Source organism: Mytilus edulis, chromosome 3, assembly GCF_963676685.1.
Source record: "Mytilus edulis chromosome 3, xbMytEdul2.2, whole genome shotgun sequence".
Taxonomy (NCBI): domain Eukaryota; kingdom Metazoa; phylum Mollusca; class Bivalvia; order Mytilida; family Mytilidae; genus Mytilus; species Mytilus edulis.
The window spans coordinates 82,478,917-82,551,005 of NC_092346.1; the positions used below are offsets into that span (position 1 = coordinate 82,478,917).

Below are 72,089 nucleotides of genomic sequence, written 5' to 3' on the forward strand. Positions count from 1 at the left end.
ATCATAAAGTTGGTTAACGCAAAGTATTTCCTATGGTATAGATTTATCATAAAGTTGGTTAACGCAAATAGATTTGTCATATGATCATTTCTAAAAAAATATATTTGTGAATTATTCTGGTTTTTTTTTTCTATTGATCAATGACATGATAAAAATAATTCCAAAAATAAAAACCGTCCATATGGTAAAATGGAAATATCTCAGAAACTGCAATTTTGTATTTTTAGTTGATTGTTTTTAATCATATGCAAATGATTAGATTTTTATCAAGACTAAATGAAAACGGGAAGTAAATATATTATGTAGTTCATTGATCACTGAGTTTAAATATAGACAAACAGTTGAATATATTGGTTAACGCAAATGAAGTATTGAAGAAATATAAGTTTAAATACCCCGCACAAACTGTTTGTTTATAATGAAGATATGCATATTCAAGAGAAGATAAAGAATACATTATATGATAGATTTTTTTTCGTCATGAAACAGCCTGAAAAGAACAAATGCAACACTTAAAATCTAATTTATCTGTATTCATGTTAAATTAATAGTAATTGAAATACTGAAATGCATAGACCATGTAAATGTGTATTATATGGTAACTATCTAATAACAATTTTGAAAGTTAAAGCGGTATGATTATCATTGAATTTTTCTTTTCTCTCTAATCAGGGTACTTTTCTAAATACAACTATTTAAACGTGGATAAAAATTGTTCAACAGCCTGAAAGAGTTATCATTTAAATTAAAACTTAACATTTCTTTTCACGTGGAAATCATTTCTTTTTCATTGTTTTTTTTTCAGGATAAAGATAGAAAATGAACTGGGCTACTGTTTTCATTTTATTATGGATCTTTGCACCGGCATTATTCGTAAGTATAATGTAATACATCCTGTATGTAGTATTCATAGGATACATTTTTTCTTATATCTCTCTCCCTCTCTCTCTTCTCATATAAATACATGGATTCTTCATACGCGTTATAAGTATAAATTAAGGTAACAGTAGTAACTTTATACCGCTGTTCAAATTCATAATCGATTGAGAAATAACAAATCCAGTTACAAACTAAAACTGTGGGAAACACATCAAATATAAGAGAACAACGACACAACAGAAACACTTAAATGCAACACACACAGAAACTTACAATACAATAAGAATATCAATTTCCATGACTATTACATACATAGATTTTCAATCTTTACTCCAGGATAAAACCTTTGCCAAGAAAACTTTTTCCAAATGTCCGTTTGGTAAACAATTTGACATTGAAGCAGAACTGACTTGTCCTGAAAACAAAGAACACTTCCACTGCTTACCTGTACTACCATACTTCAATGCTGTTATACGTATCTGCAAAAGGCCAAAATGGTTTGTGAAAGGTAAGATAATATAAATTGAATTATTTTCGAAGCTTCAAATGTAGTTCATGCTTCATTAAGTAGTGTTTTATGAAAATGATATACATATTAAATAAATGACAAGAGCAGCTTTCAACAATAACAAAAACACATGTTGAAAAGCAAGTTCAAGTTTAAGATTATGTCTTGGAATCGAAGTCATTCATGGTAATCCATCATTATATGACAGGCCCAGAAGTCGTATTCTCAGTGTTCAATTTGCAATCCGTTCAAACTTTAAAAATTGAGGAATTATGTATAAGTTCATCCGTGAGACTAAAGAAATAGAGTAAACCAAAGAGGGGACAGTCAACATACGTGAGGAGTTAATTGGTGAAAAATATTTTTCCTAGCGAGAAGGATAACTATAGACTAAAATAGAGTCACAATAGCGGCACATTTTTCGTGTCGTGCAAAAAACACAACAAACAAAACAAAGCCACATGGAATACAATTGTTGTACTGGTTTCATATAGTATATGGCAGTACAACAGTAGTTATCTGACAGTCTCGATAACTAGGGTGACATATAAAAGCTGGACATATTTTTCCTATGTGATACTTTTATTAGTGTTGATCTAGTTTTTTGGTCATTTCAGTATGTCGTCATATGTCCTTTTCAAGTTTCAAGTGTCAAACGTTTAAAACATAAAACATTTTAATACCTTTTGTACGTACCAGAACGTAATAAGATTTATCAAAAAGAAGATTGTCACGTAAAATGTGGGAGTATTTAGTATATCATTGAAGAAACCACATAGATGTATGTTGCCATGGACAAAATGTACATCGTCTTAATCTTCGAAAGTCGTCAATGACAAAACGAATAGCAAATGGAAATTTCGTAAACACGTCTTGTGATACTCAATAAGCTAATCATTTAAATTAAAGAAAATTTTCGTATCAATTTTTTCTATTCACACTCCCAGTGTTATATGAGAAAATATGTAGTTATGCAAGAAATAAATAACAGGCCACAACCAAATGAGAATATATTTTTCAATTTGTATCTCACATAATTTACCTGCATATAATCATCATCATCTTTTTAAAGGAACATTCCCTGTGTGGTCTCCGAAATACAAGAAAATTACGTCAGTCCCATGTGCATCCAGAAGGTATCAAGATTATTCCTACAAATCAAACAACATATCCGTATTCAAATGTTCCAGAGAAAAAACCCTTTGCACCGAAAAGGGACAAGTCACACTTTTTCGTAACCATTCTACGGAAAACAATCTGTGCTTTTGTATGGATGGTTACGCGTTTCTGAAAGAATCAAAGAATGGCACATACTGTAACCCAGATTTTGAAAACTGCAGTTGCATTTGGATGAGAACATGCAAGTACACTTGTTAGCGTATCTGCTTTAAATTTTGTTAACCCATGTTGATCACAATATCTGTCAACAGCTTACAAACCTACTTAATTGGTTAAAAAAGCTATTCAGATTGTCTTCTGTATAATAAAATATTTTCCTTTGAATCATTTCTGTCAAAAATTAGTATTTGTATTAGTATTTTCCAACACAACCTTATTTGAATTGCATACGTATGAATATCTTTTATCAGAGTCATTTCAGTACCTAAATGAAGTATGTATTCTAAATAAACTCAATAATGAAATGAAATAATAACATCTAAAAGATCACAATCATTACGAGGATAACAATATGTCTAAGATGGCTGGTTATAATTATTATCTGTGTTTTCAGTTGTCTTTCTTGCACCATGCATAAATACTATCGTTATACATTTATAGATCAGGCCATTAAAAAAAATACACATTGGGATCCGTTCCCAAATGTCTGTTCTTTACAATCTATAAAGTAGGTGAAACTCGATCATATGCATTCCCAAAGCAAACAATACAGTGAAATGACGTACTAGCAATTCATAATGTGCAGGGAGTCACCATGATGTTCAATCTTCCAACCTGAAAATTACATCTTTGTGAAATGTTATGATGTAACCAATATCTTTCAATGTAAAAAGTATTAGATTTACAAGTAAGATATATTTTTAATCAACTGACTCTTTTTCAGATCAGCAATCAGAAATTACGACAAAAAGTAATTTTCCAAAAAGGGAAACAGAAAAAGCCGCAATCATGTAAGGCATTTTACAGATATAGCTTGTATATTATTATCATAAACCATGTGATTCTGAAAGTAATTTACAATATTTATGTTTATCTTTTTCTCTTCAATTTTATTATTCGCGAATGCTCTGTACCGATTGTGTTGTTTTGTTTTATTGTGAAATTTTGACTGAGTCTGGAATCTCATTGCGTGTGATGGAATGCGTGCACATTCCCAGCAGACGCTTTATCTGTTTCGTTCATTTTCCAGTTCATGCGATCCACTAACATAAAAAAAAATTGCATAATCTTAATAAATTCATGAGATTATGATATCGGTAAACTATTGTTGCCTATAATTTATTACCAATACGCGTTACTTTACTCATTTTAGATGTAACAGATTTTTGTAAAATGTAGTTTTAAAATAATATAGTTTTAATTATCAAAATCGAGAATTCGGAATCAATATGGGACTGGTTCCGGTTTTTTTTATGTTTAGTACTTTTCATATGAATAGCAATTGTCACGTATATATTATATAAAACAAGAATGTGTCCATAGTACACGGATGCCCCATCCGCAATTATCCGCACAGACCTGAAAACATAATGCCCATAAATGGGGCATACAAATATTTTGGACACATACTTTTAATCAATTACAAAACACTTGTATATTCCAGTCGAACGTATAAAGGAGAAGAATCAACTGATAGTTTAGGTGAGTCGAATTAAATTCGTATTTGTCTAATGCAATCTTTTTTATTTTTATTTTGAAAGATTAATTCTGATACAAAGATATGAGGTTAACGTAAAAATTAAATTGGTCAACGTAAAACATACTTTCCTCGACGATGAAATGATGGATAACGTATCACCAGTTCTATGCCATCCGGAATTTATTTTCAAGTTGTGAAACAATTTCGATAAAGATTAAAACCCATTTGAGTCGAATTTTCTATATGTTTTTCAATACAAAATTTCATTTTGAATTCACAAAGGTTTGTATTTAAAAAGCGTCTGAGCTTTAGTTTAATATCATCCTAATTTGTATATTTTACAGAATATAAGCCACAAAGTACTTATAGAAGTGTGTTAGCTGTTCTACTGTGTACCGTTATATTATATTGTAAGTTGAAAGTCACATGTAATATGATTATTTTCGTGTAGTTTGAACTTGGTGATGTTTTAGTCAATTTCACAGATGTTCGATTCACCTATTTTACAATTTCAAAGAACTTACAAATTAATTAAGTAAAGTGTAACATGTAAAGTCGTTTGAAGGTCATCCATCGTACTGAAAACTAGATATTTATGACTAATTTGGAAAGTGCTTATTGTGTTTTTGTTCTCTGTTCGAAAGTGCTCTCTTATTGGCAATCATACCACATCATACCATATCTTCTTATTTGTATATCAAACACAAATTTGATTGAACGTTTAAAGGAAATCCAAGTGTTATTAAACAAAATGTAATGGATATAATGATGACCGTTTTTATCTAAGAAGCCAATATCCTTTTTTGTGAAATTGTTCATAAACATTTGTTATCCATAAATACATTTATCAAAGAATGAATCCAAAGTATTCAAGCACTTTCAACGTACATATCAATTAATGGGTTAATGCCATCATCGAGTGCCATTGTCGGGCCTTGTGCAGACAAAAGGCTAGCCCATACGACTAGTACCGCCTACGATGTTGTAAAGTTGTAGAGTAGAACAAAAAAAAAAGAAACAAACGAAATGAAAAAAACACTTTCGCGAGAAATAAAATATTGAGCTGATACATGATTGCGAACGAGACAACTATCAATAGACCAAAGGGAAAGAGATAAATATAAAAAAGGAAGATGTGGTTTGCCAATGAAACAACTATTCACCAGAGACCAACCAACGTAGATGTTATCATCAATGTATCATCGTACGTCCTTCAACGATGAGCAAAATTAAACAACAATGTAATGTATAAAATGTCCCGACCTGACCAGATGTTGAACAAACCAAACGATTAAGCAAAAACGACATGTAAAAAAAAACGACATGTAAAAAAATCGTAGTAAGTATTAATATATTAAAACTGTTATCAAATAAATGAATGCGATTCTACTTTACATTAAAGACGACTGTAGTTCTTTCTCTTTTTCAGCATTGGTTACCAGTTTAATAATAGCAATTTTAAAAGGCTGAAATTTAAAGAAGACATGTATTTGCCACTAGTAAAATGACAAATGGTAATGAGGAATACGGCAGTCTTGATGTAGTCACCTGAACTCAACAAGATAATTCCTTTGCTGTCACAGAAAATATGTGACCCCAATCACTCGTCGAAATCAAAGGACAGAACTGTGTTACTAAAGTTAAAGCACACTGATTGTTAAAACCATTAAAAATCAGAACAAAGATAAAGACGTTTTAGTAACTAAAGAAAGGCATTATAATCATAAGTTTAAATGATAAGACAATACAGTTCATGACCATGCTAAGGCTATTGAAAAGTAGAATGATGAGGTAAAGTCCGTGTACACACGAATATAAGATTTAGTAAAAGTACTGGGAAGTCGGCAGGAGTGCTACAGAGGATATTATGGTCTCCTGTTCTACAAAATACATAAAACTGACCTTATATAACATAATGAAATACGCGTAACGTGTACACAGGGTAAGCGTGTCAGTTTCTATCTTAGAATGAGTCCGTTACCTGTTTGATACTGGATCCAAAATGTTCTATTTACAAAATATATAACAAATAATCTTGTTCATCGATATATTAACGTCAATGAACCAACATATGTACAACTGCTCTTTGCGTTCACATAAACTATCTACAACTATTCTACTTTAAATATATACAATTGGTACAAATTTGTACTATTACAAATGTGTCCTGGGTCAGGAACAAACTTGTCCTCCTGGCACAATTATGTACCTTACAAGTTGGTCACACAGACTTACATTTGTCCTTGTTCTCTTGGAACTATTTTGCACCTTACAAGTTGGTCACACAGATCCATACTTGTCCTATAATACATGTTGGTACTCTTCAAGCTACGACTTGTCTTAATTGTACATTGTGGACCTTGTGGTACCCTACAAGTTGGTCACACAGATCCATACTTGTCCTGTACGGTTAACTTCATACTTGACAAACTACAGTTGAACAGGTCTAAAGAACAGGCACCAACCTTGTTCTTTGTTACATTACATCATGAATGCAATTCTATATATTAGAGAATATTAACAGGCACCAACCTGTACTTTATAACACTTAGTAGTAGATTTATGTTAGAGACAACGATCTCAAATATCCTTTCTCTAATCATCGCGTACAGTACATATCATGGCCATCGTCTTCGTAGCATCAGCCGAATGACAAAGAGCTAGGATTCGATCCTGCTTATATACCCCAATGATAGCCGTACTATTCTAGAATGAGGGGTGTTCTACCAAAGTGTCTCGTTACTCATTTGGACAGTTTCCATGGAACACCCCTTCACATTTGACCTGACCCAAAGTTTACCCGCGAAACATCTAATTCTTTTATACGTTTATTAAAGTATTATACAAATATATAACATAAGGCTTCTGCAGAACAGTAACTAATATAAACACTATAGCCTTGGATACAAAATCATCACATAACCCACGCCTCAAAATCACATGCGTCCCGCATGAACACCGAATTTGAAAATGGGACAAAATACTCCGTCCATGATGTTATACCATCATATTGACATGGTTTGATTTTTACACCAGAATTATCTGTGTTACCAGTATGTTGGTACTTTGATTTGTCAGTTTTGTCTTTTTCCTCAATGTCACTTTTATCTATGGGTAAAGGCAAAGTATCTCCTTTCTCTAAATCAATGTGGGGAAATTTATCATTCCAATATGGGTTCCGCAAGATAACTTGTTTAAACTATTAGAAAACTATTGTTGTAATAGTCTTAATGAAGTCTCCGATTCAAGGGAGCTATGGGAATACAATGGGAATAAAGAGGATTTAATTACTTTCGTTGAACTTCCCACCGATTAAAACAATATGAAGTCGTCGTTGAGAACAAATGTTAAGCATTGCAGGGTAAACATTTTGGATCTTTTTATTTCATTTCATTTGGAAAAAAAATAAAACAGTTTAGAATTAAATTTCAAGTTGAGATCGCTCTCAGACGAAACAAGCGTCTGGCGTACAAATTGTAAACCTGGTATCTATGATAAGTTTATGTCAAATAAATTAAACTGCATGTTAAATGTCTAGATAAACTTGATATGATACAATCTATGTGCATATCCTATTTTTCTGTTGTTACTAAATTCTATGTCAAGGACGTACACTTTTCAAATATATCATCTATCATAAAATCACTAACAGATACATATCGTTCCAAAAGTTTTAAAGAAAGACAAATTAAAGACTACTAAAACGTCTACCATCCAAACCAAACTCTGTGAAAGGACATCATGCTACCAACAGACGTACTGAGATAGCTAGGATGACTTTTTTTTTAAAAGCAGATCTAGAATTGTCAGAAAAATAATGGAAACACAAGACACAAGTATTTAGTTCTGAAATGTGACTAGTATTTTACATTTTTATAAAAGGAAACGGTGTGGACATACAGCAATAATTGCGCTGACAGAATTCGTTCAACGTAGAAATCTTGTACTATAGCTACATATGGATCTTAAATACATGGATACCTATATGTTTATCCAAATTGAAAAAAATCATATGTATCACATCCCCCCCCCCCCCATTTTTTTTACCTTGAATAGCTGTCAATGTGGTATTCATTTTACTTATTGTTGAGAGCCGTACAGTGATCTTTGAATGCTTTAAAAATCCAATTCATTTATTCTTCATTGGCAGTCATTGGATATATAAGGTTGATGATTCTTATTGGTGAATTTTTATAATTAGGTGAACAAAGATCGATTTTGAAGAGTTATTTCAGGAATTCACAAAATACCATATCCGCTAGACAAAGGTCTCCTCAACTGGATCGTAACTTGGCTTGCGAAAATGAAAAAAAACACATTAACAATGTCGGTCAATTGAATTAGAATTACTGGACATTTACCATGACTGATGTGGTTCTGTAAATATTGTGCATATTGCAATATTGAACAATGAAATATGAATTAAAGGCAAGAAAAATGTGTTTTAATTGAAGAACATCAAAGAGCATTTTTGACAATGTTACTGAATTTGCAATGTATTATAATAAATCAAAAGTATGTGTTTGGCCTTTTGAAATTCGTCCAATTTACACTGTTTAAAATTTATTTCTTTGGACTGGTTTTATTACACTGTCAATTATGTTTTTGAAAGAAAAAATCACATAGCCTATATATATAAAAAGAAAATCAATTTATAAATGTAGAAGGTTTTATGGAAATATTGAATTACTCAACCGATAGGTTTGTATGCAAAATAGGATACTCCAATGAGTGCAATTGATTGTACATGAATATTTTTGTAAGATATTCTTCATTCTCATTGCTTGTTTTCCTAATGATTAAATTTGCCTCAGTCCGTATTAAAATGTATTCAACATGTTTGAACCAGGAGAATTTCCACGGAAGACAAATATATTTAGTTACCATAATAAGACATGTTTAACCCCGCCACAAGTAATGCGTGTGCAAGTCCAAAGCTAGGAGTAAGAAATTCAGTGGTTGTCATGGGTTTCTGTCTGTGATATTTGTTTTTAATCAGATAATGTATTTGTCATAATGTCAGGCTGTTTATTTTTCTGGTTTTGATTTTTTTACATTTTGTGTTGTAAAGTTATTTATATAAATATAGAAATATATGGTATGAGTGCCAATGAGACATCTCTTCACCTAAATAACAATTTATAAAAGTAAACCATTATAAGTCAAGGTACGGCCTTCAACACGGAGCCTTGGCTCACACCGAACAACAAGCTATAAAGGGCCACAAAAATGCTTGAATGAAAAAGCAAAAGATGGCATATAAAATATGAAATTGAAAAGCATTGACGATACAAAATCTAAGAAAGGTTTTGCAAAATATATAGTAGGTTAGGGCGCCTACTCTTTGCAGCAATGGATTTAGTATATCAAACGAAGATATCAAGATATTCACACAAGATACATGAGTCGGCAGGCAACTGGATGCCTATTCCGTGGCAACAACACTACTAGGAAATTCACAAACCTTCGGAATACAGTGTAAATTATATCAATCAAGTTACATTGAATCGTTCAGCTAGAGTAAGGAGACACAATCTCAAAAACGATTACACTCCAGAAATAGAAATATTATCTATACGCAAACGACGAAAACGAGAACTTAAATCGAGTTCTACAAAACGGAGAGACATGCAGGTGGCACGGTAGTATTTCCTGGCCCATAAGGGATAGTGATAGCCTTTTAAAAAATTTCACCACTTTCTAACAATGCTAAAAAATCTACATTCACAGTTAACTGAAGTACTTTCATTTTACTATTCAGAAATGAATTTGAATATGTATCATGACCGTTTACTTTTTTTGCTATTTTTAAAAGCCTAAGGCCACTAGTACTTTTAGGTCTTTTACGGTGCAGTGAATACAAAATTTAAAAAAAATTCTCAAAAATTCATTTTCATCTGTATGTAAAATTATTTCATATTTTTCTACACCTGATTCATCCCTCAGTTTGGGAAAGTATGTTCAGTTGATACTGTATTTTTTTGTCCAATCACACTGTTTAGATACATTTACCTAAGTAGGGTACACAAAAGAGCAACCTTAATTCTGGAATGCAAATACTACCGTGCCACCTGCAACGACTGCATTGCTTTAAAGGGAGAAAACATTTCGTGTCAGTTTTACCTTTCAACGAAATTAGTAACAATGAGCTTAGAAACATTTATCCCTCAAAATTTTACCAGACCTTGGAAATTCAAAGGAACAAACAAGAAAATATTAACATAAAACAACTAATTAAAGACAAGAAAAAGGATACAGACATGAAAGACTTGCAAGTCAAACGAATCACGAATGAGCTGCTGCCGCATAAAGAAATCGTGAATCAATATAAAGTTTATGCTTCGGACATGGACAAATTTACTTCCAGCTTAATACAGGAACAAAATCAAGAACCATTTTTTCCTTCGGAACATTCTCCATACCAAAATCAGCAGATTCAAAATGAACTAAAGACTTTAAAAATTGAACTTAATGATTCTAATCGTATGAAAAACTATAGGGAAGATCAAACACACATAAATTTTAGGGAATGCAATGAAAAGTATGCTGAAATAGATGGATTAGAACAACAAATAAAACAATTACAGAGTGATAATTTTGGTTTGATCAATACTATAAGAGAAATTGAAAACAACCAAAATCAGATGGCATTACAACAGCAAAGACATACCAATCACAGAACTTTTTACACTAGAAACAGACAATCTCGGCGATATTGAACATTTATTAGTAATTTTTGTTTCAGTGACCTTCTCAATTCAATGCTGTTGTGTTTTTTTAAATTCTGGACGAATTTTCTTAAAAAAGGGAATAGTTGTCACACATAACTTTGGTACTAAATTTTATATTTCAAACTGTCTAATTATATTGACTTCTTTTGTGTACATTTCGTATGCAGCAGGCATATTTAATTTATTCAATACTAATAATGATCTCAAAATTCGCTATGAATTCACATGTCCGAAATATTTGTTTACATCTGAAACATGTAAGATTATAAATTTCTATTTGTCAATAACCTTTTAAACTCTAAGCTAATGTAAATATTTTCGTTATGCAACTTTTTATTCGGTCATATCAAATACACACATAATTCAATTGATTGATGGATTTATTACCTATCGTAATTCTCTTTGATAAATTAAATCAAATTATTATATAATTTCTGTTTACAACATGACCCCAACAAACTGTGTTGTTATAGCAACTTTATTTGGTATTTAAAGAAAGATAAATTTATATTTAGGGACTCAAGCGAGAGCACATGAACTGCGTTCTGATTTTCCATCGCAATCATATATATTGCTTTTGGTTGAAAATAACTAATTTGTAACACTGATATTTTATATTTGGACTTTATTAAATGATTTGGACTTTACCAATTTGTTTATGTTTACTGCATATTGAACTGCCGACTTGTGTGTGAATAAAGAGCTAGTACCCCGCATTGTGAATCGTTCCCAAAGACGGAATCCCACTCAAAGCCATTTGGCAAATGAATATTTATACGGAAAGTACAAAATCTTTCTTCATAGTGAACTAAATCTTCATATTTGGTCTTTATATGTGCATAAATGTAACATTTAAATTGACCACAAATTTCTTGATCAACGTTCACAAACTTTCGCGACGTCGCAAAGGGGTCATATGCACTTTAAGCGAGTCCCACATTTCATGTGGCAGGATAACAAATCAAAAGATCGGGCATTTAGAATTTAAAATTATGAAGATGCAATTAACCGTTTCATTTTAACTTTTAATATATATATATTTGCCGCGATTTTGCAAGTTGTATTTATGCACTTTGCAATTTGAAAAAAATCAGAGCTGTGCTTTTCTTTTTTTTAACAGTATAGTTGTAAATTTGTTGGTCTTTATTACCATCCAGTGTAAGCCCCTGCCTTCACTGGAAGGGGCATTAAGTGTTACCTTTGCCCGTCCGTACGTCCCACAATTTGTAAATCCATTCTGTAACTTTATGTTGCTTCAACCAAATGTTATGACATTAATACACATGCAATGTTTTTTTTAACATAACACAATGAGCAAATTAGAATTCGGGTGGCGTTACTTTTATCGTTCTCGAGTTATGCCCTTTGTAATATTAAATGCTAGCGGAGGCATCATCTGTGTCCCATTGACACATTCTCCATTTATTTACGATTAAACTCATATATTTTAATACGCATTAAGATAAGTTATTAACTTAATTAAAATTCAATTATAATAATACATTTATGATGACCTTTGTATTTCTTCCCTTGCAGCACATAATTGATTTAATAAAAACTGCTATGTAATATTGTCCTATTGAATGACACTGTAAAATTATATTCACTTATATAAGGCAAAATTTCATGGCAATGGATTCTACTTCGTCAAAATTATCTCCCCATTACACCAGTTCATTTTTACAGTCATAGAAATGGAAGGCATTGTAGGGATGACGAGCGGCCAATTTAGCTCTTGAAAACCGATAAATTTATCCACATAGCACCATTACGATCCTTATATGTCAGTTGTATTTTAAAAGACAAATGTATCTACTAGCTAATTAGCATCAGTTAATGTTCTTGTCTGCATTTGGTCAACTTAAAATTATTGTCTGATCGGTTGCCAGCTGGAATTTTCAAAAATTCATAAACATTTGAAAAAAAAAATCTAATTAAATATTTCGTGGAAGGGCAGACTAAATATTTTCCATGGAAGAAGACTATAAACCATAATCATCACACAAAAAAAAAAAAAAAAATTCTCGCAAAATATGTATTTTTAAGATCCAACTTAAAGACTGTCGTCCAGTACTTTTAGTAAAAACTTGATATTCGAACACACTTACTCTATTTTTGTGATTCATTAGAAAGGGATCCATCTTTTAGTACTGTGAATTTCTTATGTTATAAAGTGAACCTGTAGCCTTGATATATAAAAATGCAGGGCCGTAAATTGCCTGCCCTGTAAGGGGAGGCAGTTTATTATCGCCAAGCGGAGAGAGGCAAAAAAAAAAAATTTGGACCCATTCCATGCAGAAAAGGATATTTTTTCAGGCCTTTTCCTTGTATGCAATGTACCTCCCAAGAATACACGACTTGTCAATTTTTTGTTACATTTCAATAAATATGCGCCTGGAATATATTAAAAATAGTTATAAACCAGAGTTAGATTACGTGTCCCGGTAGAGTAAGATTTGTTTTCGCTTTATCCTGCTTTATGACTCTTTACAAGCTATTTTTACTTAAGTTTAGGGGAAATTTTGCAAAGACTTTAAATGAAAGCCCCCTGAAGTTGGTCATTTTTTGTAGTTTATCCGGCTTATTTGGCTGTCCAAATTGAACTAATTTTGACTTCGTTTCATAGACACAATTTTCAAAACTTAAAATGAAAATGTATACTCAATAACTCATAATTTTATCTATCAAGTTCAAATTATTAAAACGTAACAATGTTTGTATACACCAAAAAATTTTATTCTGGCTTTTTCAAATGCTAAGGTGATTTTTTTCTGACTGGACGAATCCCATCTTTTTAGCACTTCTATGCATTCAATATTACCAACATTGTCACTTCTATGTATGCAGATGCAATAGTATTTGGTGGGAAAATTGTATGTGTGCAAAGGAGTTGAGTTAGGTACCCACCGTTCAGATCCAAATATTGAATACACCTGCATGCCATTATGATTAACCACCTTGTTGTTTTAACTTACAACCAGTGCTATAAAAATAATGCATGATTTTAACTAATTTTTTCTGTTCAGTGTTTTTTTTTCTCCATTTTTTTTTGTCAGCCCGCAATAGGAGGCAACTGCCTACATGCCTCTATGTAATTTACGGCCCTGATTAATGATCGAATCTGAAGCGAGACGCGAAGCTCTTGCTTTAGACGTTTTCAAGACAATTTCAAAATATCTAACCCAAACACGTCCTAACATAAAGAGGTACACTCGATTTTCTCTTTTTGATGCAACTGTTACCCTTATTTTTTGAATTTTTTCTTGAGTCACATAATATAAGGGCAGGCACAAAAAATACTGAACTAATAGATTGATATGTTCTCCGTCCGTGTTATTTTTTTTTTTTTTTTTCAAATCGGAGGTTATGCATTTTCTACATCCAACTTGATAGATAGTACCCATGTTGTCGACTTGATATCTAATTGTTCTACTTAACTTTGTAATAGATAAATTAAAAACTTATGCAAAATATTGTTGTTAAAATAAAATACTTCGTAATTGAGCAGAAAATTGCCATTTTTAAAATTATTTAATTGTTCAGTTCTGTGAAATAATGTCAAGGACACTTTAACAATAATAAACATGTTATGCAAAAATATGAAAAACAAACAAACAAACAAAGATTAATAAAGAAAGTAAAACAACTGATAAATAGTAAAGAGTTTTGTACATGTATATAATGTCACCAAGTTGTACAGTATGATGTTATCGCAGGTCAACATTACTGACAGTGATGAAGGTCAAATATAGGGTACATCAATACCAGTATATCCAACGGCAAGACTTTGTAGTGTAAGACCATAATTTAACAAAAGATAATTAATAAGAATCTATGAGTAATCACGCAAATTCATTCACAAATAAATATACTGTTTATTTGATAATCATTATGGATTAATGACCCTCATGATCAGTAATGACCACGCATTATTCATTTATTGAAATTCTACATAAAGCACTGAGTGTTAAATTGTAATGTTATTTTTAACTTATCACACACTCTGAGATCACACACTGTGGGAAACTACCTATAATGAGGTCGCACTAACCTTGGTATACACTTACACTGAACATGGCGAACATAAGCTTTTTGTCAGGATCTATTTATTCAACAGCCTTTTTTGGAATTACTGTGTACATTTTCTTTGTTGTGATTCGATATTTAATAAAATTTCAACGAATGCGACATTTTTTCGATGCTTTGCCTGGATACAGTACGAAACAAAAACATTGGATCCGTGGTAACCTTCATCTGGTATGTAAACATAGTATATCTCCGATAAGTTGAGCCCTGGTCACAACGAACCCACGACACATCTATGCAGCGCCACGACATAAAATTTGGTCAAATAGCGGGTCATCTGTGATCATCCTACGACAGTCGCACGATATTTTCAGCATCGTGGTGCTGTCGTGTGTATTGAACATGCACCTTTTTTGCTCTTCGATTTTTTATCGTGTCAATGTCTTGTGGCTGTCGTGAGAGTGTCTTACCACAGTCATGCGACTGTCGTGCGACTGTCGTGCGATAAACACATTGTCGTGGGTACCAAAATGAATCATTTTGATAAAAAAAAAAATCGTTCCATTGTCGCACAAGTCACAACTATCGTACGACAATCTCACGACTGTGGTAAGACACTCTCACGACAGCCACAAGACAGTGACACGATAAAAGACGCTCGCACAACATTGATTGTCTGTCGTAAGACAGTGGTACGTTCGTCGTGCAACACATTTTTGTTTTATATAGAAAAATACAATTCGGCGGGAATGTCCGTAATCTCCTCCCCGTCCCCCGTCACACTGACGATATTATCAGCAGGGTCGTCTCCAGCTGTTTCCGAATCGTCATTTGTCTCAGCTTGTGGTAGGGGGTCCTTTGTCTGGTCAACATCATCCATGTTTTCTGCTACAACCTATCTTTTGTTATTATTTTTTTTCTGGGGCATCCTGGTTTGAATTCGCTGAACAATTATAATATAAACTAATACGAAAAAGTCGTTTATTTGTACCGAACTTATAATGACACTGAACAATATTATAAGTAAATGGCAAAAGGCACGCAAAAAATCGGACCAACGCGCGAGTGACCCACGACTGTTGTGCAACACTTTTTTACAGTCTTGCGACAGTCGTTCGACAGTGGCACGACAATAAGACGCGCATCCCATGACATGAAAACCTAAAAAAAAAAATGGCCCCAAACAACTCAAGACTGTCGTATTACTGATGCACGACTATCGCACGACTCACTTGAGACAAACCCACGACAGTACCATTACATTTATTTTCTTCCTTACTGTACCCGTCGTGTAACCATCGTGGACATGTCGTAGCTGATGTGACCATTCGAAATATTTTTTTGACATTTTGCACGACAACTATTTTATAGATTTTCCACGACTTTGTCGTACGATCTGTTGTGACCGGGGCTTTATATGTCAAGGTTATTGATAGTGTTAAATAAAGTATGCTATACTGCCGGTGTGTTACATGATTGAATATGTTATTTAAAAAAAATTGTCGAATTTTCACTACACCTATGTTATCTTTTAAGCTCACCTTTCCTGAAAGAAAATTTTAGCTTTTTCCATCATTTGGCTTCCGTCGTCGTCCGTCTAGTGTCAACTATTTGAGATATCTTCTCCGCCAATTCTAACCACATTTAAGCAGAATGATCCTTTTGATATTTAGAAAAAAGTTTGTATTTTATTTTCTGTTTCATCAACAACAACTAAAAAAGCCGCCATGGCTAAAAATAGAAGATATGGTGAGATGTAGTTTTTTTAAGATCAGATCTAAAGAAGGGTAAACATGTTCATATGATCAAGCTCTATCAGCCGTGAAAGCAGATGATACTAACAACCTATTGTTGGATTGCTGCCAATGAATTGGTAATTTTAAAGAAATGAATAATTTCCCGCCAAATTCTAAATGGCTTATATATCTCGAAAGCGCACTTCATATTTTTCTGCTTATTTAAATCCTTTATTTGTATACTAAAAAGCTTGTTATTTTGAAAGAGAGTACTTAGCGAACATCCTTAAGGAAATTGTACAGTTAGTATCTTGAATATTATTATAGATAAAGATAAGCTGTAAACAGAAAAATTGCTAAGCAAAGTAAGATATACGAAAAGACCAAAATTGTCAGTTAACCCCTTAAGGACTTATTGCCCCTTAAAGACAATTTACACAATTTGTAACATTTAAAAATCTTGTCCTCTGAAACAATTCGAAGTTTTGATCCAACAACAAACATGGCCACCATGGCTAAAAATAGAACATAGGGGATCAATTTAAATCATTTGGTTTTTTTGCCTAAATCTAAAAAAAACCTACAGCAGTTAGAGCAAAATTGAGAGGGAATTGAAGTGATAAAGGGGTCATGGTCAATCTGTTATAAATTTTAAGACAAGTTCGACAACCCATTGTTGGGCTACTGTTGGGAATAGTTTATTTTTATTAAATTTAACTGTTTTTGGCTATTTCTTTAATATTATAATAGATAGAGGCGGAAGTATAAATGGCAATAAATGTTCAGTTAAGTAAGATCTATTATAAATAAGTCAAGCTTTTATGTAACATTTTTGTAAAAGTCTAATTACTTTTTTTCAAATATCTAATACTCAAAACCTTTAAAAGAAAGTTCCATAGGGTATCAAATGTATAATAGGTTTTATTTCATCCTTTAAAAACATAGCGACAGTTTCTAAAATTAGACCATAGGGGTCAAATGAAGGTTTTGGCTTTCATCTCAAACAGCTAAAGCAGTGTAAAACTGACATAGGTTAAAGTGTTATAACTGTTTTTGCTCGTTTTATGTAGTCTTTTATTTTTATATTTATCAAAATTTCCAAGGTGTTATTAACCCAGGCCGGTAGAGAGAAACTTGGATCATGCCAATTTTTCCTGGTGAAAAACTTGATTAATCCAGTCCACCCGAAAATTTTGGCATTTAGAAAAAGGACTAAAGGACACCGATATAAACCAATGAAAGAAAAAGAAGCATATTCTAACTCCGCTGATATGTATTAAACCGACAACACAAACCCTAAACACCTCGAATTAAATTACTAGTATTTAGACCCTGTTCACTTGTTGTATGTTGGAACCATAATTTGTAGTTTAAAAAGTTTGTAGATTTTACTCAGGATATACAGCCCATTTAAAAAATATGGAGATATATATAGTCTACAACAAAGAATAAAAAATATGACTACATGTTCCTGGCTTGGATAAGTCACATAAAGATTGGGCGGGGCTTACATCAGTGACATCCCTTAACCTTAGGCATTGGTAACAATTATACACCATACAAACCCAAGACGATGGTGTAAAAACAAACTGTAAAATTTAATTTGGAAAGGACTAGAGACTCATCAGATCAGAATTTAACGTTAGTGCCGACAAATACAATATTCCAAAATATTCTTCATGTAACAACCACAAACGACAAAACAAATATTTGTGAATTATATATTTGGTAAAAGTAAATGTTTAAATAGTTTGAAATAATGAATCTCCCGACTTCACAATTGTTCAGTGATCATACAGGTTAAATTCAATGAAAATTAATGTCAAACATTAGACACATACATGTATACTATACCAGTTGCACGGAAATGTGCACGTCTAAAAACTGAATATCACAAAGGAAAATTATCAGAGGAGTACAATGTCCGTCTCTCTTGTCGTAAAATATAATGACGTTGCGCACGATGTTGGTACCAATTCCATTTTGCTATAGATTAGCATAAAATAGATATGTAGACTGGTCAGTTCGATGAAAATATAGTGCTTTCTGATTGAATTCATCACATCAGACTTGAAATTAAAGAAAAAAAAGGAACCGAAAGGAGTAGGTCCGGTAAGACCCCTTTTTGGCCCCAAAATTTAGCAGTTTTACAAAATTGTTAAAATGTAAACTTTTAGTTATTTATTGGACAGTTGAATGCTTCTGCTACATAAATATGGGCTGTTTTTGACAATACAATGCACATATATCGGGTTGTAGCACCATTAAGTCATGCTAAATTACTGAAATCTTCAAAATTCTATCATTTTAGTTAAATTTTAGACGGTTTCTTTGTAAAACAAAAGTGGCCGCATTCGTGTTCATCCTTAATATTGAAATGTAAGTTGTATTTTATGATAATACATAACATATATAAAGGTTGTGGATGAACACGGATGCGGCCACTTTCATTTTTGACAAAAACCATCTGAAAAGTGACGTTTTTTTGCATACTTGAGAGATTTTTCATATTTGAGCTTGAATCGGATCGTTTTAATGACTAAATCAGTTAAAATCTTTCACTTATACTAATTAAATCAAGTGAAATAGACACTTAAGTCTTTAAAAAGTGGTCAAAATCTTTCGTCAGATGAAACTGAAATTTGAGGCCAAAATGAGTCTTTACCGGACCTACTCCTTTAAAATACCTGGAATTATTACACTTAATTATCCCATGTCCAACGTTTCATTTTGTTTACTACGGTATTTTTTCTCCGATCATCGTAGAGCTTCACAAGAATATTGCTATTGTTATAGTTATTCGCGTGTTAAAGCAAAAATCAATATAGCTGGAACCGTAATCCTGAAAATGTTATTTTTGTAAACGGTCTGCAAAATGTCCAAGCATATATATGTAACAATGTGCAAGGTAAGTATATTTCGGGTTTGCGCATTTATTATATTTTGATAGTTTTATTACTTTTCTCCTGGTTCGTGACTTCAAAAAGTATAGCCAACTTGTCCCAACGAAAAAAAACCCGCTGTATTTTCTTGAAAATTATAGTTTTTAACCAGCTGTCTTTCAAATAAGCATAGTTAGATCATAGAAAATAAAACTTGGCGGTAAAGGATTTTAGAGAAAGGAAATGGAAACGGGAAGAAATGAAACAAATGTTTAAGGAGTACATGTACGCACAAATATACATAATTATGCAAAAAATAGGAGAATATGAATTCCAAATCTAATTTATATCAAAATTAAATCTGTGTACATTTGGGAATTAATGTATCGAATTCATTCAGAATACGAACTGCTGCCGAAAGGAAAATTATCAATTATGGCCTCGAAAGACTGACAACTTTTGTAAATAAATATTCATTATTAAAACTATCTATACGACCACTTTGAGCTTTATTTGTAAAACTATATATTTGTTAAGGGGCCAGCTGAAGGACGCCTCCGGGTGCGGGAATTTCTCGCTGTATTGAAGACCTATTGGTGACCGTCTGCTGTTGTCTGTTCTATGGTCGGGTTGTTGTCTCTTTGACACATTCCCCGTTTCCATTCTCAATTTTATGCATTTTTTCAGTCAAATCGAAATCGGTTACCAAATTCACAACAGTAAGTTGACCTCATCAATAATATGCTTGAACGCCTGAAACTTTCTTTGAAATCGTCGAAATCGCCTTATTTTGAGGAACGTCGTGAAACGCTTTAAGTAGTACCAACATCGTGCGCAACGTCATTATAATACTTTCTATGTTAATCGATATATCTAAACCAAGAAATATGAGAGATAGTGATTTTAACATTACATCTGTTTAAAGTATATACCCGTTGATGAATAAAACCCCTTCCGTTTGATAAGATTATACGAAAAGGTAGAGGTATACTGAGTAACAGCTCTCATATTCGCTTTAGGAGATACTAACTCACTTCACTTTATATAAAATTAATATGTATAGATTATAACATGGCCTTTTCCATATTGGCCCTGGTATCATCCCGAGACTCCCATATCGGCCTCGAGGCTTTAGCCGAGGGCCGATATGGGTCGAGGGATGATACCAGGGCCAATATGGAAAAGACATGTTATAATCTATTTATCACATATCTAAGTTCTGCAGAATAGAGACACAAAGTTCAATTATTACAATTTAATGAAACATAACAGGTAAAATTTTAAATTTTGTATCACAAAAGTGTCGTTAAGGACGCATTGACGTGACGTCATTTGGAATCAGGGCACAATATGAATATCGTCTTTTTTGCCCCGGGCAATTTTGAGGTTATTGCATATGCAAAACCCAACGTATTCGTAACAAATATGTGATAAGATCATATATAATATACTGATGATATTTAATAATTTATTTCTGTCAAAAGGTAATATGCTTTTCTTTTCTTTATAACAGTATGTCAAAAATGATAGCATAGACGTTAATCAGATAAATACTCTGACTCGAAGATTTCCTAAGTTCTACCGTGTGTGGTTTGGACCATTTACACCAGTTGTATCATTGGTACATCCAGATTCGGTTAAGGTATTGCTTAAGACCGCAGGTATGTATGATTCTTTGTACTTTTTATCTGCTTTTCTTTATTATATTCTCGTATTCCTAATATATGTATTCTAATTTTGTTATGCCTGAGAAAACAATTGCACGGGCAAGATAAATCGAGCCTACATTCCATGAGCGTCGTAAATATTTACGATTGTCACAGTGGTTTAAGGTTTACCATTCGCTTTCTTAAACTCTATGGAAATTTTCAAAACAAGGGCGGAAGCTTTTTACGGATAAAGACGCAGCATCCATAGCAGAACACCAATTAAAATTAAGAATGGAAACGGGGAATGTGTCAAAAGGACAACAACCCGACCATAGAGCAGTTAAACAGCCGGATTTTCGAACTGAAAAATTGCAATATCTCCATACTTTTCTTGAAAATCATATTTCATCATTGGTTTTCTTTTTTTGGGGATAGTGCTATTTTATTCCGTTGTACGATATGTTGTATTCCTATTATTTTTGTATTTATTTCTTTCAGCAACGGCCTGGTCTTTTCGGAGAAAATTGTTTTTATTTAAAATTTTCTAATTATAAATTGCATATCTTAATTAATCGCATGGAGAGAAAAAAAATGGCAAATAAGAAAAGTGCACAACTTTTTAGAGCAAAATGAATGAGTTGAAACACATGAATAAAAAAATATGTGAGATATATGTCACAAGTTCATATAGACAATACAGTATCATAACACAATAGATTGGGATATATTTTTGGACTATTGTTCTTCTAAAAGGAAGATACATGACAGCTTATACTTTTAATTGTGCATGAGTCTTGTATCTTTTACTAAAAATATCAAATAACAAGGAGAAAAGTTACCTACAGGAGCATTCAAAAACCATAAGATTAGAGACCAAGACTACAGTAACAAACTCCAGTTAACTATTATGATACACTACACAGACAAACTCAAGATTGAACAACACGAACCTACCCAACAACAACAAAAAACAGAAATAAACTATGGAAATTTCAAACTTTATTAAACAAATAAAAACAAAAAATCATGCATATCTTCATTGTTATAGCATTATTTTGTCGATAAAAAGTTTTCACTGTTGATTACTCTGGACGAGACTTTTTTAGGAATGCATGTTCTGTTTTGTATACCAGTTAAACTGTTTTAATATTATTAAGAACCAAAACCTGTTGGTCACGGACCAACATACAGAACTCTGATTCCATGGCTTGGTGAAGGCTTGCTAATAGCAGGAGGGTCCAAATGGGCAAGATCACGTCGACTTCTTACACCGGCTTTCCATTTCGAAATTTTGAAAGGATACCAGACAATCAACAATCAGTGCGTAGACATACTAATAGTGAGTCTTTATTTACTAAAAGTATAAAACAAAAATGTATGTCTGTGTACTAAATAACTTCTAAGTGTAAGATCTCGTGTTTTACTTGTGTATACATAACATAACAAAGGATTCTTTCAAATAGTCGAGCATATCTAGACGTAAAACTCAAATGTTTACGAATAAAATGTCGATATTGATTACCGATAATCAGGTTTTGCACAAGGACATAGATCTACGTTTTTTTCTGATTGTTATGACGTCTTAACGCTAAGTCCGTTTAATGTACTGCTTGATACTTTAGTCTTGGGAGAAAAGTTGTTTTTTTATGAGTTATAATTTGCTTTGATCTTTACTTCAGTAAAAAGTAGTAACATAACAAAAATACGGAACTTCAAGGAAAATGGAAAACGGAGAGTCCCTTAAACCCAAGTCCCACTAGACCACGTCGGAGCACACACACCACGCTCACCGCGATATAAAATAAATTCAGATCGCGGTGAGGTCGTGGTATCAGCGGCATGAAAATTTAAATCTTTCTACTACAGTAACTGTAACGTTAAACAAACTATAACAAATGGCACACAACGTTTACTACACTTTGGTTAGAAAGAAATGCACTCTTGATCTCTTAATAGATATATGTGAAGTTGTAAACAGTTTCAGAAAAGGTATCCCTCCATGCAGGGGATTGAAATTCTACTTTGGTTCAAATTTTGGGGAAATATGTGACATCTTTGCACTCTTTTTGCAATATTTTTAAGCAAATACATGCAGGTTGTTGCCATACAGGAAAAAGAAAATAAGTATATTTAACCACTCAACTACTGGATATCAAATCTATGAAAAAAACGTAGTATGAAATTCAAAACAGTGTAGCTGTGGCCATTAATTGACACATTAAAATCATTCATTGACTGGGACAATTTAGGTGAACGTTTGTATGTAACGACCAATGCTCACTATGTACTTTTTAAAGACACTTAAACTATGGGGTCACCAAAGGTTCTCAACACCTAAATAAAGTAATTCGAAAAATTAATCAGAAATAACACGATATTTTGATTTATATCAATTATATAAATCAAAACACAAAGGTTATTCCTGATTAATTTTTCGAATTATTTTATAATTAAAGGCGTTAAGAAACCTTTGTTGACCCCACAGTTTAAATGTCTATCGTAGGTACGTCATGAACAGTGGTTGTTACAGACAAACGTTCACGTAAATTGTCCCAGTCAATGGATGATTTTGATGGGTCAATCAATGGCCACAGCTACACTGTTTTGAATTTCATACTATTACATACTTATGCTCATATATTACACAAGCAGTATGCTTTTTGTAAGAAAGCAAGGAAAAGGGGATGGCAAAGTTTATGTATATTGCTATCTTACATAAGTACTAATCCAGTGACAAATCTCATTTTGTGGTGTCATTCCCAAAAAAGAGCAATACAACTACCATTACATATCAGTATCCACTATGAGGAAGTTTTTATAAGCATTGGGTTCCTCCTTGTTAAGTCAGTTCGAGTCTCTCATACTGTCCATGTGGTCGGCGTGTCAGCCACTGCCTCACTTAAATTTCTCGGCACCCGTTGCCGTCTACACCTGCTTGTTCGTTTTCTTTTCACTCTCCAAGCTCCGTTACAGCTATTTACCTGTCTCTCTGAGCTCTTACCACCTTGCCCACAAATTCAATTGCTTTATTTCTATATAGATATTTTAAATGTATGATTTTACTCGGACCTTCTACTGAATATAACCAAATATACGGAAAATGTATCCATGGGATACTGAAAATACCCCAGCTAGCATATATAACATTATGAAGGGTCATTACTCAAGAACGGCCAACCAAATTCGCATTTGAACTGTGTTTTATGGAAATAAGCATTGTGTATACGGCGTTTCATAAAATTTGGTTGAGGCAAAATAAGATTAGAGAACGAAAACTAATATTGTTGGGACAAGGGTAACACGAAATGCCCACTCTGAAGCAACGAGGAATAAAGTTTCGGACGTTTTAATACTAAAATTGTGCATACTCGCGATTATCCCTACGACCCATATACGATCAGGTCGATCTGGTCTGGTCGAGATCAGACTGAGATCGTGAAAAAAATGATTTGGTCTAGCTAGTCGAGTAAAGATCGTGAATTGATCGTAATTATCGAATAAATATTCATTTTGTTGTCGGGAAGGAGTCCTGATGGGGATGTGAATTGTCGAGTTAAGGTCGTGTCGTGAACAATCGGATAGCGTTCGGGTAGAAGTCGTAAACAGGCCTGATCAAGATATTTGGCTGAGCTTGGTCGTGGAAATTGATCAAGACAAATTACGTGATCGGGAGACTGATCTGACTAATTTGACAAGGGTGTTCGGGATAGTATACCCTACTCGTCATCGATCTGACCATCTATCTGAGAGCTTTTGACATGTCAAAAGCAATCTAGTAAGGATCGAGAAGCAAGTCACTCGAGAAGAGATAGAGAATTCGTCGAGTAGCGGTCGAATTGATCGAGAAAGGATCGTGTAGAGATCGAGATTGGTCGGAGTACAACAAAATTTCCGATCAGTACTCGATCATTTCGACCTTTGCTCGACTAAAGTCTGACCTTTTCCAGATTAACTCGACCAATGTCCGATCGGTTCAAGATCACTGCGACTTCTATATTTATTTTACCCCAGACCAAATCGACCAATACCCGATCCCTTTGCGACAACATTGAAATGATCAGACATTAGTCGAGCAAAGGTCGAAAGGATCGAGTACTGATCCGAAATTTTGTTGTATTCCGACCAATCTCGATCTCTACACGATCCTTTCTCGATCAATTCGACCGCTACTCGACGAATTCCCGATCTCTTTTCGAGTGACTTGCTTCTCGGTCCTTACTCGACATGTCAAAAACTCTCGGGTAGATGGTCAGATCGATGACAAGTAGGGTAGACTATCCCGAACATCCTTGTCGATCTAGTCAGACCAGTCTCCCGATCACGTAATTTGTCTTGATCGGGCTTGATCGAGTTGATCTGATCGGCAGTGTGAACCTTGCTTTAGGCAACAAGGTTTTTAGATCGTATTAAAAAGTATAGCTGATTTGTCCCAACTTTCGCAAAACGTAATTGATGTTTTTTTTTTTTTTATTTCATAAAGTAATTATTTGTTTCCAGTTTAATTCGAACTTAAAGAACATTGTCTAGCTGCAAGTTTTAAATCGTCAAAAGTAACTAGTATATTTGTTTGTTTGTTTATAAAATAAAATAGAGAACACCCATTGCTGGCAATTATAAAAAAACAAAGGATATGCAACCAAAATACGGAAATAAAAAAAAAAATAAAACATAAATCCCAAATTGTTAACTTCCTAAATATTTTGCTACAAAGAAAGCAATGCGAAATCGTAAAATATTGAAAGGAAACGGAAGCGGGATGAAATGCAACAACAGGAGTATGTAAAAATGTATATTTAATATGCCAACAATACGAGAATAATCAGAATATTAATTCAAAATCTAATTTATATTAAAAATAAATCTGTGTAAATTTGGAAATCAATGTATCGGATTCATTTAAGCGAAGTGCTGCCGATAGGAAAATAATCAATTATGGTCTGGAAAGACTGATGAATATTAATTAAAAAAATATCTATGCGACCACTTTGAGTTTTATTTAAAGAACTATACATTTTTTCAGACAAACCGAAATTGGTTACCAAATTCACAATAGTAAATTGACCTCATGAATTATAATATGCTTGAACGCCTGACAATTTATTTGAAATCGTCGAAACGCCTTATTTTGAGGAACGTCGTTTACCAACATCGTGCGCAGCGTCAGTATAATCGGGGTAAGAACGTGCTATAATCGCAGTAGAAGCGTGGTAAGATCGATTTGCAATAGGATAACTCGTGGTATGGTCGTAGTAAGAACGTGATGAGCGTAGTAGGAGCATGGTTATCGTAGAAAGAGCGTTTTGAGAACGTGGTTTAATCGTAGCGGGATCGTTGTAGAAGCGTTATGAGGACGTAGTATCATCGTGAAAACAACGAAAATTAACATTTTCATGCCGCTCATACCGCGACCTCACCACGATTTGAATAAATTTGAGAACGCGATGATCGTGGTGCGATCGTGGTCTAGTGGGACTTGGGCTCAAATAGCAAAATTAAAAACTCAAACACATTACACGAATTGAAAACAACTGCCATTTTCCTGAATTGATACAGGTATTTCCTTATGTAAAAATAGTAAACTGCGAGAACTCTTTTTTTTGTACTTCGTGTCTTTTGTTCTTATGTAATTAGTTTTTGTGTCTAGTAGTTATACATTCCGATACACAAATTGCATCTTGTGTTACAATTTGTTCTTATATTGTGCTTTTACATCTCTATCCCAAGGTAAGGGGAGGGTTGAGCGCATATAAGCATGTTTAACCCCTCCATATTTCATTTGTGCCGGTCACAAGTTAGAAGCCTGGGGTCGTGTCAACGAAGCTGTCCTAGGACTAGGACATGTCTTAGGATGGTCTTAGGATAGGTCTTAGTCCTAAGTCAGGTTAACGAAAGTCTCCTAAAATAAGATATGTCCTAAATTTGGACCTAAAGTTGGGATATACAAATAGTATGAAATTCAAAACAGTGTAGCTGTGGCCATTGATTGACACATTAAAATCATTCATTGACTGGGACAATTTAGGTGAACGTTTGTATGTAACGACCAATGCTCACTATGTACTTTTTAAAGACACTTAAACTATGGGGTCACCAAAGGTTCTCAACACCTAAATAAAGTAATTCGAAAATTTAATCAGAAATAACACGATATTTTGATTTATATCAATTATATGAATCAAAACACAAAGGTTATTCCTGATTAATTTTTCGAATTATTTTATAATTAAAGGCGTTAAGAAACCTTTGTTGACCCCACAGTTTAAATGTCTATCGTAGGTACGTCATGAACAGTGGTTGTTACAGACAAACGTTCACGTAAATTGTCCCAGTCAATGGATGCTTTTGATGGGTCAATCAATGGCCACAGCTACACTGTTTTGAATTTCATACTAGGTGTCTCAGGATAGTCATAAAGGTTACAATGTCCTTAAACGTATTAAAAACAACAAATATAACACAAACTCAATACTAAGAATACTTATACAATATTAAACAATCATACTGTTATTAGAATTGAATTAATAAATCAAAATATTTTCAATATTTGTTAAACATGTTAAAGATTCAATTGTATTACATTAAATTATTTCGTGCTGTTTATATTGAAGCCTGAAAAATACTATCATTATAAGCAACATATTTTGCGACTAACCAAAACGGTGCAATATTAATTTAAATATGGTAAAACGTTGACTTCTTTTCTTTCTTTTTTTTAACTAATCAAATATATACAAATACCGAATGATAATAATCGTGGTCTTTGAGAAAATTCAGTTATTTATAAGAATGAATTTAAAAACACTCATGCATATGTAAAAAGGATTCTGTCTGATTAATGTCTAAAGTTAGCCAATTTTAAAGGCATGTCAAAACGAAGTAGGGCTAATTCTCCAAGAATGTATGTATACCAATATAAAAAAAGAAGCTGTGGTATGATTGCTAATGAGACAACTCTTCAAAAAGAGACCAAATAACACAGAAATTAACAGCTATTATATGTCACCATACGGCCTTCAACACTGAGCAGCGCCCATACCGCATATTGAGCTATTAAAGACCACTTTATCAATCATTTCAACAATTCAAACGAGAAAATTTACGGCATAATTTAAGAACAATAAATTCACGAAAAACAAAGATGTATCACAACAACAAACGATAACCACTGAATTACAGGATCTTTACTTGGGACAAGCAAATATATACAGAATGTGGTGGTGGTGGGGGGGGGTAATCATGTTAGCGGGATCCCAACCCTCCCCTAACATGGGACAGTGGAGTAACAGTACAACATATAAGAAAGAACTATAAATATCAAAAAGGCTTAACTCATCAGATAGATACAAAAAAAATACATCTAACAAAACACATAGACATTAAGTACTGATCTGAAAGTATTTGCAGTCACCGACAGCTAGTTCAAAAACAATAACAACTAATAAAACAAAATCCTGTATCTTAAACTAAATCCAGTTTGGGCAAATTAAGTTTCCAATTAAAAGATGAATTTATGAAATTATGTTGTTTTAAAATTGAAACTGAAAATAGAATGAATTGGACTGCAGTTTCAAATTTTACTTTTGCAGTGATTATTTGATTTACGTTTGTTCACTTTACTGTTTGTAGTAAAAAAAAAATATGAAAGGTACACATATATCGATAAAGAAAACAATGTTCTTTTTGGGGAAAAAGGGGGGGGCGTGCGAGTGATTTTGTATCATGCATGGTTAGTATAAATACGTAATTTATCTCCTATCTCTCTTACAGAATATAATGGAGAAGTATGCAGATACAGGGGAAAGTTTTGATTTATTCCAACTCATTAGTAACTGTACCCTAGATATTATTCTACAGTCAGCATTTTCATATAAAACAAATTGCCAGCATGATAGGTAACATAATTTTACTGATTTTGTGTTTCAGAGCTTGAAAGTCCACTGAAATTTACTATAACTTCAATTATTTATTTTCCTAAATAATTCGATATTCCAGATCTTGGTCCTGTCTTTTTTATTTCCTTGATTAAAGGCTTGTCACTGACAATGAAGTTTTTAAACCAACTGAAGGTTCTTTAAAGTATATTCTCTTGTGCAAACAGTTGTTAAACATTCACCTTCAGTTTACTAGTGATTGTGTCAACGAGGATAAATTTGATAAACCCTTTCAATCAGTCAAACAACAAATATATGAATAAAAAAATATAATAGATTAATTATTTACGCTCAAATTTTTCAGTTAAACTTATACTTCTAGGTCGTAAATCTTAACTGTTTTGCATCCCTATTTTTATCATCGCGAGAACAAGCTTAACTTCTGTCTTAAGACTACATCTTTGTAAACGTTTTAAACACATCCCTATATTGAATCACGAAAAGGTTGGAATCAAATTGCATTATTTTGTAAAAATAGATTCACGAATAAATATATTATTATTTGTAGACTACAGCACTCTTACTGTAAGGCGATTACAGAGGTAACAAAATTAGCTGGTCGAAGAAACAGGTACATTAATTCCCACGTCTCCTTTTTATTCACACTTTTTAATGTTGTATTCATTCTTTTCTTTTGAATGAATGTGTTTGCCTTACATGTATTTCAAGATATAACTGTTACAAACATTTTAAGGACGATGTATGTTTTCGTAGACATTTTATACGATTTAATGGATCTCTTCTGGATGTTTGTTTACAATTAATTATTTTAATACATTTCATTTTAATTTCCAGTAGCAAGCACGAAAAAACAAATGTATGAAGAAATTGTATTTTCTTCAAATTGTAACGTTTTGAACACACTTGGTTCATATACGGAATATGATCAAATATGCAATGTGATGTATTTGCTATGGTTGAATTCTTGAAAAAGCTTTCAGTAACTGCGAGTACGCTTAGATCTAAATTTCTTGTCTTTTTTGTTTTTATGAAGGGTTTTATGGGCTTTTATCGATCTGATGAGTTTAGTTCTTTTCAACTGATTTTTGTAGTTTTGAGCACGTGTATACATAACATGTACAATAAGATAATAGATTATTTTAATGACAGATCCATGCGTATTGCGATCACCGGATTTTTACGAGAAGGGTCACGCTGAGTTCACTGCATACGGAAAGAATATTGGCGAATTGTTTACTGGGAGCAAACAATTAAAAAACAGTAAATTTCTAATAAATTTGGACGTAAAATAGATTTTTTTTTACAAAAAAGTATATGCATATATACATTTATATTTGGAGCGCTCTTCCGGATTTATCCTCTAACATCAGGTACGCTAAAAAAACAAGCAACATTAAAGTTGTTAATATCTGTGTCATTTGGTCTCTTCTGACGAGTTCTCTCATTTGCAACGATATTACAACTGCTTTTTAAAAAAAATATAAAAACCAAAGTTGTACTTGAAAACGTAAGAAACAATAGTATCTAAAGTCCGTAATAAGCATAGCCAAATCAATCTTAGAACAATAATGCCATAGATTTGAACCTTTGTAAAAACAAACTTTTGTAATTTAAAGTTAGTTGTTATTGACAGAAATCCATTGATGATGTTTGATATCATCTATAATATGACTTCAGACGGGAAATTATTTAAACAGAATTGCGACTATATTCATAGTGTCGCAGATAGTGTGATTGATAGTAGAAAAAAAATACTGGTAAGTATGATCTTACTGATATTCCTTTCGATGTAAATGTATATTTTTTACAATGAGTTCATGATTCCAGTTACAATAAGGATATAGCATAATCGAAACCTTTCAGGCTACTGTACATATAAATAAGTTAGTATAATCATTTACTCCTTTTGTGTTCCTCTTGGAAATGCAAAGTTGTTTGTTAAATCGTATTTTCATCAAATAAATTAAAAGAAAACGATATTCGAACTTTAAACTTTCAAATTAAACTTAAACAAGGTCTGCATTAAACTCCTGTGCTCAATAACACGGTATTTTATCACTTTCCAATTTGGTCGAATTCTTTTATTCATACGCATCTGCTTTGCCAATGCATGTTATTTCCAATGAATGTTATTACCAATGCTAGTTATTGCAGATGAATGATATTGCCAATAAATGTTATTCATGCCAATCAATGATATTCATTGGATAATTTAACACTTTTTCCTTTTTATTGTATTTTATGATAAATTGGAGTTCAAACTTGTGTATCGGTACTTTTGTTGACTAGTGTAGATTGCCTTCTCTTCTCTTCTATATATTTTTATATAGGAAACATAAATCAAGATTTCACCTTCTATTTTAGAGAAAAGCAGATGCATACAATCCTTGTATATCTTAGTCTTATTTACAGGACAATGGACAAAAAGACGTTAAGAAGTATTTAGACTTTTTAGATATTCTCCTTTCTGCTAAAGATGAAAATGGAATTGGAATGAGTAAAACTGATATAAGAGCTGAAGTTGACACGTTTATGTTTGAAGGTAAATGATTTCATATTTATTTTTTAATTGTGGACAGGGTATTCCAAAAAAAACAACACTTTATCGTCGCCAGGATAATTGGGTACCTTTGTTGGATCGACATCAAGTCGAACAAAGTCACGTTTGTTTGTTTTACGTTAAATTAGTCACTCATGTATGTGTTACTTTTCTAATTGATATCGGTCGCTTAAATTTGTTGTACTTTATTTCGATTTTTATGGTTCGTTTTACTTATATCGTTCGTTTAGGTGTTATTTTATATAAGTCGCTGAAGTTTCATTTACTTTAAGTCTGTCACTGAGGGCACCTTATATATTGGTTGCTGAGGTTTAATTAACTTAATGTCGGTCACTGAGGTACCTTATATATTGGTTGCTGAGGTTTGATTAACTTTATGTCGGTCACTGAGGTACCTTATATATTGGTTGCTGAGGTTTGATTAACTTAATGTCGGTCACTGAGGTACCTTATATATTGGTTGCTGAGGTTTGATTAACTTTATGTCGGTCACTGAGGTACCTTATATATTGGTTGCTGAGGTTTGATTAACTAAATGTTGGTCACTGAGGTACCTTATATATTGGTTGCTGAGGTTTAATTAACTTTATATTGGTCACTGAGGTAAATTATATATTGGTTGCTGAGGTTTAATGAACTTTATGTTGGTCTTTTAGGTACCTTACATATTGGTTGCTGAGGTTTGATCAACTTTATGTTGGTCACTGAGGTACATTATATATTGGTTGCTGAGGTTTATTTAACTTTATGTGGGCACTGGTGTACTTACATATTGGTTGCTGAGGTTTGATCAACTTTATGTTGGTCACTGAGGTACCTAATATATTGATTGCTGAGGTTTGATCAACTTTATATTGGTCAACAAGGTACCTTATACATTGGTTGCTGAGGTTTGATCATCTTTATGTCGGTTACTTAGGCACCTTATATTTTAGTTGCTGAGGTTTGATCAACTTTTATCGGTTACTTTAATAGACACATAAATATTGGTTGGTGAGGTTTAATAAATTTTATGCCGGTCACTTAGGTACCGTTTATTGGTTACTGAGGTTTGATCAACTTTATGTCGGTCACTTAGGTATTTTTTAAAATTTATGTCGGTCACTTAGATATTTTTTAATTTATGTCGGTCCCTGAAGTACTGTATATACATATAGATCACTTGTTTTTACTACTTTGTCAGTCGCTTAGTTATGTTTTACTTCGTATATCGGTCGGTAAACGTGTTTTACTTTATGTCAAAATCGTTTAAGGTTTGTTTTACTTCATATTGGTCGATGATGGCTGTTTTTACTTAATTTCGGTCACTGATGTTGGTTTGTGTTAGTTTTGTTTCGGTCGCCGGTCGCACATCGAGCATAAATTTGACACTATTGAGCGTAAAGTGGCCGAAAGGACACCCCAGTTCAAACAGGTCATGAAATAAACAATATCCTTCATCAGGAATGGTTGCTGCTACCTTAGCAACAAATTAGTCGACTATTGGCAGGAATCAGAAGACGATAAGATGCGGTTATCCGTTCGAGTGGAGGCTTAGTACAAAGCACTAATTATTTGACGTATGATGTTAACAATCATCTAAAGAGTAATGTTGAAATGTCTGACATTGTAAAGTTCAATTACAGTAAAAGTTGTAAAATGCATTTTTTTTTACAAAAACACTCCATTTTGTTATAAAAAATTTGGTTAGATAAAACATTTTTGTTCATACATTTTTTGTTCGTTTTAATGTCAATGTTACCATTAACTACGTTTCAATATTATGTTACAAATATTTTATCCTATTCCATCCAAAATAAGAGGCTGATTTTCAAGTTTTAAAATATCAATGTGTTGCAATACTTTTTTTCCATGTGTATATGTGAAAGGGCGTTTTATACCCTTTTATTCGATACAAGAAATGTTTTTTTTTCTCATGATATTAAATAAATTTTAAAATCAAGATATTAACTGAAAGACTTTATTTTGTTGAATTCTCGTGCCTGAAATTTCGCTATGTAATTCATTGAAATAAATACAAATATATACTAATCAACATATATTATAATATCAGGACATGACACTACAACCAGTGCTATATCTTGGATACTGTATGATTTAGCAAAACATCCAGAATATCAGAAAATGTGTCAGAATGAAGTTGACAAAGCACTTGAAAATAATCCTGGTTTTGTAAAATGGTACGTATAATATATGAAAAGTTAAACGTGTGTTTAATTGTCAAAGTTTATCAGACGTGACCTCAATAATACAATAATCAACACAGAATCATGGAGCGCGAGTGAGATGATAGACATGGAATAGAGCATGTTAATTTCATTTTTTTTTTAAATATTTTTTTTAGAGTTTAATTTTGTTAGTTTAACTTTGCCTCGACAGTTTTTATATGATTTGATGTATTAAATCTTTTAATTCATTTAATTCCTGGAAATATGATCAGTTTTAAGATAAATGTGTGGTATATTATAATTTACCCATAACAATATTTGTACACTTTGTAATCACATTTAGAATCTAATTTTCCGAAGAGAAGATATGCTACCGCACGAAAAATCTTTATCTCTAAGGATGCATGTAACGTTCTTTTTCAATGTCAACAAATATATTTATGTTTTACCTTGATAATGATAATAATGTCATAATCGCAAGGGTTTGACTTTTACAGATTAAAAAGAGACAAAAATAGCAAGATTTCAGAATGGACAACAAAAGTCAGAAGTTAAAAAAAAAACGACCGGCAAATTACGAGGAGAAGAAAACAACCGCCCACAAAACAAGACATAGAATCTAAACACCAAAACTTCCAGCCGAATCATTTGTTTATTATTAAAACATGATTTACAATATGTTTTGTCTGAAAATTAGAGAAAGATGTCTTACATACCTAACATCATTTTATTAATCAAGGGATATTTCGATACTGCATTTGGTCTGCCCAAAAACAAATGTTAAATTAACTACTTAAGTTATATGTTTTAAGAATGATGAAATGTGCCTGCCTGCTGTCAAAGGGTAGCAATCTGACAAATGGTTAAAATTTCATATAATATGTATATCATTGTGCTTCTTCATAAGAAAATAATAATTCATTTTCAGGGAAGATTTAGGAAAATTCGAATTTCTAACACAATGTATAAAAGAAGGAATGAGGCTTCATTCACCAGTTCCCTTAATTTCAAGACAATCCACAAAAGAGTTCACTCTCGAAGGAATTACTTTTCCTCCGGGTACTTTTTTCGGTATCAACATATATGGTCTCCATCACAACCCTGCTGTTTGGACAGATCCAACAAAATTTGATCCAGATCGCTTCTCAAAGGACAATGCTACAAAGATGGACTCTTTTGCATTTACTCCATTTTCTGCCGGACCAAGGTATAGTTAATCTATTACACACACACACACTTTATCATGATTAATATAAACACATATTTGATATAAACAAATATAATATGTATAATATAAGCAGATAGCAAATCTTTCTTAGGGTATTAATATAATTTTATTTCAGTTTCACTCTACTTCTGCACCTCCTAGTGACTCAACTTGAAATATAATTCAATCAATTGCCATATCTTTTACTTTATAGGAATTGTATTGGACAACATTTTGCAATGAACGAAGAAAAGACTCTTATAACGAGAATACTTGAAAGGTAATATTTAATTTTTAATTATGTTTATGAAATTTATTTGATTTTTTTGTTATACACACTGTTTATTTTCGAACCCAACACCACACTAACGGCAATCTAAATTAAATTAAATCAAATCAAAGTTTTATTTATTGTAGATATATAGTAAATAAATTTACACAAGCTCTAGTGAGCTTTTAAAATCGACATTATAATAAATAACACACAAGCAAATGACATTTAACAAAACACACATATTAAGATAAACATACATACATTACAGCAAGATAAAGCACATACATGACATAAGCAGATAGAATAATACTGTTCATGCAGATAAAATATAAAATCATAGCTAGCTCATTTTAGTATAAAAAAAGGAAAAAAGCAAAGCTAAGCTCAAATCACAAAGCTTTAATGGCATGCATTACATTGGCATGAGCTGCCATTCCAGGTCTGTATTAGATTGGAAAATTGAGTTAGAGAATTGTCCTGTCTTATGTGGTTTGGCAGCTCATTCATAATTGTGCAGCACTGAAACGAAATGAATTAACCCATATCTCGTAGTTTTAACTCTCGGTATGTCAGCTGTATCCTTAGATCTAAAATTATAACGTTGATTTTTCATATTTATTAGGTCATGAAGATAATTGGGATTTTTCTTGTGTACTATTTTAAATGTTTCAATTCCAATTGTTCTAAATAAAGGCAACAGTAGTATACCGCTGTTTAAAACTCATTAATCCATGGAGAAAAAACAAAAACGGGGTAACAAACTAAAACTGAGGGAAACGCATTAAATATAAGAGAACACCGACACAACATTAAAACGTAACACACACACACACACACACAGAGAGAAACGGACTAAGCATTAAACAAAATCTTTTGTGAATAGCAATTAACATCAAAACCAAATTCATGAATTTGGGATAGATAAGTACAGTGACACGTCTTATATTAATGTGAATTCACACTTAAAAATCAAGAGAAAACAAACGTCACAACGGAAACACAACGTTAAAATGTAACACACACAGAAACGAACTATAATATAACAATGGCCATATTCCTGAATTGGTACAGGACATTTTTAAGGGAAAAAAAGTTCTAAGTCTGCGAATATTTAAAGATGTGGAAGTTTAGAAATCAAAAGTAAATTTTCATAGCTGCTTATATAGTCTTCATATATGAAGCAGAGTGGTCTTTCCTGTAGTTTTTCAATTTTGTGCTTATTTCTGTCACTATAGAAATGCTAAATTACCGGACAATGATTATTTTAGAAAGAATGAAATAGTAGTAGTTTAGAAGCTTTTTTATAAATTTGTGAGATATGTTTACCAAAATTTAGTTCACAGTCTATCGTTACACCAAGGAGTATAACATCTTCATTACATGAAATTTTATTGCCTTCTAAACTAAAAGTAAAATTAGTCTAACATTGTTAATCAAAGTCTGATGAGTTAAACTTAACACATGAACCTATCATATTTCTGTAACAACCATCATATACACTCGGGACGAAATGCTTGAGAAATCACCAATTACATACGATTGGGAGCAGTCCGAATGAACGGCTTACAGATCTCATTCGTCAGCAAGGTCGATATCTACTGATATATAGCTTCGTCACCTGTAATGTCACATCCAATAGCAAATGTTAATTTCTAGAAACTTAAAAGGACTGAAATAAAAACTATGATGGACATTTGAGTTCATCATAGTATGAATCATTTTTCATAGTACCATATTATATATCGTCTAAAAGTAAAATAACAAACATACCAACTCCTAGGAAAATCCAAAACGAAAAGTTTTAAAATGTTAAATCAATAAATGAAATTTATTGACTTTTTAGTCCTACCTTTAGCTTGTCGCCTTAATATCATCATTCGTTATAGGTAGGTATTCTTTGACAGTCATTATTATGTACATATCTGAGTCTGCACTAAGTATTATAGACAAATCAAGATTTTTTATCAAGGTGTTGTTAACAAAGCGAAAGGAGCACGTCATATTAGAATGTAAACTTTCTCTTTGACTTACCTTAATTAATTTTGATGTGTCGAATTCTAACTATAGTATAATTTTAGATTTACATTAGAACCTGATCCTGACCATACAGTTTCTCCACATATGGCAGCTGTTATGCGATCTAGAAATGGAATCAAATGCATTGCAAAACGCAGAAAGGAACAATAATAAGATAATTTCACAACTGATTTAACGATCAATAAAGAATCTTTCAATACAAGTTAATGTATTCAACTCAATAAAATTGAGAATGGATAATGAGAATAGCTTTTTTGAGTAATTTTAAATCTTTTGTTCACAATTTTTTATTGAACAAACAAAAATGTATTGCGGTGACAGCTAAACGAGGAATGGATATACAAGATATGGCAATATCCACCAAAAAAACAAATGACCTTGAGGTCAATTATAGGTCACCATACAACCCTCGAAATTGAGAAACCCAGCATAGTAAACTATTAAAAGGCCCTGAAATGACAAATATAAAAATTTTCAAACAAGAAAACTGACGGCCTGATGTATATACAAAGTAAAGAACAAAACATAAAATACGTTGTACAGCAAACAACTACAAAATTTAATTATAGCCTTCTGAATAAGACAGGCACATATTTGCACCTGTCCTAAGTCAGGAATCTGATGTACAGTAGTTGTCGTTTGTTTATGTAATATATACGTGTTTCTCGTTTCTCGTTTTGTTTATATAGATTAGACCGTTGGTTTTCCCGTTTGAATGGTTTTACACTAGTAATTTTGGGGCCCTTTATAGCTTGTTGTTCGGTGTGAGCTAAGGCTCCGTGTTGAAGGCCGTACTTTAACCTATAATGGTTTACTTTTTAAATTGTTATTTGTATGGAGAGTTGTCTCATTGGCACTCACACCACATCTTCCTATATCTACATATATACATAATATGGTAGGATTGAATATGATTGCTTCCGCGATCCGCTCATAACCCGGGGCAGTGGTGTAGCAGTACAATATAATACCAAACTATAAAAATCAGTCAAAAAGGAAAGGTCAAAAGAAAGCACATAAAACCTTATCAAAACATAAACGACAACATATCTGAGACTATTTGCAGTTACATCGAAGAAACTGTAATCTTAATTGTTTATAAAGATGGTATGGAAAGCCACAGTGAACCCCCCCCCCCCCCCCCCCCCCCCCCCCCCCCCGATTATTATCATTTTTCCTTTAAAAATACATGGATACAAATAAATCTTCGGCTTTTACAATCCCTATTATGAATTCTAACGTAACGGTACCCAAATTGCACCGAGTACCCAAATTGCACCTATTTAGCAAAACTAGTAGCGAAAATCTTACAAGATTTCATAGAGACTAAACAATTTGTGTTTTTATGATTTGATACTAAGCACATCTTTCAACATATGTAAAACTATTTAGATATGCACAAAACGTTCACATTTATCAACAGATGAAGTATTTCAAAATCGTCGGCTTTTCAAAATTGTCAGCTTTTTAAAATCTTCGGTGGTCGGCTTTTAAAAATTCACCGCCGATTACTATATTCTAAAATCTTCGGCTTCCCCCGATTATTATAAATTCTACAATCTTCGGCTTTTCAATATCTTCGGCTTTTCAAAATCTATGATAAGTTTATTGTTATATACTCTTGGCCTTCGGTTGTTATATACTCTCTAGTCGGGTTGTTGTCTGTTTGACATATTCCCCATTTCCATTCTCAATTTTATAGTTCTTCAAGACCAGTAACCATCTATCGATAAGTGCTTTAATTTCATGTTCAGAAAAAGTGATGATGTAATGACACTCAATAACAAATATTTTAGTGCAATAATGGATCTGCTTGTTGTTTTTTTTCTATATGAAATTAGCCATCTTTACATTATTTTTCCCGTATTGTGGAAGGCCGTACGGTTACTTCATTTGATCTTTGGTGGATAGATGTGTCATTTTCATTTACTAATATATGGATATGGGACATTAGACTAAAATAAATTTATTACAATCGTGACGATTTCAGATTTCCAATAGTCAACATCATATACATAGACACGTTTAACACAAGGCTTATGTTCCCATCCTACTGACTACATGCACGTACTCATAACTGATTTAAAACTACGTTAACATAAAGTAAACTACATTTGATGACCTCTTCTCCAACCTGATTTTAGCAGTACGTTTCTAGTCAATGGATTTATCGAAAAAAAGTGTCTACTTCATTTATTATAATTTTTGTTGATGGAAAAATTCATCGTTATAATGAATTAGACAAATATTCGCAGTCTGTGACTTTCTATAAAATGTTGGACAGAGTCCCTCTTGCTAATGTGTCTTCATATTCCTATTTCAACGCCTATTTGTGTAAGCATATAAAAGGTATATTTGACTTAAGAATCATTACGGTAGATTTCCTCTTCAATCTATTTCACAAAAGCGGCAATTTAAAAGAAAATAAGTAAAAAGATAATATGTCCACTTCATAATATTTACGCTCTAAACATAATATGGTTTATTTTAGATAGATTATATGATACACAAGTTTTGATAGCATAACGATTGCACAAAGAGGCAAGAGTGTCAGAATTTTACATGTTTCTTTCAATAATTATCCTCAAAATATAAATGTGGAACATTCTCATTGGAGTAAAATCAAATTGATGTTTGGTAAAGTCGTGTATTGCTTTTCCAAGAGACGGCCTTCGTCTGAATTTATAAAACATGTAAAAAAGCCAAAGTAAAAAATTTGAAAACAACACATTTAATAATTCAAAGCGCTTTTCTGGATTTACCTTCATCATCATTAGGAACGCTCAAAGCCAAACATTTGAAATCCAAAGATGTAGCAATTATGAATTAAAATGTTGTTATCAGCAACATATTGATCCAAATTCCTTTTTTGGCATTTATTTATAAAATGCCAATATCACACATTGAGTCAAATCCTTTGCTGATCTCTGCATCTATTTTTAAGGATTTTTACAGTTATCAGATATTTTCTTTTGATAAAATGAATTATCGCTATATCTTGCTGACTAAAAAAAATCCTTTCTCCGCGTAGTCGAGTGATATAAAAAAATATATATCACCAGAAACTAGTGGGCACATGGCGTTGTCAATGAAATTGACATGACATTATCAACGTCATCATAGATAAAATAGCGATAAACAGATTATCACTGGTCATCTCTACTCAATTGATTATCTCACTTTCAGCGTCTCTGCTCCAGCGAGAAAATCCACCTCGTTGAGAGGATCAACGATAATCTCTAAATACTTTGAGAAGTGTGTTGCGTTTTGTGTATATCATACGCATATAAATAGATACTTATCTTGTACAGTCATAACCGTATAGCTGTCTCCGTGGTTTTATCTAAATATATGAACATTATATTAAGTACAAACCAAACGTACTGACAAAGGCAGTTGAATTTGATGTATGCCTTTTTGTGCTACTTTGTTACATTTGTTGTTTATGTAGTGATATTAAGATGATAACACAATATTGACTGTTGTACCCCTATTTTTGACATTTTTACTCTTTGAGTATGTTTGTTTTGTTCATGCATCGTTGACAATGTAATGGAATTTGATGCGACTGTCATACAAGTGAGAGGTTTAGCTAGCTATAAAACCAGGTTCAATCCACCATTTTCTACATTAGAAAATGCCTGTACCAAGTCAGGAATATGACAGTTGTTATCCATTCGTTTGATGTGCTTGGACTTTTGATTTTGCCTTTTGATTTTTGATTTTCCTTTTTGAATTTTCCTCGGAGTTCAGTATTTTTGTGTTTATACTTTTTTCATTCATAAAATAAATACATATGTTCGAAAATTTGATTTAAAAGTACTAAATTCATATATACGTTTAATGATTTAATGCATTCGTTAGAATACGGACGAACACTTTATTTTCCCCACCTTCGACTCAAACTTTCTTGAATGCCTTTGTGAAAAATACAAATACATATCTTATACACCTGTCAACTACTTATAATATTTTAAGGCACTACATTCACTGTTCATGGAGATTAAGGGATGATTTCCCATTTGAACTTAACATTCTTCTATAGAAGGGAAATCGGAATGGATTCATTCATACATTATATTCATTAAAAGGGGCGGATCTTACAAGGCCTAACTGATTTTAAAAATTAAATTACATTGTTTGTCTTATTTGTGGAATCTTAATTTGTGTTAATTACAGCACAGCTCGATCTTTATTTCATGATGTAAAAATTGCATTATTGCATTTTCATCTACACTTTTCTTCAATGTTCGTTATATGTTTAAGTAAATATTTCCCCACAAAACGGATTTGTTTAATATCACTGAAAATCCAATATTTATTTTGCATTTCAAATCAGTCATTATATTCTTTTTTTATATTTCATATTTCTTTCCTTCTAGAAATCTAAAATCGTGAACAAATAAATTGAATAAACTTTATCAAAAGTAATATTTTGACACCAAATTATTTCAACCAGGCCTTTTGAATAAAGACAGAAAACGTTCCAAACACACAATTCTAATATGGCGTGCTTCTTTCGCTTTGTAAACAACACCGTGATAAAATTCTCGATATATCTATACTTAGCGCAGACTCCAAGATGTAAACAAATGGCTGTTTAAATATGCCTCCCACGTAAATCTACATGTATCCTAACCTGTGTGTAAACGGTTGTGGATTTCGCTGTGTTAACAATTACAATTGAATAAAACCTTACAGAACATTTATTCTGATTCTGACGCATAACAAAAAGAATTTACACATTAGAGAACGGAAAAATGGACAAAAACAAAATAAATTAAAATTCCGCGAAATTCCAGTAATGATTTTGGCGTATTAACGTCATTTCAAAACATGACGTCATACGAATGAAAACGTCAAAGCTGAAGGTTTTTTTTTTATTGCGTTTACCTTCTAAACTCGGATACAATTGCATTAGAATAAAGTTTTGAGGTAGGTGTTGCTTTTTTTCTGTTGTATTGCATTATTCGCGCATTTACTGATTTCAGCAAGTCCTTGGTTACAACATGTCAACAGTGAATTTGACGGTAGCTTACGATAAAAAATGTAAATTTAAAATTGCAAATATTGGGTTTACTGATCAGAAGTAAATAAAGTAATCACATTTTTTTCTAGCGGTTAGTTAAGAAATCATTCATGCAGGTTTATTAGATTTGTTTTATATTTATCGAACAATGGGTAAAATAGAACAACCGCACACACGGTATACCCATCATCGCTTCAGTTTTTTAATGATCGTATTTGTCTATTAGAATCGAAATAATTCATGGAAGCCATAGATTTGTTGTAAATTTACACATGGTCTGGGCCATGTGTAAATTTCCAAGAAATCTATGGCTTCCATGAATTATTTCTTAATTTTATATTGTCTGCACCTACAATGTATAAGCTCACCTAAAGGGTCATGTAAGGTATTAGTTATACTTTTGATAAATCGTCTGAAAATTTTGAATACTTAAACTTTCTATCAACTAGAAACAAAATTGGCAGTAAGTTGAAGGATTGTTCACAGCATTGTATTTCTTTGGTATATGGATCTGGAATTTATAATAGTTGCAAGGATCCAAAATGTATTTTAATTGCAAACATCATCTTAGGATTTTCTGGGCAAATTTATTTAAATATTGTAGAAATCATTCATAGATAGTCTCATAGCTGATTGTGTGCCAATCCAAATGGAAGATGACCAGCACCACTAACGTAAGGGTACCCAAATTGCACCGAGTACCCAAATTGCACCTATTTAGAAAAAATAGCAACAGAAATCCTACAAGATTTCCTAGAGACTAATCACTTTGTATTTTTATGATTTTATACTATGCACGTCTTTTAACATAGGTAAACATATTTAGATATACACAAAACGTTCACAGTGATAATCAACAGATGGACTGTTTACTGAAAAAGCAAAATGTTCGAAAACGTCATCATGCGACGTCATCAAAGCGTCATCTTCTTAAAATTAGCAAATACAATATATTATAAGTATCCATTTCGTAAAATATGAAGAGTAAGCATGGACTAATATCCAATTGTTCAAAATATTTGAAGAAATTAAACAAAAGCTCGGTTATTAGACTTTTGACGATGTGAATTTAAGCATGGATGCAATTTGGGTACTCCTCATTACAGAATCATGGATAGTTTGGAGGTTGATTCAAACTCATTTTTTTATGACTCAATATGGATTCAAAATTAAATTGGTGTACCTATACAATAAAGAAGGATAGGGCTACAAAATAAACACAGTATGGACATTTTTTTCTTGATCATTAAAAAACGTAGGTGAAAAAACTGTCAAAGTAGGTGCAATTTGGGTACCGTCACGTTAAACATTGTTTTCGATAGAACTTGATAGAGCCCTTCAACCTAGAAGTGATCAAATAATATCCTTATATAAAGTATTCATAATAAAAAAAAAAAAACAATTGATTGTTTATATGTACTTTAACTATTGTTAAAAATCGTGGTCCAGTGTTTCAAATACGGGCATAATTACAATAGAAATCATATTCAAGTCAACATTACTGACAGTGATAGCAGGCAAAAAGAAAGTACAACAATTGTTAGTTTGCTAGACTGTTGACATCAGCTCCAAAAATTGAGAAGAGTCTATGTGTCATCACGAAAGCTCAATTGCAAACACATACATTAATGTCCATTTGTTATTTGTTATTGCGTTATTTGTTACTTGTTACTTTACTAAATATAAAACTTTAAATGCAAAGGTCAGATTTAAGTGAGTCAACATTACATATAACATGATGAAAAAAAGCTTTCTTTCGGGGTCTTTTTTTTTTTAGAATAACTGTGTACATTTTTTTTGTTCTGATCCGCTTTTTTATGAAATATCAACGAATGCGATATTTTTAGATGGTATGCCTGGATACAGCGCTAAACAAAAACATTGGATTCGAGGTAATCTTCATATCTGGTATTTAAACACTCCGAGGGAAAGGTTATATGTTGAATGTTTTGTTGTTGTTTTTTTTAATCTCTCTCTATCATGGATGGAAAGTAAACATGGAAATTAACAATTTGTAAATAAAGGCAACAGTAGTATACCGCTGTTCAAAACTCGTAAATCCATGGACAAAAAACAAAATCGGGGTAACAAACTAAAACTAAGGGAAAAGCATTAAATATAAGAGGAGAACAACGACACAACACTAAAATGTAACACACACAGAAACGGACTAAGCATTAGACAAATTCCGATGAGAATAACAAATATAACATTGGAATAAAGGCTAAGCTTGTTGTTTTCGACAGGAATAGTATTGTAATAATGCATCCTATGAGTCCAAGTGTGCTGTGTGTATCACGAAGACTATTTCATTGACTGTTAGGTATTAAGATTTTAGATTTATAAAAAAAATCCACATGCTTAGGAAACTTGCTCTAACTCTGCTTATATATATAAGCAAACAGCAAAAACGAACAAAAAGAAAATCACGGACCAAAAGCACCGTGCAAGCGCGCCATAGCCAGTGTCAATCATTATATTTATCAAATTAATTTGCTTGTATATCAATATATCGTAATATAAGAAACTTGTATCTGTATTGTTATCGAAATATTGAGATAAAGATATATATATTTACTAAATTGATTTTCATTTTCAACCAATATAATCAAATTCGATTATTATTTATATTGACTTAAATATATCGACATGTACTTCAAGTCTTTATTTTTTTTATATCGCAGTGTGTTGATATTTCACAATATTTCGCAATATTTTTCATAATTAAATGCGGTATCGTCACAAGAGTGGAGTGGACATAAAATATATCGATAAGTATGATATAGCGCAACAAGTCTATAGAAACAACAACAACAACAAAAAGATCCCTATACGCGTGTCCGTAGTAAAGGCATTGAACACGGGAAATTGTGAATTCCTTTGTGCATTTTTTGTTGAATAATGTGGATGCAGATGCGTTGCCTCCTTTGACATAATTGTGGAAAGTGTAGTCATTCTTGTAATTAGCTGTTCTATAAACCTACAGTCTTTTTTGTCAGATTTGTATATGCTGATTTTGTGCTTTTATTATTTATTATGTTTATATGTACTTGCTGCATAACTTGCTCTATTTAGTGCTGATATACTTCATGTTTCCTAAACAGCTCCTCTATCATACATTTGATTCATAGACAACTGATATGCCTTCAGTATCGTAGCAGCTATTATAGTTGCTAAATCTTAGTTGTTATACGATGTGTTACGCAGCTAGCCATTAAATGACGACATGAGTTATAACAATTCCAATGTCATTTTGGATTCTCTAGATTGCGTGAGGTTTTTATGCTATCTAAATCTATTTATCAGCTAGGCAAGCTATATGTTCAGTATAGTCAACATAATTATATATATATATATCCCTACGTAGCATCTACAATAATGAACGCATGTAAATCCTGTTTGAGATTGTCAGGCAAATCTTTATACAAGCATTCAAGAAACTGTACTAGAAATTACATGTTTTGTAACTACTGGAAGCCTTGATCTATAATTCTTTATCATACAGCTGGTCAGGGTGTTTTTTTATTGATAAAATGCTTATATTTTTCTGAATTGGAATAAAGTTATTCTATAAATCTATATGTATATTTATCTGTTGTTCACAAAATTTAGAAACACGACAAGTGGCATATGTGGAGCAGGATCTGCTTACTCTTCGGGAGCATTTGGGATCAACCACAGTTTTTGGTGGGATTCCTGATGCTAAGTCCTTAGTTTTCTATATTGTATATGAAAAAAAAAGATGTGGTATGATTGCCAATGAGCAAATTCTTCACAAGAGACCAAAATGACACGGAAATTAACAACTTTAGGTCACCGTACGGCCTTCCACAATGAGCAAAATTAATACCGCATAGTCAGATATGAACGGCCCCGAAATTACAATGTTAAACAATTCAAACGAGAAAAATAACGACCTAATGTATGTACAAAAAATGAACGAAAAACAAATATGTAACACATTAACAAATAGTACTGCAACTGACATCGAAAAAGACGCTTAGTTAACGAGTTTAATGGTCCGGAATAACACACAGCTGCAAATTGTTTTAAATGATAGAATAACATCTATATTTTAAATTCCGTCGGGTCGTAAAAAGTTTCTATGGTCACATTTTTGTATTTTATCCCTTTAATGGGGGTACCCCACAATTTGCGGTTTTGGGTAGTTACCTTAAAATCCAAAAATATATTTTTTGGTTAAATTTCCCGCTATTTTCGTAAATATTTTCTATGCACATATCATCAAGGATCATCGGAATGTTGAAGACATAAACATAATACCATCTCCAAGTAAAACTTTCAAACTTAAAGTTAGCTGTTTTTTAGGTAGGAATTTAACGCGTTTTTCTTTGAAAACGAGAAAACATATGATTCAAAAATAGTATTTAACATTTGAGAGGACAAAACATATCATTGCGATACTGCCTGCAAATTTTGTTGGGCAAATTCCAAACAATTTTGTCAAAAACTCAAAAATAAAAACATCATTTGTACCTTTTTTAATTACGGAAATTTCCTATCCGTCAATCAGCCCCACCATTTATTTTTTCCGTCACCATCAATTTGATAGTTTCGATGTGATTATGTAGATTTTGTAGGAGAAGTTAATTTATTTTTGAGTGATTTGAATATATATCATGTATATAGTAGTTCTTTCGTGTCTTTTCTGTAAAAAAGTTATATTTTTGTTAATAAAATTTTGACTTTATATAAAAGTTAACCAAATCCTTCGGATAAGAGGTTTTTCCGGATAATGACTATAGTTGACATTGTGTGAAAATACATTGTATGTCAATGTTTAACCTCAGAGCAATTAATATGCATGCAAGTGGTCGAGGGAAAAGTACTATTGAAGATTCGCAGAGATTTGGTGTGTGACAAGGTGATGCTAAAATCAACTTCTCTTAATATTCTGCTTTCCGTGGGCGAATCATCAGTGATGTTATGAGACTTGCACCAGAAGGCAAATTGGTGCGTCTTTAAATTAGATTGATTGATTGATTGTTGGTTGCTTAACGTCCAGTGACAAATATTTCATGCATGTTCAGGACGAGAACAAGTTAACAATAAAAAAAGAGGCCATTCGGTATGATGATCAGGAAAATTTAGACTGCCACTGGAAAATGATGGTATATTGGATTGGGACAGAAATTTTCCATTGCAACAGGCCACCTTCGGACTCCTCAAAGAGTTGATGCAAGGGTTTTAACATGCAAAGAACGTGACATTCCCTTTACACGAGGCATCGGACTAAACGTCCCCATTCTGACCGGACGTGACTGCGAACTTGATACATCCCGCACAGCCAAACGGACGCCCCACTTCGTTTTACTGCCGGTCGGGAGAAGACCAAGTGACCACATTTCGCTTCCCCAGTCACCCTTGTTGAACTTTAAATTAGAAACAACAGAAATCCATACATGTGATCAAACTGATCGACATGTATCCTCACAACCTGACACTTTTATACGATCTCGTGCTCAGTTTCTTCCTTGTAGTTTGGATATGAAAACAGGGTTTTTGTGAAAAAAAAACAAACCTTAAAAAAAACCCAGAAAACTACGCAAAACTGAGTCCTCTAAACGTGTTGACAGTCTTTTAAGTTGTGCTTATTAATGTGAGTAATCATTTATCCATGCATAACCAAGTACTTATTGAAGTCAACACTTGTGTAATTAAGTAAAACAGTTACTGAAAAATTAGAATTTGAACTTGCTGTCACTTCATTAATAACGATTGTTATTGATGTGATTTGTTCTTCCATAAAAAAAAGCCTTTCTCATGTAGCACATCCTCTATATATACCGATCAATTTTACCCAAGATTGTCTCTGATGCTTACCAAACTGCCAAACTCTAGAACTACATGTAACTAGATATTGTGACACCTTACAATTCAGACACAGTGGGGCCAAGGGATATGAAATAAAGAGTTAAGCTCTGAACTCAATTTAGGGGATGCCATATCTGCTGCAGGAAAATTGAAGTCTATGTTAAGACTTTCAGAATTACACCAAGGTGTGTCTGAAAATATTAAGGATACATTAAAAGAAGAACAATTACTTCACCCTGCCACAAGTGCTCTTATGAGCTATGTCCTCGTTTTGGTATTTATATGGAAATGCATAGCTTGTTAATAGATATCGGAAGATGTGGTATGAGTGCCAATGATACAACACACCATCCAAGTCACAATTTATAAAAGTAAACCATTAAAGGTCACGGTCCGGTCTTCAACACGGAGCCTAGGCTCAAAAGTTCATTTGTTAGTTAATTGATAAAAATAACACAAAGGCGCTTCTGAACCGTATATTGTCCCTAAAGATAACAAAAATTCGTAAATGGATGGCTATTACAAAATCACTCGTTTCTGTAGCAACATTCGCCCCATTACATTTTGGATTGGCAGTGCAGATACATCATGCATGTGCATATGGGAATATGGGTCACTAACATTGATCGAAACTTTGTACTCACATTTCTTTTGTGTTTCCTATGCAAAGGTAAGACTATATCTGACGAGTTTGACCGAATCATGACGGTATTTACGCTCCAGATAGCATTTGTACTCAAAAACTGTGTTTGCTTTGAACAAACTCTGTCCTACGCCGAACTTGTTCTTATAAAAAAGGGAAGTATCTTGTAATGCTAATACGCGTACTGAATCCGCATATGATGACTAAGAGATTGATTCATGTCCCTATTTTATGAATACTTGAGCTATTGTATGTCACTTTTAAAAGTTATATAAGGACCATGACTGATTTTGAATTACAACATTAGAAAATTGGCATTGCATTGTATAATTTTTCATCCTTCCCTTAAAAAATTAATGAGTTAACTTTTTTACCAGGATTATCCCACTAAAAAAATGTTCATGCACCAAACTGACTTTGTTTAATATATATTTTACACTCATTTTTTTTTAAACCTCGCATTCGCCTCGTGTGACTATAGTATATTTTGTGTTATAACTGCCCTGTCTAGACTTTGCAAATACACAATTTGTGTTTATCTATAACTAGATACTAATTTTCACAAAATACACAACCTTTAAGATGCAAAATTAAAAACACTGTTTCAGCGCTTGAATTTTGTTTTTATCAAAGATAGAAAAAATATTTAAATAATTTGATAAACTGGTGTTTTATACTTTAGAAAATAATTCTGTAATATACTATAGTGAAATACTATACACAATATGAAAGTTTATTGATGTGAAAAGGTCAAGGCCACTTCTTCTTTTGCTATGTCTCAAATGGAAAAATATCAGAAGGTTCCAAATCAACGTCATTTTTTAATGGCAGCTTTTCATATAAGTAGTCAAATTTGTCGTTTTAACATCGTTTATACCATATGCTTATGATTGAATCGTTTTTGTAGCATTTTATTGAATAAATATCAGAATATTTGTCCTTTTTGTCCTTGTGGTTGAAATGTTGATATTTTTAGGTCTGACCTTTGACCTCAATTTCACAAAATTGTGACCACTCTGGATTTTTACGACCCAACTTTTCTTATTATACACGTTTTCCTCTTTCCATCGATATATAATTTAGGTGTGTGTTCTTCCGGACCATTAAAGTTTTAAAAAATGAACTCTGGTTGCAGTACTAAAACGACAACCACTGAATTACAAGCTCCCGACTTGGGACAGGCACATACAAAAAGAATGTGACGGGGTTTGACATGTTAGCGGGATCCCAAACCTCCACTAACCTGGGACATTGGTATATAACAGTACAACATAAGAACGTACTACTAGTATACAAATCAGTTGAAAAAGGCTTAACTCATCAGATGGAGAAAAAAAAATACAAGTAGACATGACCCGGTACTTGTACAACATAACAACAAAAACACACTAGGTACAGATCTGAAAGTACTCGCAGTTAAGTGACAGCTAGTGTGTCGTGTGTAAAATTGTCCGTCTTTTTCATTTTAGCCATGGTGTAGTCTGTTTGCTTTTGATCCGTGAGTTTGAAGGTCCCTCTGGTATCTTTCGTCCCTCATTTTAATAATTTTTGTCCTTTTCAAGTCAATCCTTGTTGAAAAATTATTCTGCATTTTTTAAATTTTCCTTGAATCCTTTTTCCTTTTTTTTTTTTTGTTTTGTTTAACAAATTTATTGAAAAGTTTAATATGATTTTTTTGTCTTATAAGAACTCTGATATTACGTTATGTTGTTCTATTATTACTTTAGCCTCGGTCACACCTTACCGGATAGCACGAACGGACGCCTAACGGATGAAAATAAAAGTTGTCCGTTGACAAAATTGTTATCAAACAACGACATACCGTGTCTTATCGCAAATTTAGTGACATCAACACAACTGACTTCATACAAGATTTGAACACCACTAAAATAGTTCAAAATCGCGAAGGGTCGGTTGAAAATATAGTAAACCTGTATAACACTTAGCTTAGTTCAATCATCGATAGGCATGCACCATTAAAATCGAGGAACTTCATAATGCGTCCTAACACTGGGTGGTATACAGACGAACTTCGCGTAGCTAAGAGAGACCGTCGAAAAGAAGAACGACGAATGCGGAAATCAAATTTGACAGTTCATCGTCAAATATTTCAAGATACCTGCCTGAAAGCAAGCAAGCTTCTCCTTAAATCCAAGAAGGACTATTTTTCAACAAAAATATCCGAGACAGAACATGATCAAAAGCAATTGCATCGTTTGACAAATGACTTAATGGGAAATAGGCGAGAAATCATACTACTTTCGCATAATGATGAAAAAGTTCTGGCTGACAAATTTTGTGAATTTTTTGTTGGAAAAAAAGTGCCATTCGGGACAACCTCACGGCTAAGAATGATGCATCAAGTTACAACCGTGATACAATGAGAGCTGATATAAAGTTCGAAGGTGAACCATTAAGATCGTTATCGCCAGTTTCAAATGACGAACTTCGTAAAATTATCTTGGCTGCTCCAACAAAGTCTTGCGAACTTGATCCGTTACCAACAAAACTTCTTAAGCCTTGTGTGGATCATTTGCTGTCGTCAATCACAGATATAGTCAACAGGTCGCTATCAGAACAATGTGTACCACTGTCGTTTCAAACAAGCTGTTGTGAGACCATAACTTAAGAAACCAAGTCTAGATAAAGAGGTGCTCAAAAACTACCGACCAGTCTCCAACTTACCTTTCATTTCAAAGACACTGGAAAAGGCTGTCGACATTCGACTGGAAAATCACATGAGTTCACATTCTCTACATGATAGTGTTCAGTCAGCCTACCGTACATGTCATTCCACGGAAACTGCTCTCTTACGTGTTCATCACGATATTGCCTATGCATTAGATAATAACTGTTGTGCCGTTTTGCTCATGCTCGATCTATCGGCCGCTTTTGATACCATCGACCATCAGATTCTTTTTGATCGTTTGGAATATTCTTTTGGCGTTACCGGAGATGCTTTGCTATGGTTACAATCGTATCTTATGAAGAGGACTCAACGTGTTGCTATAGGATCAGTACAATCTGACGATATCAAACTCGATTTTGGTGTATCGCAGGACTCGGTCTTAGGGCCGAAACTATATTGTATTTTTGCAAAACCGGTGGGCGAAATTTGTAGGCGCCACGGAATGTCATACCATTCGTACGCAGACGATACTCAGGTTTATCAAATCATAAAACCGAAAGGAGACTGGTGCGATCTGTCGAAACGCCTTGAAAAATGTTTGTCTGATATTGGTGATTGGATGAGTGTCAACATGCTGAAACTTAATGAAGACAAGACAGAATTAATAATCTTTGCACCAAAACATCAATTGAAGCATCTTTCAGATTTTCGTCTTACATTTGATGGAACAGTGTTAAGCGACGTTTCTTGTGTGAAAAATCTTGGAATTTACTTTGATAAAACCATCAGTATGGAACATCAAGCCAGTGCGACCACCAAGGCTTGTTTTTACCAAATTCGGAATATTGGTCGAATTCGATCTTTAATTTCAGTTGAAGCCTGTAAAACACTAGTGTGCTCCCTAGTTACACCAAGGCTGGACTATGGCAATGCATTGTTGTACGGTACTAACAGCAAAATTATCTGTAAATTGCAGCGGGTCCAAAACACAGCAGCACGTTTGATAACACGAAAAAGGAAATTTGACTCAATTACGCCTGTTTTAATATCGTTACACTGGCTACCCATACATTACCGTTGCCAATATAAACTTCTTTTATATGTTTACAAAGCACAGCATGGCAAAGCTCCTAGTTACCTTCAAAATTTAATTACGCCATACAAGCCAAGTAGAACCCTCAGGTCGGAAAATAGTATGCTCCTACATCCTCCAAATGACGTTCGAACGAAAAGCTACGGTGAGAGGCGTTTTGACAAGGCTGCGCCTACACTCTGGAACAATTTGCCATCGTCTTTACGGAGTGTAAATTCTTTAGATGTTTTTAAAAAGCAACTCAAGACTCATTTATTTCGGACTGCTTTTAAGGATTTCTTGTAGATTTTATATATACTTTTAATTGACTGCATTAGTTTTAGACAGTTTTGTATATATTTTACATGCATTTTTCGTTTCTTTTAACAAAAACAAAAATTATAAATTGTTATATGCTTGTTTGCTTCTTTTAAGATAGTGCTTTGTAATCTATGTTTTATGTTGTTGTTTTTTTTTGTATTTTATATATTTTTAAATGTGAAGCGCTTAGAGTAATTTTTGTTATTATATAATGCGCTCTGTAAATATTGTATTTATTATTTATTATTATCCGTTGGGAGTCCGTTGATGTACTGACCGAATAAAACGGACGTGTAACGGATGACTAACGGACACACACCAGATATGCAACGTACGAGAAACGGACACGTACCGGACAGAACGGATGTCGAACGTACATCCAACGGACGAGTACCGCATAAAATGAACACATAACGGAAGCGTACCGGATAAAACGGATGAACAAGATATACGGAAAAATCAAAGGCGACAATAATAATACATGTAAATCGCATAAATATTCAAAATGTTTCTGTGTAACTGGTTTTGGTTTGTTCTTCAAAATTCCGCCAAAGGGCAGTGTCTGGCCTGAATAAGAACTGCTTGATTGTGAAGACGTGCCTATACTCTAAGATCGATTATGAATAATAAGAATTCATGAACCTTAAGAAATCTGACATTCCAATAATTGGCATTTCTGACGCGAAATTTTCAATTGGCATTTATCCGTTGGACGACCGTTCAAAGTTTTGAACATGCTCAAATTTTTCCACCGGACAGAACGGACGTCGACGGATAAAACTTACGCTTAACGGACATGCAACGGATATGGACGGACGTCTAACGGATAAGAACGGACGTTTAACGGACATGAACGGATTGAAAAAAAAGTTATCCGTTAGGCGTCCGTTCGAGCTATCCGGTAAGGTGTGACCGAGGCTTTTAAGACAAATCCCTCTATTGTTTTTGCGCATAAACAAGCCCAACAGTACTATGCCGTCAGCAGTTTATGACGTCACGGTTTCCGCGAACTCGAAACGTTAAGGGCATACGATCAGTTGGAAAGCAAGTCCTTCGATACGGCCGTTGTCGTCAAGCTCTATCAGCAACAATAGCAGGGGGAATTAATTAGGTGGCGCTACAGTCGTCCGTAACGTCAAAAAGTTCGCCAAATCTATCGGCTAAAAGATTGACGTTTAAAGTATTTTTTGCAACTTGTCATGCTTTTATTATAATTAAATTTTAAAATTTGTAGGTTTTGTGACCAATATAATTTATTTACGACATACAAACATTACAAAAAATAGCTTGTTATTGCTATTCGTTTTTCCTGTCCGTTCTAAAAAAAATAGCCATCTTTTTTGTTCGCCAAAAAAATCGCGATTTTTCCTAATTTGACGTTTGCGTATCCAAATACAGAAAAGAACGGTTATAATCTTAAATGAAACCGGGAAACCTATTTCAAATTTATACACTTTTTTGAAGCCATCATTTTTTACTTTTATACATCAATTTTAGTGACCACCAGCCATGTCAATTTGTATCTGGTTTTAGCTACGTTTCAACTTCAAAACAGTGAAGTTTAGCTTCTTTTCATTGTACCTGTTTCAAAGTGCTCTAACATACTGATTTTATTAAAGACATGAATGAAATTTTGATTAAAAATTGTGGATTTTCACAATTCCATACGATACTTGTATTTTAAAGTAACTAAAACCCCTTTTGATCCCCTACACAAATTGACGGTGACATTGTTTTCTTTTTTCAACATACGTCATGTAACGTTTATAACAAAATATGTGTCAGGGTCATGTGCATAGTAAAAATTTACACATTGGAAAAGTGAAACAACAAACAAAGATCTTCTTTATTGCGTTTAAAGCTAAACGTCTTGGAAAATTCTGACAGATCTGACAAACTATTGATAGCCTAGCTACTGTATGGATGGACAAAAGCACAAAAATAGCAATAGAAAATGCATTGCAAAGAAAATTCTGTAGGAAAAAAACATATGAAAAAAGAAAATGAAGGTCAGTTAATAAAATCTTGCTTATATTATTATCTCTTTACTTAGTAAGCTATATTTCCATTCTCAATTTTATAGTAATAAGAGCAAAAAACTAGCTTATCAAGCCAAGTCAGCCAAACAAGAAGTTTATTCAGAGATGTGTTCTTACAAAATTGAATTTATTCAATTGGCAAATTCTTGTCAAATTTAAGCATCTTTGATCATTATTGAAGTAAAATGCACAAAATTTGTCCCACCAGTTTTATTTAATTTCCTATTACTAGTATTCAGATAAAGTATATATACAATACTTTGTTTATAAATATGTAATTATTTAAAGAAGCTGATACAGCAACCTGTTCAAGAGAAGAAGCCCCATTTTTTCCAAAGAGTTTACTTTCATAATCTATAAAATACCCTGAGAAATAAGACAAAGGACTACTGTGCAAGCTAATCTAATAGTTTAATTTTACAGTAATAATGATTCTGAAATTCAAAATTGTGTCACTTTCACTTATAATTTAAAGCATATATTTTTTACAAAATTTCTGTCAATACTTTTGGTATAAAACTTATAAATCCCTTTTTTGTATTTTACTGTTCAACTAAGAAACATAGGCTTGAGTTTAAAGGCTCTCTTAATTTGAAGAAATTTGTTGAGACTCTTGGTCACACTTTATAGAATATAAAATATATATTATGATCAGTACTATTTATTTGATAATTATATCAATTTCAGAAAGATTATTGAAATTGTATAAACTATGTTTTATTGCATTAAATATAATCAGAAGTGTTTAAAAAAATTCTGCATATGTAGTATATTTCATCCGCCAGATCTAATTTCTTTCAATATAGCTAGGTTATTAATTTTACATGTAGGTGTCATTATCCACATTTCTGAATTGGTTTTTTTTTTACTGCAGTAATATTTTGTCTTTTAATATTTACATTTAGTCCTTCTCTGAAAAATAGGGGGAAGTATCTCTTCTTTATATTATCATAACATAGTTATAAATCGAGTTTTGTTTATTTTCTTTCTAATTTTTGTAAGGTAAACTCCTTTTTTAATTTTTATGCATTTTGCTGGGTTTTTATTTTTGACTGGTGATAAGGGGAGATAACCACTTGCACAAATCGGCATAAAAACCACCGCTTCGGTTTGAAATCAATTTGACGTTTGCGTATCCAACATTCTATTGCCGAGATATTCATATCGAGTGTTTGTCTTAATGAGATGCTTTATTAAATTTAAATTCAGCCCATCATTTTTAGTTTCCTCGTAAATATTTAGATTTTTCGTTCAGGAGACTTGACAATTTTCACCCAAACTCCAAGTTTGCAGATAAAATAAAGAATAAAGGACTTTGATTTGATGTGTGAGCTTTGACGAGAATAAACTATAGATACTCAAGATTAGTTAGGTCAATAAGTTTTTATTACGACAATAGTATTCAGTGAGTTAAAATAAGGTTTGTCTCATCCGTTTTTTTACTGAATTTTCACGGTCACGTGACTCTATTGTTGCTGATAAACTTGGGGTCAAACCGTGACCTGCTTTCCAACTGCGATACAGTTACAGGGAAGGTAATGACGTTGCTAACGTAAAATGTTATTTTCGCGACGTCAAACTATGACATATCGGGAAAAGATGCATTTTTCGACTGATTTTTATCATTCAAACTGATTTAATTTGAAAACGAGTACATGGACCCCTATTTTTTAAAACAGCAATTTGTTTCATTTTGCAAGGAGATTATGTGACCCAAAGTTTATGAAACTGTAAATAGTGCATTTTTTTTTTAATTTTGATAAACATGCAGCAAAAAATGACGTTTTTTCCTCTATTTATGAACATTTGATAAATATAGAATTATTTCGGCATAATTTTTAATGATACTGATAAAATACAGAAATTACCGATTATTTAACAAAAAAAAATTTGTGTTTATCTTTTAAAACAAAAAAGTTATGTTTTTTTCGAAAAAGATAATACGGACACAAATCTGAATTTTGAGCAAATATACAAAATTTCGACCTCATTTTACTCAAAAAGTAGAACATGAAGGTATATTTTTTATTACATATTTGATTTAATCAGGTAAAAAATAGCCTATATGCAAATTTTCATCAACCTGTAAATACAGGTTCAAAACTGTATCGTATGCCCTTAAGGGCATACGATACAGTTACAGGGGAGGTAATGACGTTGCTAACGTAAAATGTTATTTTTGCGACGTCAAACTATGACATATCGCGAAAAGCATTTTTAGACAATTTGTTTCATTCAAACTGATTTAATTTGAAAACGAGTGCATGGACCCCTATTTTTTAAAACGACATTTTGTTTCATTTTGCAGGGAGATTATGTGGACCAAATTTTATAAAACTGTAAATAGAGTTTTTTTTTTATTTTGAAAAAATATACAGCAAAAAAATACGATTTTTTCTTAATTCATGACCATTTGATAAATATGAGTTATTTCTGAATAAAAAATGCATAATTTTTTAGGCTACTTTTAAAATACAAAAATTACAAATTATCTAACAAAAAACAATTTGTGTTTATCTTTTAAAACAAAAAAGTTATGGCTTTCTTTCGAAAGGGAAAATACGGCCACAAAACTGAATTTTGAGCAAATATACAAAATTTCGACCTCATTTACCTCAAAAAGTAGCACATGAAGGTATATTTTTTTATCACATATTTGATTTAAGCAGGCAAAAACTAGCCTATATGGAAATTTTCATCAAACTGTAAATACAGGATCAAAACAGTATCGTATGCCCTTAATGAGAGTTATTCTTCTTTGACTGGATGAAGAGAGTGACCGTGAATCGTTTTGATACGTAGATTTGCCGAGAAGAAAATGAAAATTGTTTTTTACAATACACATGTTCCAGATCGAATTGGATATACACATTAATTATGTGAATTTAGTGTAGCTGAAACAAAGAACAAAACAGCAAATTATGAAATATATGAATAAAAAGTACGGGGCGCCGAATGGGACTCTTGTGGTTTTGTACTCAAAATTCAATTTTGTACGGACAAAAGTGACTTTTGTTCAACAAAAATAAGTTCAGTTTAACAAAATTTGTATCATACTACAAATTTAAAATTTTGTCATACAAAATTATCTATCAGCGGACAAAAGTCACTTTTGTCATGACAAAATTCATTTTTGTTACACAGACTTGAATTTTGTTACCTAATTTGAAAATTGGGCGACAAAAGTCAATTTTGTATTCAAATTAGTTTAGTTTGGTTTCTGTGAACTAATTTGCATACAAAATCGACTTTTGTTACACAAAATTGACAAAAATGAATTTTGTCTCAACAAAATTGACAAAATTGACAAAAATTGACAAAATTGAATTTTGTCTCAACAAAATTGACAAAATTGACTTTTGTCTCAACAAAATTGACAAAATTGACTTTTGTGAGACAAAATTGACTTTTGTGAGACAAAATTGACTTTTGTGAGACAAAATTGACTTTTGTCTCAACAAAATTGACAAAATTGACTTTTGTCTCAACAAAATTGACAAAATTGACTTTTGTCTCAACAAAATTGACAAAATTGAATTTTGTCTCAACAAAATTGATTTTTGTCTCACGAAAGTCAATTTTGTCTCACGAAAGTCAATTTTGTCTCATAAAAGTCAATTTTGTTGTTACAAAATTGAATTTTGTTGTTACAAAATTGAATTTTGTCTTCACAAAAATGAATTTTGTCGTCACAAAATTGACTTTTGTCTCAACAAAATTGACAAAATTGACTTTTGTCTCAACAAAATTAACAAAATTGACTTTTGTCTCAACAAAATTAACAAAATTGACTTTTGTCTCAACAAAATTGATTTTTGTCTCAACAAAATTGACAGAATTGACTTTTGTCTCAACAAAATTAACAAAATTGACTTTTGTCTCAACAAAATTGACAAAATTGAATTTTGTCTCACAAAAATCAATTTTGTCTCACAAAAGTCAATTTTGTCTCACAAAAGTTAATTTTGTCTCACAAAATTGAATCTTACCTCACACAATTGACTTTTGTGATTTAATTTCCATATCAGGTAACAAAAGTCAATTTTGTATGCAAATATGTTTATATTTGCATACCTTTTAGACAAAATTGACTTTTGTCAGGACAAATATGAATTTTGTCTACAAAAATGAATTTTGTCATGAGAAAAATTAATTTTGTCTACACAAATGAATTTTGTCATCACAAAATTGAAGTTCTCACAAAACAAGTCTGTAGCACATAGTTTTGTAAGACAAAAATGATTTTGTTATGACAGAATTGAATTTTGTACAAAACCACAAGAGTCCCATTCGGCGCCCCGTAAAAAGAGAGTCAACTATAATACAGCAATCTAACTGAACAACAAAAAACACATAAAACGACTGTCAAGAAACGTCTGGATACTCGACAAAAAGTTGAGCCAATTGAATTATTATATAATACTAATTTCCATAATTTGCTACGTCACTGCAGAGATGGGTCCGATTACTTTCAATGTAATTGATTAAATTACAATTACTTTGTCATTTGTACGATTAAATTAAATTAATGATTACATCATTTCTGATAGTATCTGATTAAATTAATGATTACATCATTTCTGATAGTATCTGATTAAATTAATGATTACATTGGCAAAGTAATCATGATTACATCTGATTACAATGAATTTAAAAACAAAACATTTTGAATGATGTGGATGAATAAACTTTTAATATATCTATAGCATTTTGAGAACGTATTTTATTTGGTTCAATTATAAAATGATAACTTCAAATTAAACGTCATCTATTTAAATAAACACTAAATTTCACTACATATATATTCATTACACTTTATCACCAATGATCTCTAAATTATTTTGAATTAAATTTAATAAAGACATATCATAATCAAGAGTTTTTTTGTTTGTCTTCTGACCTCTTTCATAATTTATATGTATTCCAAGTTGCAGTTTATGGAAGTTTAAATATGGATGAAATAAAGTGACATTTGTACCAGTTAAAACTAGGTTAAATTTTAATAGAAATGCGCCAGTTTGAATGGCAGTGAAAATTTTCGTTCTTGAAATATGATTTAAAAATGCGTAAAACTTGTGAATATGCAGCATTCGTTAATTTTTATTGGATTTAAATGTGATTAGTAATGCCAAAAAAGACTGACAAAAAAATCAAACAGGACAAAAAGGACAAAAAGGACAAAAAACGAAAGAGGGAAAAGGCTAAAGGAAACAATTCATCTGAAGGCTCGACAAGTGACAGTTCTTTGTTTACAAAAGGAAAGAAGAAAAAGTGTTCAGGTGACATAAAGGTTGACGAAAACAAGGTATTATTAACAGATACACTCAGCGAGGCATTCTCATGTCTTTACAACAACTCACCTACTATTAATTACGATCAGAATACAAACATGAACAATTCGATTAATCAGGGATTTAGTCAATACACACCCATTCAATCAAGTACACCAAATTTCCAGTACCATGGCCAGCCCTACCAGTTTCAACAATTCCCCAGTCCACCACCGCCACCCCCACCCCTACCGCCTCATCTAGCAACCAACGGAATTGAGATGATACTTAATGAATTATGTAAAAAAGTTGATGCGATGGAAACAAAACTCAACAAGCTAGACTGTATTGAAGAGCGATTAAACAAATACGAATCGAAATTTACTGCTGTTGATGTTGATATGAAATCCTGCAAAGACAGAATAAGTACGCTTGAACATAGTGCCCAATTTATGTCCGATATAAAAGATGAACATCAAGCTATTAAAAAGAAACTTGAAAAGGTGTCTGAAAGTATAGAAACCTCAAAAACAGTAAACTTAAATGTGAAAAATAGACTTGTCGACGTTGAAAAACAAAACTTTAGTAATAATCTTCTGTTCTTTGCTATCGATGAACAAATGGAAATTACTGAAATGGATACCGGAATAAACGGGGCACAGGGTGATACCGAGGAGGCGAATGCGGCGGGAAAAAAAGAACCGGAAATTTGCATCAAAATTATTACAGATTTTCTCGAGACAAGGTTGAACATTAAAGATGCTAAAACGCGCATAAAACTCGAAAAAGCCTATAGACTTGGTAGGAAAAAGACGAATGCCGAAAAACCGAGACCAATAGTGGTAAAATTTGCTGAATTCGGTGATCGAGAAATGGTACGAAAAGCTTCGGGTCGCTTAAGACAAACAAGTTTTGGAATTAGTCCTCAGTATCCGACAGAGGTGTTACTAAAACGAAAGAAATTGATACCAGTGATGAAGGAAAAACGTAAAGAAAATAAAGAGGCATATCTAGTAGGGGATAAATTGTTCATTGAAGGAAAGTTGTGGAAGGAATAGGAGTTTGCGGAGAATGGCTGTAGTACTGTTGAAAGTGATAAATGTAATAAATGTTCATTAAATGTGTGCTCATGGAATATCTCCAAAGGTCTGTTGCGGAAACTAAAAGACAAAGAATTCTTAACGGAAATAACAAATTGTGATATCGTATGCTTAAATGAGTGCTGGGTCAAATGCCCGACGGAATTTGAATTAAATGGTTATGATAAAAAGTTTGTTTATAGGGAAAAGTGCAACGGAGGAGGAGTAATTGTTTTCTATAGAAAGTGGTTAAATCCGTATATTGAAGTATTGAATTGTTGTGCTGATAGTATGATATGGTTAAAAATAAGCAATGTTATTATGTTTGATAGTAAAGATTTGTACCTGTGTGCTATATATATGCCCCCTGATAATAATGTGTTTTACCGAAAGTATGACTTAGATGTCTTTGAAGTTTTGCAGGAACAAATAGAACATTACAGTGTATTAGGTAACATTGCAGTGATTGGTGATCTCAACGGAAGAATAGGTTTACAAAATGACTTCATAATGCAAGACAATTTAAATGTATTTAATTGCAATGAAACTGATTTACTTAATTATGAACCTGATCTACCAAGTAAAAGAACAACAGAGGACATAAAGCCGGCTAATTCATTTGGTCGTAAAATTTTGAACTTATGTAAATCTTCTGGTATAAGAGTATGTAATGGTCGTTTTGGGAAAAAAAGTGAAACTTTTACATTTCAAAATAAGAATGGATGTAGCGTAATTGATTATTTGCTTTTATCTTGTGATTCATTTTCTATTGTTAATGATTTTGTCATTGGTGATTTTACTACTTTTTCATGTCATGCACCGTTAAAAGTTGTATTTAAACTTAAAGGATTAACTTTAAATGAAATATGTACTTGTAAAACTGTAAAATATGATTGTTATAAATGGAATGAAGGGTTTAAAGATGACGTTAAAAGGGACCTTGCGGCAAATTCCGATAAAGTTAATGAACTGATGAATAGTTTATCCGACGAGCCAAGGAATATCGACGAAATTGTGAACAATATTAATTCGTGTCTCTCCGGTATTGTCAATAAATATACAAAAACAGAAGTGACTAAAGTTTTAAAATGTGATTATTGTAACAGCTCGAAGCGAACTTATAAACCTATACATATAGGGCAAGATAAACCGTGGATAAACGATGATTGCAAACAATTGTATATAGAATATAGACGCTCATTAAAACAATTTAACCAAAATAAGTGTGAAGAAAATAGACTAATTTTAAATCTTGCTAAACAAAGATTTAAACGAAGCGAGAATAGTTTAAAAAGACGATATAAAAAACAGAGGGGAAACATGTTGAGTTCTATGAGAAAAAAGAATCCAAAGTACTTTTATCGAAAATTCAGGAAACGAAAAAAGGCCATACAAAGCAACATTAAGTTAAACGATTTTGTGACGCATTTTAAAAACTTAGTTTCTAAAGAAGAAATTGACGACGGACCGGAAGAAGAAGTCAACAATGAAGTCATTTATGAAGAATTGGACCGACCTTTTACGGAGCAAGAAATTGATGTTTGTGTTAAAAAATTGAAAACTGAAAAAGCAACAGGCTATGACAATCTATTAAATGAATTTTTGAAGGAGTGTTAATTAGCCCTACTGCCACTGTTATGTAAACTTTTTAACGTAATACTTATTACAGGTTGGTTTCCAGAAATATGGGTCAAGAGTGTTTTAGTTCCGCTATTTAAAAAAGGTCCAGTTGATGAAACAAGAAATTACAGAGGAATTTCGCTTGTGTCTCATGTTGGGAAATTGTTTACTTCTGTCATTAATACAAGACTATTAAAGTGGTGCAAAAAATACAGTATATTGACTGATGCGCAGTTTGGATTTGTCCCTGGATATGGTACACACGACGCGATTTTTGCCCTTCATTCTATTGTATCAAAAAGTTTACGTAAAGGAAAACGTCTCTATTGTTGTTTTATTGATTTTGTCAAAGCCTTCGACAGTGTGTCACATTATGTTTTATGGCAAAAAATGTTAAAATGTGGTATTAGTGGAAATTTACTGAATCTTATTAAATCAATGTATTCTAAGTTGAAAACTTGTGTTAAATTAGATGGTGAATTTTCAGATTTCTTTCATTGTAATGTTGGCCTAATGCAAGGCGAATCATTATCACCATTTTTATATGCAATTTATGTAAATGACATAGAAATTGAGTTAATTAAACAAGGAATAGAACCATATGAAGTAAAATTGTTAAATCTTTATCTTTTTATGTATGCTGATGATACAGTTCTCTTCAGCGAAAGTATATCTGATTTACAAAAAATGATAGTCACTGTATATGATAGTTCATACAAGAATGGTCTTGACATTAATTTAAGAAAAACCTAAATAGTTGTTTTTCGTAACAAAGGTGTACTGAAAGAGAACGAAAAATGGTATTTGAATGGTAAAATGATAGAAATGTGTGATCAGTTTGTATATCTTGGTTTGTTATTAAACTATAACGGTACTTTTACTGTAACACAGAAAACACTATCTGAACAGGGTAGAAAGGCTACATTTTGTTTATTGAGTAAAATTTATGATGATTGTTATAACACTGAGACTTTGATGTCCTTATTTGATACATATGTAACAAGTATTGTGAATTATGGTTGTGAAATATGGGGTTTCCATAAGGGAGCAGATATAGAAACGCTTCATTTGTATTATCTAAAAAGAATTTTGAAAGTGAGAAAAACGACTGTAAACCACATGGTGTATTTTGAACTTGGGCGTTTACCATTGTATGTAAACAGATATGTAAGAATGATACGTTACTGGTTGAAGTTATTAGAATCTAATAATTGTATATTGAATAGTATTTATGAAGATATGTACGAATCTAGTTTTGTCAAACCGAATGATAAACTCAATTGGAGTTGTAAAATAAGAGACATACTAAACAGGTATGGATTTAATGATATATGGTTAGCACAAAGTGTTGGAAATAGTCAATTATTTTTGCATGAATTTAAAAAAAGAATTGTTGATAATTATATAGCTGAAGCCTTGTCATTTTTTGAAAATACTTCAAAATGTAATTTATATCAATATATACATGATGGACATACTTTGCAATTTTATTTAAATCGACCATTGAACAGTTTATACCAGTCATATGTAACTAAATATAGAATCAATTCACATTCACTTAATGTAGAAACTGGAAGATACTTTAATATTTTCAGAAATGAGCGTGTTTGTAATATGTGTAATAAGAAAGTAATCGAAGACGAATATCATTTTATATTAGAGTGTGATAAATATGTAAATGTCAGAAGTAAATATATTAAGATATATTATTATAGAAACCCATCTACCTTCAAATTAGTTCAATTACTATCTGTAAGAAATATTAAAGAATTAAATAATCTGGGTAAATACCTCTATGAGGCAGAGAAAATTCGTAACACTTGATTTTGTTATGAACCTTTATTATCAATGTAAATTGTATGCCAAACTCCGCTATATATTAATGCTGTATATGTTTATGTAAACTGTATAATTTGTGTATGTATTTAATCCTATGAGCTGTATATTTGCTTACGGAATAAAGAATTATATTAATCAAATTGTAAACAATACTAAAAACCATTGCATTTTACACGTCCAGTCCAAATACAAAAAAAAAGTTAAAACAACATATTTGTCCAACTTATAATTTAGTTTGTGCTAATTAGATAATTTTTCATATCTGATTTATCTTTTATCATATATATTTCCCTACAGCTATACTCAATAGGTAATTGCAATAAAAACAAACCTTAATTAGTCTCCTACCTGTAAATTCAAAGTTGACAAAAATCACAAAAATTAACAAAAGATTATAATTCAGGTTAAAGAAAAGTATTATTTGAATATATAACAGTTATTATCAAATATTAATATGAAGATCATTATAAAACGATGAATATACATGTATGTACAATATCTTTTACCAAGATAAAAGGTATATAATTTGTTTTATATGTCTCTGCTTAGGCTAATGATGACTTTTCAATACTGTAACAGTTTATTTTTTACTGAAGTAGACAAGCTTAAAGTAACCAAACCATTTTAGTATGTTAAAAATTTATCAAATATGAACAAAGAGGTTCATTTAATGACCAAAAACACAATTTTAGATTTTTTTCATTGTAATTAGAATGTAATCAAAAAGTAATCATGATTACAGGGTATTTTGAAAAGTAATTGATTAAATTAAATTACATGTAATCAGATTTTTGGCTGATTAATGATTACACTGATTACTTGAAAAATTGTAATCAATTACAGCTGATTAACGATTACAATTACAATTACCCCAAGTCTGGCTACGTGTATGGACTTATCTGTTCTTTAGGGTCAATCTCTTTGGTAGGTTTTTAATTGTATTTATATTTCCACAAATCATTAACCCTCTCCCTTTCACACCGGTACAGCTTACCGGTGAAACTAATTTCAAGATTTTTTTGGGACATATAGTTAGACTTGTTTAATCGCCATTTGCTGACGTTCAGATGTGGTTAAGGGCTCAAATTAATCCTCAGATAACCAGCAATGCGATTTAATGTGCATCAAACCTCTATCATTATTAGTATCGTAGAGTGGTTGTTTCGGACACAAATTAAGGCTTAGTAAATAAGAACGTCTGCTTGCAATGATACTTTATTGAACTCTGAATAGATAACGTCACAACAACGGTGACGTCGTGTACATAGAGAGAGGTAGCGGGAACACCTCATGTGCAATTCTTAACAATTAGTTAATAAACAAGTCGTCCCTTACTGATGTGTAATTTTTCTGTAAAAACCATTTATTTTTCTTCGAATTTTGAGGGATATTCTCAAATAGAAGTGCAAAGAAAACTGCTCTTTTAAGAGGATTTAGGTCTATTTTCAATAGCTGTGCAGTGAGTTTTTGAAGAATAGTATTAAACTGATAGTTCTAACTTGTAAAGAGTTGCAAATGTAATTTTTAGTGTAGCGGCGCAATCACAAACTTGAAATACGCTAAAAATCCGAAGTCATTTCTTATAGATATTGTAACATAAATTGGATTTTTTTCTTTGATGTTTTTATGAAATAATTTGCTTAAAAAGTGGGGTGAGGGAAAACCATGGTATATTATATGCAAATTTATGTTGTACCATACTTTGCTAATTAAATATGCAACTCGACTAGAATCCAAAGGAAAAAAGGCGGAGCTTCAGCCATGGTATAACATATTCATTTTCATGTTATTCCATGGCTGAAGCTCCACCTTTTTTTTAAATGTATCCGCCTCTAAAATATTTAGGAAACTGTAAAACGTACTAAAAGGTCAAGATCTTCATTTGTTTTCATTTTATAAGAAAAATCACAAACTATATAGGATTATTACGAATTCCCCTAATTTTGAAAACAATTACTAAATGTTTCTTCTTTCAGTTTTGAAAAAAAATAAAATGTAAAACTATCATTTCCTTTGCGAAAATTCAATTAAATTTCGATTTAAAAAGGGGGTACCTATACAAAAAGGAATAAATATCGGCTACAAATATCTGTGAAAAAAACATGATTAGGGGACGTACACTATCTACGCCCCTGGATTCGCCACTGTTAAAATATTGTTTTAGTCATTAAAATTGTGTTTTAATAAATAATCTAATAAAATAACGGAAGAAAAGCATTTTTCAATTAGATGAAAATTCTGTAAAATATGATTAATTTGTATGATACATTGAAAAAAAAAAAAAAAAAAAAAAAACAATTCTTACCGTCATTAGAATAATTATTTAATCCTTGTCACTGGAATCCGACATTTTTGTTTACCTCAGTCTGATGACATTATGAAATTACCTGCGCCTTCAATCCGATACACGGGGCGCAAAACTAAAAAGAAAATCGGGAAAATCCAACATTTTCTTTACTTTCTGCAAATTCAGGGGTTCTATTACATGAAATACACAGACGATCATACACGAAGCGCAAAAGTGACTTGCGCTAGCTTCCATTTCATTGGATAAAACTGTAACGTGATCAATTTCCAATATTAGTTGAAGGTCTTGAAGCTGTCAATCATTTTATTTATATTACAAATTTTATATACCATGTGTCTTACTCATTAACATATTTAAACAAACTCATCCTTCGGATTCGTTTGTTTAAATATGTTAACTCGTAAAAACCATGGTATATATAGTACTTATGAGAAAAGAGACAAAAACCGCTAAAATATAAATTCTGAATTTTTTTTGCAAAGTTGAAATAGATGTAACAAAACATGGTTTCGTAAGTGTTGCGGTATACTCAAGTTGAAAACACTTTTGTTTGAATAAAGGAACATGTATATTTCAATGAAAAAATGACAGTTTAAAGAGTGGTTCCTCCTAGATTTGCGTAATTTAAAAAATCATGCATTCGGCAACAAAAAATTATCATCTGAACACATAATTCCAAAAAGAAAACAAACTGGGTAGGAATCTTTATATTATTTTTTTTTAATTTCTTCTGTAGTAGTAGACTTAAGTACTTAAATTTCGATAAATTCACTACAATGCCAGTGGCGCAGGGGTACGCTGATCTATCCCAAGGCGCTAAGATTGAATGAATGAACTTTATTCTCACAAAACTACATGTCATAGTTACAGAGAAAATATATATTTACAATTACATATATGATTATATAAGCATGCACATGTGTGAACAAAACTAAACGTAACTTAACTTGGAGGACTGACTTTCACCTGTACTGTTTTTATAAACTTACATAATTTTTCTAAAATGATAATATTGTCTGAATTAAATAAACTATCAAATTTGTATGTATTTGGATTTTTACAGCAATATTCAGGTAGAAATTTCTTTCTCTCTAAATCTAAAGATTTACAAGTCATTATATAATGATATTCGTCACCGATTTCACTTGAATTGCATAGATGACAGAGTCTGTCGTTTCGTGACAAGCCTCGCCATCTTCCCGTCTCAATTGGTAAACGGTGACTACCGCATCTAAATTTGCAGTATACAAATAATAAATTATTAGGCAATATGTTGAGATAATTCTCAAATTTCAGATTATTTTTAAAAATTCTATAACAGAGACATTTAGGTAAGGTTTCTATCTGTGACAAACATAATTGTGTGAACTGATCTTTAAGCTTTTGTTCCACACTTTTTGATACCCATTTGTCAGCAAAATGAAGGTTCCAAATATTAGACATTCCACAATTATTAAAAATATTTTTAATATAAATCAACCATTTACTTTCAAAACCATAGTTATTTAAATTTATAAGTAATAATTTATAAAGAACATGAGCAATTTTACACTCTTTACCGTTTATAATTCTGCCCCAAAAATTTATCATACGAACTTTTGCATAAAGAAATAATGGGAATCTGCCTAGTTCTGCATAAACTATACAGTCTGGGGTTGATTGCTTCAAATGTAAAATGAGTTTACAAAATTTTAGGTGTACTCGCTCTAACAAGTCAAAGTTTTCAAACCCCCAAATCTCTGATCCATATAACAAAATAGGTACATCAGCCTTATCAAAGAGATCTAGTTGACATTCAATAGATAAATTATTAATTCTACTTTTCTTCAAGATAGAATACATAGCCTTTATTCCTTGATCTTGTAAGTATTTTCTAGTTTGTAAAAAAGAACCACTTTTAGAAAAAAATATTCCTAAATATTTATAATTTTTAACAATCTCAATTTCATTATCATTAATAAAAAATTTCAAATTTTGTGGAAGTCTGCCATTTGCAAAAACAAGAATTTTTGTTTTATCAACATTTACCTTAAGTTGCCATTTGTTACAATATATGGCAAAATTGTTTAACATATTTTGTAATTCAGTGCTACTATCCGCTAATATAACAGTGTCATCAGCATATAACAGTAAGAAAATCTTAAGATACACATCTAGTTCATTTTCTAGGTCTGCACTTATTGACTGTAAACCTTCTGTATCTAACTCTTCTAAAAATGCTTGTAAATCGTTCAGATATACAGAAAACAGAGCAGGCGATAAATTTTCACCTTGCCGTACACCAATTTCGCAAGGAAAGAAGTCAGATTTCTCATTATTGAAAACAACACGGGATTTTATATCGTTATACATATTTTGTATAACTCGGAAAAATTTTCCGTTAATATTATTATTCAACAGTTTAAATAAAAGGAGATTTCTTTGAATAGAATCAAAAGCTCTCTGAAAATCAATGAACGCACAAAATAACTTTTTCTTCTTTAATTTCAATAGTTCGAAAAAGGCATAAATAGCAAAAATATGATCGTTTGTGTTGTATCCTGGTCTAAAACCTGCTTGGTTTTCTTCTAAAATTAAAAACTCATCTAAATAATCACAAAGTCTACTGCTTAAAATGGAAGTAAATATTTTACCTAAACTTGATAGTAATGTTATTGGCCGATAGTTTTTCGGTTCCCTTTTACTACCTTTGTTTTTAAACACTGGAATAACATTTCCTAAAAGCCATATTTCAGGTAAAAAACCTGTATCAAAAATTAAATTGAACATATATACATATATATCTAACATCAATTCAGAAGATGATGAAATATACTCATTTATTATCAAGTCGTCACCAGGGGCCTGTTTATCGAAACTGTCCTAAGATAGGTCCTAAGAATTTCTTAGGACAGAAGTTAGGATAAAGTTAGGACCGACTTACGACACGTCTCAGCATGCACATCGAAGCTATCTTAGAATTATCTTAGATAAGACGTCCTAACTGATGTCCTAAGTATTGGCGGAAAAGAAAATACAAACCGAATATGAAAAAAAAATAATTATGGTATCATATTTTATCAATAATTTTATTTCAAATATGGTTAATTAGAATCTAAAAACTAATATGTAGTTTTAAATTAAAGGTAATAAATAATTTTTGTAAAATAATTGTACATTCAAACTGTATGAAACAAAACATGACACAAAAATTAAAAAAATAACAAACTAACTGTAAACAAGATATATAATACGTAAAAATCATAACATGTTTTTGAGTGAGTTGAATTCGAAGTGTCACATTTTCATTCTTTAACAGTTCAAATGCAAATCTCGTGCATTATTCATATCATTACGGAGAATTTCAACTATTTTTACTACTGCTTTAAAAATAATACGCGTGAAAATGAACAAAAGACAAAATTCGAATGTATCCTAAAGTTAGGACCATCCTAAGACCATCTTAAGACACCTAAATTGGTATCCTAAAGTTAGGACAATTCCTAGGATTTTCCTAAGTTGCGACATGTTTGATAAACCCATTTAGGACTAAGATGTGTTCTTAGTTGGTCTTAGGACACGTCCTAATCCTAAGAGAGCTTCGATAAACAGGCCCCAGGTGACTTATTATTTTTAACACTTTGTATACCTTTGATAACCTCGTCTTTTGTTATTGTTTTGTTCAAAAAATAATTTGATCTATCACCATCAAGATTGTTATCTAGTTCAATATTTTCTCTATTAAGAGTATCTTTATTCATTTCTTTAAAAAAAATCATAAAACTGTTTGATATCAATGTCATTATTCACTGGACGTTTAAACTTATTAAAAATTTTCCAAAATTCACGTGGCTTTTTCATACGTAATTCTTTCATTTTCTTCTTCAAGTCATGATTATAGAGACGAACGCTATCATCCATAGTTTTTTTATACATTTTTTCACTATTTCGTAGTCTAACTTTGAAAATATTAGACCCGTAATGTTTATACAATCTTAATGACTTTCTATAATCTCTTCTACTATTTTTACAATCGTGATTAAACCATTCTTTATTGTTATATTCTTCTTTTGAATTTCTACAATCTTTCGTAACTACACCAAAAGTTTTTTCTGCTGAATCAAGCAAAATTTTAGTAACATTGGTAACAATTTCATTTACACTGTTTTGATCTACTTTACTTATATCATCATGTATTTCTAAGATATGTGACAATAAATCATTAACCTCATCTCTGTTTATGTTACTTTTAAAATCAGTACTCTTTTCATGTTTCCATTTACCTATGTATTTTTCATTATTTCTAATACATGTATTTTCTTTTAGCATATCTGTTTTTACATTACAATCTAATTGTAAAAAGATTGGTTTATGAATATCCGAATATAAATTGCTAAATTGCATTATTTTGAGAGTTCGAAGCTCACTGCCGGAGTTGGAAAAATAATTTCCGATATTAAATGTAACTTAACTTAACTTGTAACTTAACTTAACTTAGTTTACTTTCAATTTCAATTTCAAAAAGGAAACCTACGAATTTTTTTTTAAAAGAATGTGTGTGTGCAAAATTGCCCCCCCCCCCTTTTACCCACTTTGCTCCATCGGGCTCGTTCAAGGGTGTCCCAGATCAAGCTAGCATTGGTAATTCAATCTACTCTAGGAATAAGAAAAAATGCATCCAATTTAGGAGCAAGAGCTGAATTAGGGAGATTGTCTATCGAATGTTTTATTAAAACACAAACCCTTTTATATTTAGCTAGACTATATAATAATAATATTAATCCATTGATAAAGGAAGCTTTTTCTCTAGCACAGTCTCTAGATTTGACAGGAACTTACTCATGGTATACATATGCAAAAAATATTGTTAAAGAGACTAATGTGACCTTAATATTCTTTCTACTTGTAAGGACATAAAAGATGTAAATAAAATAAAAAACGATATAAAGTTAAAAATGAAAAATAGATATGAAGATTTAATTCAAAATAAATTTCAAAACATTGATGATAAAAGTAATTTTTTTCTTTATAAAAATATTAAAAAAGATTACAAACTAGA

General features: G+C 32.0%; 1 protein-coding gene and 1 long non-coding RNA gene across 2 annotated transcripts; both read left to right on the forward strand.

Moving 5' to 3' along the window:
• The first annotated feature begins 773 nt into the window (after nucleotides 1-773).
• On the forward strand, nucleotides 774-6,164 carry LOC139514535 (uncharacterized). Its single transcript, XR_011662632.1, has 6 exons — nucleotides 774-873; nucleotides 1,216-1,387; nucleotides 2,460-3,516; nucleotides 4,170-4,207; nucleotides 4,550-4,615; nucleotides 5,635-6,164. It is a non-coding gene; the product is annotated as an uncharacterized lncRNA (long non-coding RNA).
• Nucleotides 6,165-14,931: 8,767 nt separating this feature from the next.
• LOC139514541 (leukotriene-B4 omega-hydroxylase 3-like) lies at nucleotides 14,932-37,613 on the forward strand. The gene is made up of 11 exons (XM_071303909.1): nucleotides 14,932-15,193; nucleotides 21,094-21,241; nucleotides 22,387-22,568; nucleotides 28,997-29,121; nucleotides 29,669-29,731; nucleotides 30,755-30,878; nucleotides 31,534-31,663; nucleotides 33,735-33,861; nucleotides 34,778-35,056; nucleotides 35,271-35,336; nucleotides 37,409-37,613. Exons 1-11 carry the CDS (start codon nucleotides 15,011-15,013, stop codon nucleotides 37,515-37,517), a joined length of 1,536 nt encoding a protein of 511 aa, XP_071160010.1. The 5' UTR covers nucleotides 14,932-15,010; the 3' UTR covers nucleotides 37,518-37,613.
• The last annotated feature ends 34,476 nt before the right edge of the window (nucleotides 37,614-72,089 follow it).

What these genes read in the sequence shown, in the direction of transcription:
- LOC139514541 (XM_071303909.1), top strand. Translation starts at nt 15,011, where the DNA reads ATGGCGAACATAAGCTTTTTGTCAGGATCTATTTATTCAACAGCCTTT. An exon ending in GGTATTGCTTAAGACCGCAG is followed by an intron (nt 21,242 to 22,386) that starts GTATGTATGATT and finishes AATATTATTAAG; the next exon opens with AACCAAAACCTGTTGGTCAC. An exon ending in CCATTTTCTGCCGGACCAAG is followed by an intron (nt 35,057 to 35,270) that starts GTATAGTTAATC and finishes TTTACTTTATAG; the next exon opens with GAATTGTATTGGACAACATT.